General features: G+C 43.8%; 1 protein-coding gene across 1 annotated transcript; it reads right to left on the bottom strand.

Annotated features, from left to right (window-relative positions):
• Nucleotides 1-20,591: 20,591 nt before the first annotated feature.
• Nucleotides 20,592-69,368, bottom strand: LOC143960806 (scavenger receptor cysteine-rich type 1 protein M130-like). Its single transcript, XM_077469723.1, has 8 exons — nt 69,203-69,368; nt 63,076-63,197; nt 48,414-48,558; nt 38,325-38,435; nt 32,331-32,464; nt 29,937-30,112; nt 24,206-24,471; nt 20,592-21,089 (listed from the first exon to the last, which is right to left on the bottom strand). The coding sequence occupies exons 1-8, from the start codon at nt 69,252-69,254 to the stop codon at nt 20,839-20,841; spliced, it is 1,257 nt and encodes a 418-aa protein (XP_077325849.1). The 5' UTR covers nt 69,255-69,368; the 3' UTR covers nt 20,592-20,838.
• Between the last annotated feature and the right edge of the window lie 2,721 nt (nt 69,369-72,089).

Raw genomic sequence — 72,089 nt, 5'->3', positions numbered from 1 at the left:
TTGAACACTCATACAGGTTTTGTAATGAAGTCTATATACCTGTGGCCATTTTCTCTGTTCTTATGTGAACAAGCTGGTCACCTTCCACTAGTAAGCTGATAATTGCTTTTGCTTGTGTAGCACCCTGATGTTTGGGCAGGGTTGCTCTTACATTTATTTGCCAAGTGATTGCTGCCTTGGCCAATTGCTAGGAGGTCAACTGACTTCCCCCCTAATTCTGGAATTGCTGCACTTCTCTCTTTTGTCGCTAGGTGTTTGGGTACCTGGTGGCATTAGATAAGACAAGGGCATTGCAAGGACGGATTAGGGGTATATGGGGTATCTCAGCCAATGGGCAGGGATTTTCTTGAGTCCCTTGGCCTGCTGGGAGAGCCTATTTATCTGGGTGGAGTCAGGTGATAGGGGTTATATTCCACCTGGACAGCTGTTTGGGTGAACGTGTGTTGTGCTGCCTCAGGCTTGCTAGGCCAGAGACCTGAGGTCTATCCCGGGGCTACTAGGCTGTCTCGGGGCCTATCCAGAAGCAAGAGAGCAGCGTAGGGTTGGGACTGCAGGCTTGCAATCCAACCAAAAGTGGTTGGAGGTAGTCAGGCTCAATGTGTTAGTTCTAAACAACAATCACATCTTTCTCAAAAACTGAAAAATTAAGTTGTGGACACACAATCTTCGGCAACCAAACACATTTGGATCGCACACGTCACTTATCACGTTCTCCACATCTGGATACTTCTTTCCTCACTCTCAAGGCGACCCTTTCATTGTTCCTGGTATGGCCTCAGCAACCATTCACTTATCTAACTTACCCTCTGAAACCAAGGTAATCTCACCCAATACAAGCACATCATTGGGGGACTTATGTCCAGGACCCATTTTCACACCCACTCCCACCGTGGATCCCAGAAAGGTGTTCAATGTGAAGGGAGCCATATCCAAGCAGAATCTAAACAAACAAAACTTGAAGTAATACATTTTTCCTCTTATGACCTGACTGAGGCTCAAGTACAGGTTCTCAGCCTAGGTCTTACATTCTGTCCAGAGCAGGGGGTGGACCACTCTGAACTCATTAAGGATGTCCACCTCTTTGCTCAGAGACTTATGTATAAAGTACTCTATGACAAAAAGTCCACAAATACCACACGGAGTTCCTTGTATAATCCGCTGTGGAAAGAATATTCTATTCAGGATTCAGATCTAAAAGGACTTGAGGACTTGACGGAGTTCTGGGAGTAGGGCAATACTGGAGATGACCCCCTCACTCCCCAGCCCATACCAATTCATTGGGAGCGGCTGGGGTGGGCATTGGGGTCATCGATCTTTCTACCTCCTCAGAGTTTCAAACCTAAATCTAAAAACGTTCCCCTTTTGCAGGGCAATCCTAATATTTGGGCCTTTACCCAACAAGTGGTAAAAGAAATTGAACATTTTGTGAACCCTCCAATCTGCTCATCATTACCGCTCACTGATTGGTTTCTTGAGATTTCTACAAATAATTACCTCTCATTGGGTGTTAGGGCAGTATTGTGGTGTGTGATGCAACGGTTGGGGTACACTTGGTTGAATGACAGGATGGCAGCATTGGGGTAAGAGGTTGAGATCATATCTTCCCTATAATAATAGGGGGTAGGGTGGTAGGATGCCAGAGGTGGGGTAGAGAGGGATGATGGGGATGTTGATAACAATGGGTGGTGTGGTTGGAAGCTGGAAGTGGGGTACAGGGGGGATGGAGATAAGGATGATGGGGTAGGGTGGTTGGATGCTAGGGGTGGGGTACAGTGGGATGATGGCAATGTTGATGACAGGGGTCTGGGTGGTAGGATGTCAGAGGTGGGGTATGGGGATTATGATAGTGGGTGGGGTGGTAGGAACCTAGCAGTGGAGTACAGGGGGATGAAGATGATGGGGTGGTAGGAAACTGACAGTGGGGTATGGGGAGTGAAGATGACGCAGGATGGGAGGGGGATGAAGATGATGGGGTGTAGTAGTTGGAAGCTGGCAGTGGAGTAGAGGGGGGTGAAGATGACAGGAGTGGGGTGGCAGGAAGCTGGCAGAGGGGTACAGGGGGGTGAAGATGATGGAGTGGGGTGGTAGGAAGCTGCTGGCAGAGGGGTACCAGGGGATGAAGATGACAGGGGTGGGGTGGTAGGAAGCTGGCAGTGGAGTACATGGGAGATGAAGATGAAAGGGTGGGGTGGTAGTAAGCTAGCACTGGAGTACAGGGGGGTGAAGATGATGGGGTGGGGTGGTAGGAAGCTGGCAGAGGGGTGCAGAAGGGATAAAGATGACAGGCGTGGGGTGGTAGGAAACTGGCAGAGGAGTGCAGGGGGATGAAGATGATGGATGGGGTGGTAGGAAGATGGCAGAGTGGTATAGGGGGATGAAGATGACAGGGGTGGGGTGAAGGGGGTGATGATGACAGGGGTGGGGTGGTAGGAAGCTGGCAGAGGGGATGAAGCTGACAGAGGTGGGGTGGTAGGAAGCTGGCAGAGGGGTATGGGGGATGAAGATGACAGGGGTGAGGTGGTAGTAAGCTGTCAGAGGTGTAAAGGGGGGTTAAAGATGACAGGGATGGGGTGGTAGGAAGCTAGCAGAGGGGTACAGGGGGGTGAAGATGATGGGGTAGGGTGGTAGGAAGCTGGCAGTAAAGCACAGGGGGGTGAATGAAGATGACAGGGGTGGGGTGGTAGGAAGCTGGCAAAGGGGTACAGGGGGGATGAAGATAACACAGGATGGGGTGGTAGGAAGCTGGCAGAGGAGTACAGGGAGGATGAAGATGAGAGGGATGGGGTGGTAGGAAGCTGGCAGAGAGGAACAGGGGGATGAAGATGACAGGGGGCGATGTGGTAGGAAGCTTGCAGTGGAGTACAGGGGGGATGAAGATGGCAGGGTGGGGTGGTAGTAAGCTGGCAGTGGAGTACATGGGGGATGAAGATGAAAGGGTGGGGTGGTAGTAAGCTGGCAGTGGAGTACAGGGGGGTGAAGATGATGGGGTGGGGTGGTAGGAAGCTGGCAGTGAAGTACAGGGGAGGAAGATGACAGGGGTGGGGTGGTAGGAAGCTGGCAGAGGGGTACGGGGGGTGAAGATGATGGGGTGGGGTGGTAGTAAGCTGCTGGCAGAGGGGTACCGGGGGATGAAGATGACAGGGGTGGGGTGGTAGGAAAGCTGGCAGAGGGGTGAAGATGACAGGCGTGGGGTGGTAGGAAGCTGGCAGAGGAATGCAGGGGGATGAAGATGATGGATGGGGTGGTAGGAAGATGGCAGAGCTGTATAGAGGGATGAAGATGACAGGGTGGGGTGTTAGCAAGCTGGCAGAGGGGATGAAGATGACAGGTGTGGGGTGGTAGGAAGCTGGCAGAGGGGTGCAGGAGGGTGATGATGAGGGGGTGGAATGGTAGGGTGCTGGCAAAGGGGTACGGGGGGATGAAGATGACAGAGGTGGCGTGGTAGGAAGCTGCTGGCAGAGGGGTACCAGGGGGATGAAAATGACAGGGGTGGGGTGGTAGGAAGCTGGCAGAGAGGTGTAGAGGGGATGAAGATGACAGGGTGGGGTGGTAGTAAGCTGGCAGTGGAGTACAGGGGGGGTGAAGATGATGCGGTGGGGTGGTAGTAAGCTGGCAGTGGAGTACAGGGGGGTGAAGATGACAGGGTGGGATGATAAGAAGCTGGCAGTGGAGTACAGGGGGATGAAGATGACAGGGGTGGGGTGGTAGGAAGCTGGCAAAGGGGTACAGGGGGATGAATATAACACAGGGTGGGGTGGTAGGAAGCTGGCAGAGGGGAACAGGGGGATGAAGATGACAGGGGGCGATGTGGTAGGAACCTGGCAGTGGAGTACAGGGGGGATGAAGATGGCAGGGTGGGGTGGTAGTAATCTGGCAGTGGAGTACATGGGGGATGAAGCTGAAAGGTTTGGGGTGGTAGTAAGCTGGTAGTGGAGTACAGGGGGGGTGAAGATGATGGGGTGGGGTGGTAGGAAGCTGGCAGTGGAGTACAGGGGGATGAAGATGACAGGGGTGGGATGGTAGGAAGCTGGCAGAGGGGTACAGGGGGGTCAAGATGATGGGGTGGGGTGGTAGGGAGCTGCTGGCAGAGGGTGTAGATGTAACTATTGTACATTTGTCACCAATGCTCGTCAGATTGTATTACCCAATGGCCAAACTTGGAAGCCTCACTTTTTTGCTAACTGTCAGACCATCAACATTACTTATATTATGCAATGTGACCGTGGCACCTACTATGTAGGAAACCCACATCAGCAGCCACAGTGGACTACACCATGGATTCGACTTATCAAAAGTCAATTTTTTTGCTCTTGATCACATCCCTCCACACATAAGAGATGGGAACAGAGACAAAAAAATATTACAAATCGAGGCAAGATGGATTTATCAGCTGTCAGCTACTAAATATCAGGGCTTAAATGAAGCCAATAGCTTCAAGCCATTTTTATAGTTACTCATTATAAATCATGTTTTGTCTGTGATATCTCCCCCTCTGTGCTTAATATACAGTATCTTCTGGTTTTACTTTTTCTGATCGGAGTGAACCCTCTTAAACAATTTGTCACAGCTGCTGTTGATAGCAGGAGGGACACTGTCATTATTTCCTTGCTGGGCTGCCTGGTAAGTCACTTTGGAGTACTCTCCTATTTGGAGATTTATTCTATAGTCTTGTATTTGACTGAGTCTCTCTCCAATGAGGCTAGAAAGTTTGTCTTTTACTTTTACACCTTGTATGCTTTACTCTGTTTGTAATTTGGGTTTTTCAGCTCTGTGAGAGTTAAATGCACTCTGGCTTCACTGTCTGGAAGTTTCTGTCTTCTCCAGATTTGGTAGCTATATGCTGGGAGCCAGTGGCGTAACTAGAACCTTCAGGGCCCCGATGCAAGAAACAATGAAGGGCCCCCCTGAACCCCAGCCAGGGCCCCTCCCTCCGAGTCCGGTGGTGGAACTTTAGGGCGTGGTCACAGGTTTGACCTTTGTGAGCCCTGCAGTTCCACCACTGGTATCAGTGTTTTTATTTATTATTATTATTATTATTATTTTTTTAGGTGCCCCTTTGGGGGACTGTCCCTAGGCAGGATGGGGTCCCCGTCCCCAGAAGAGATGATGTCCTTTTCTCCAGGGCAGAGGAAGTTACTGCCCCCAGGTGAGAAGGGGTCCCTGTCCCCACATGAGAAGTTGTCCCTGTCCCCAGGGGGAGATGAAGGGGGTATGTAATGGTGTGTGGGGGATGGGGTCCCCTCACACACCATGACCAAGCTGCAGGCCGCGCACTCATCCATGTTGGCTTGGGCTCCATCCAGTGTGCTGGACTGGCGATCAGCATATCTCCCAGAAAGACCTTTCATCATCTGTGTATGACGGGGGAGGAGGGGGGCTGGCAGAAAAGCCTGCAGTGTCCTCCGGGGAGCTCTCATAGGGCTGCAGTGCACTGCATCTATGTGCATAAAGTTTGTTTACCCGGGAGAAGTATGCAGTGCAGTGTGGGTCAGACTCGGGGGGGGCGGGACTCTGGCTGGGGAGAACAGACATTGGACTGAGAGGCAATGCATGGAGCAGGAAAGGGGTACTCTGAGGAGCCGGCCGAGGACACAGGTCATGCGGGGAATGCACAACTAAAGAGCAGCCAGTGCGATTTTCGAGCATGGAGCTCTGCTAGTCACCCTTCACCTCCAGCCACCCGTGTGCATGGTGCACTGGTACCCCTAGCTGCCTATGCTGCTGCCGGCCATATGTAGAGGGGGCTGCATGGACCCCCTGCATCACAGGGCCCAGTTGCGGTTGCGACTGCTGCACCCCCTATAGTTACGCCCCTGCTGGGATCTTCTTTTCCATCACCTGTCTGTGATATGATGTTAAATTCTACATTTTGGGCATATCTGCAGCTATTGTTATAAGGTAAGCCACTACATAGCCCCCTTTCCTATCCTGTTCCCTATCCTCCTTCCCCTCCTTCTTTCTCCCCCTCCTTATTCCTTCCTTTCCCTCCCCCCCTTACCCTCTTCACCCCCCCCCTTCCTTCCCCCCCCCCCTTTGTATCTCTCCCTTTTTTGTTTTTCTCTCTCTCCCCCCCCCCTCCTTTTTCCTCCCCACCCTTCCCTTTCCTCTCCCCCTCCCTTCCCCCACCCTCTTGCATTTGTTTGATATATTGAGTTGTTTTTGCAATGATACAGGAGGGATTGCCCCTTACTGCTGTATTATTAATTATATATATATTTTAGGAATTATTTTGACATTTTTCTGGTGCTCACCCTGCGATTCTCATTGCTGGAGTTTGATGCTTCCTTATCTGCCTCTTTTACCTGAACAACAGGAGCTTAACCACTTCAATACCGGGCACTTAAACACCTTCCTACCCAGACCAATTTTGAGCTTTCAGCGCTGTCGCACTTTGAATGACAATTGCGCGGTCATGCTACACTGTAACCAAATGAAATTTTTATCATTTTTTTCCCACAAATAGAGCTTTCTTTTGGTGGTATTTGATGACCTCTATGGTTTTTATTTTTTGCGCTACAAATAAAAAAATACCGAAAATTTTGAAAAAAAAAATGTTTTTTTTGTTTCAGTTTCAAAACTTTGTAAATAAGTACGTTTTCTCCTTCACTGATGGGCACTGATGGGGCTACACTGATGGGCACTGATAAGGCGGCACTGATGGGCACCAATGAAGTGGCACTGATGAGGTGGCATTGATGGACACTGATATGTGGCACTGATAGGCGGCACTGATGGGCAACACGGATGGGCGACACGGATGGGCGACACGGACGGACACTGATAGTTGGCACAAATTGGCACTGATAGCTGGCACGGATTGGCATGGATGGGCGGCACAGATGGGCATGGATAGGCGGCACAGATGGGCATGGATTGGCGGCACAGATGGGCATGGGTGGGCATGGATAGGCGGCACAGGTGGGCACTGATAGGCGGCACAGGTGGGCACAGATAGGCGGCACAGGTGGGCACTCATAGGCGGCATTGGTGTTATACTATAGTAATGGATGCCAATCAGTGCCAAACAATAATGCATGCCAATCAGTGATGCCCATTGTGGGCACTGATTGGCATCCATTATGGGCACTGATTGGCATCCATTGTGCTGACTGGCATCCCTGGTGGTCTAGGGAGGATTACCTTTTCCCTGGTGGTCTGGTGGCGTCCCTGGTGGCACAGACCCCCCCTGTCAGAGGAGCAGCCGATCGGCTCTCCTCTACTCGCGTCTGACAGACGCGAGTGAGGGAAAGCCGATCACCGGCTCTTCCCATTTACACTGTGATCAGCCGTGATTGGACACGGCTGATCACGTGGTAAAGAGTCTCCGTCGGAGACTCTTTACCGAGATCGTAGTTGCCGGGTGTCAGACTGACACCCTGCAACAACGATCGCCGCGATGCGCGCCCCCGGGGGCGCGCAGTGGCTCATAATCCTGATCACGTCATATGACGTCCGGTCAAGATTATGCAACCACTTTGCAGCCGCCAATTGCCTATAGGGCGGGCGGCAAGTGGTTAATAAATCTATTCATCACTTATATGATAAATAGGTTTTCTATTGCTATCACATGTATTCCCCTTTGTGAGATCCATATAGCCAGAGATCATCTGAATGGGGTTTATATTATTTTCCCCAGTGGTCCTCTCTATTTTTTGTACTTCATTTATATATCTCATATCATGTTATTAACCTGTATATAGTGGTAATTATATATTAGGATTTTGTATTTATTTTTTTGTATTTTGTATATCTTACATGTATTTTTTTGTAGCCAATATATGTCTTACAGCTCCTGAAGAAGCACCATAGTGAAGCATGTAGAGCCCAACAGGCATTTATATATCTACATATAGCTCTGTATTGTTCCTATCAATTTGTGATGATTTTATATGTATGTTCTTATTTCTGAGAGTTAACATTGTTTACTCCCTTTTATATTTTGATACTAATAGAAAAAAAAACTTTTTTATGAAAATACATTTTGTATATATACTTGTGGCACCCTAAAAATACCCCTTTCCATTTCCTTTTCACTTTGCAATAGCAAACTTCACATTTTAACCACTTGCCATGTTTCAGTAGCTTACATACAGTACTCACAGAATTCTCTGTACTCGCTGAGTATCATCTCCAGTGCATGGACTTGTAGTATCCTCTCCCATGCCTGGGACCCATAATCTATCAGCTCAGAATTGAAATCATGCTTTGGAAGTTTTTTGGATACAGCAAACGGCTTTACTTTTATGGAGAAATATATTATATGTCTTTTATTGTAGAACAGGAAGAGAACACACATGAGAGCATTGAGCATAAATAGACAATACATCCTGTAATATCATAGAAAACATGAACTATACACTATAATACTACAGCGCCACCTGCTGCATAGATAGGTATAATGCATATAGTATTGTCAGTTTATAAAAGCAACTTTACATTACATGCTGTTGTTCTTTTCCAACACATAAGTGCTTCATATAGAGATCTACAGCACCATATGGCCAGGAGTGTTTCATATAGGGGTCTACAGTTGGGTTGCCACCTTTTCTTCAAGTCAAACCCGAACACTATTGCGGCGCACAGCAAAAAAAAAATTTATAGTATAAACTATACATATATTTTGTTACTAAACATTTCTAATCATATGAAGTTAATAACAAGCGTCCCCCTTTACACCAGAGTCCCCAGAGTTCCCCTTTTACATCTGAACTCAGAGTTCCCTTTCACTGTAAGACTCTGATATAAGGGAGAACTCTGGGGACTCTAACATAAGGGATGCTCTGGGAACCCCGATTTAAGGGTGTACACTGAGAACTATGATGTACAGAGAGGACATTGATGTAAGGGGAAACACTGTGGCCTCTGGTGTAAAGGGGAACTCTGATGTAAGGGGTGCTCTGAGAACCCTGATTTGCCTTAGTGTACTTACTCAGAGGCAAGAGAGAGAAGGGGGAGACTTCAGTCACAGACGGATGGATGGATGGTGAGCTCACTCAACCCTTGGCAGTCAGCATCTTTCATCCAGATCGATCTGAGGCTGCTGGACTTCAGATTTCCAGCCTCCACTTTCCTTTTCTGAGGCACAGTGCTGGAGATTGGAGTGTGGGCAGACAAAGAGAGGTGGGGGGGGAAGAAAGAGGTGCAGATCGAGCCCTCTATCCTCTGCCATCTGTATGTGTTTGGTGGGGGGTGGTTTGTTAGTGTTGGCTTTGGGCAGTGTGAAAGAGTGTAACAGACACTCTCAGCTGAGACAACTGCAGCCAGTAACCCTAGCTATAGTCCAGTCTCAATAATGTGTCCGGGTTTCAGACAGTCCAAAACCTGGACACATGATTCCAAACCCGAACTGTCCAGGTGAATCCTGAACAAGTGGCAACCCTAGTCTACAGCAACATATGGATAGCAGCGTTTCATATAGAAATATACTGCACTTTATTGTGAATCTGCTTCTGTCTTCTGCTTTGGTGCTGCTCCGGCATCCTGTTCCGAGGCCTGTGACTACCAGCTCTACCAACTTACAGAGTGGCCAGGAGTGTTTCATACAGATCTTCTGCACCATATGGGCAAGAGTGTTATATGTACTGTAGAGAATTACTGCACTGTAATGGAGTGTTTCATACAGAGATCTACTGCACTACATGGATAGGAGTGTTTCATATAGACATTACCACACCATAAACACACAGAAGTGTTTGATACAGAGGTCTACAAACCATATGAACAGTGTTTCTGCAGCACCATATCAACACCATATAAAAGTGTTTATGATACATCCTATAGACAGGAGTGATTCAAATAGAGGAGGCTTGTGAGGCATGGAGTGAGGGCACTAAAAAGGAGAGGGGGGGTTCAGGGATAGTGGTGAGAACTGGGGGGTGCAGACATGGTGGCAAATGAGGGGTTTGTAAAGAGAAGTTGGAAGTAAAAGGGGATTTCAGGCATGGTGTATCCTCAGACAAAGGGGTGTAAGTTGGTAGAGCTGGTAGTCACAGGCCTCGGAACAGGATGCCGGAGCAGCACCAAAGCAGAAGACAGAAGCAGATTCACAATAAAGGCAATGGTCTGCAACAACCAGGCAGCGAGGGATCAAATCATCAGGCAGGACAAGTCCAGGAGTCAGGCCAAGGTCAGTAACAGCCAGGCAAAGCAGTACAGAATAAGCAAGCAGAGACAAGTCCAGTAAACAGACTGGGATCAGAGTAATCAGGTGAACATAGCTGAGACAGAAGCAGACGTGGAGTCCAAGGGCTAAAAGGGGCATACATAGATAAGCAAGTACAATGGATCAGGTCCAAGAACATCATATGACGTCATTGACTTTGAGCAGGGATATCTGAATGATGCCTGCAGATAGCAACTTTTTCCACCAGTGATTCTCTACACCATAAGAACTATCATAGCGGCAGTGCACCTGCAATTCTTACAAGTGGCGGGAGGGGATATACCCCCTCCCACTGCCCTCTGGTGCTTCTACCAGCTCGCCACTGCGATCGGCAAGCCAGAGAATGAAACGGTCGCTGCTGAAAGTTGAGCACAGAGATTTCACGTCCGGGCCGGCAGAAATAATCAAAGCCAAGGATGTGGCTGAAAAGGCAGAGACAGTTTATTTTTTGATCTCTGTCTTTTCAGGCTGGAGGAGAGATGTGGGGTCTTATAAACCCCACATCTCTCCATAAAAAGGATCTGTCACGCACTATTCCTTTTTACATGGGATGTATACATTCCTTGTAATAGGAATAAAAGTGATCAAATTATTATTATTTTTTTTAAAGAAAGTGTAAAAATAAAAGTTAGATAAACATGCACAGAAGCGAATGAATACTTAAGTTGCGCCCACATATGTAAACGGCTTTCAAATCATACATGTGAGGTATTGCCGCTAGGGATGACCCGAACACCCCCACGGTTCATTTCTCAGCAGAACATGCGAACAGGCAAAATATTTGTGCAAACATGTGAATACCGCTAAAGTCTATGGGACACCAACATGAAAAATCAAATGTGCTAATTTTAAAGGCAAGTTCTTGCCATAAAAAGTATATGGGAACCCGGGTACTGCCTCAGGGGACATGTATCAAAGCAAAAAACAGTTGTTGTTTTTCAGGAGCAGTGATTTTAATAATGCTTAAAGTGAAACAATAAAAATGAAATATTCCTTTAAATATCGTGAGGGTCCCCCCCAAGATCCCCCCCTTCAGGTCTGGAATGTATATTAAGGGGAACCCCGTGCCAAAATAAGGCACTATATACTCTGAACTGCAGTATATATACCTATATATATATATATATATATATATATATATATATATATATATATATATATATATATAGATATACTATATGGACTCACAGTTACTCTTGTTCGGTCCAGGAAAGGGCCCTGCTGTTTAAAATTATATCAAAAATTGTAATTACATGTCCCTGTCAAACAGGGGGAGAAAAACTGCGCCTTTTGGTTTTAATGGTGCCACAAAACTGTAATCCCTTATGCTGCGTACACACGACCGGACTTTCCGGCAGAATAGGTCCCGATATTCCGATCGTGTGTGGGTTAATCCGATCATTTTTCTTTAAAAAATTCAGATGGACCTAGAAATAGAACATGCTTCATATCTGTCCGATGGACTCAATTCCTATCTGGAAAACCGTTCGTCTGTATGCTGGTCCGACGGACCAAATACGACGCAAGGGCAGCTATTGGCTACTGGCTATTGAACTTCCCTTTCTAGTCCCGTCGTAAGTCATCACGTTCAAAACGAACAGACTTTCGAACATTTGGTCGGAAGTCCGTCGTAACTCCGTCGAAAGTCCGTCGGGAAGACCGCTGGACCTTTTCTGTCGGAAAGTCTGGTCATGTGTACTGTGCATTACAGTTACTCTTGTTGGGTGCAGTAACGGGCCCTGCTGTTAAATATTATTTCAAAAATTGTACCACTTGGGTGGTAGTGGTGGTGCCACAACACTGTAACCCCTCACAGTTACTCTTGTTAGGCACAGAAACCGCCCCTGCTGTTAAATATATAAAAAATTGTAATTACATGCCCCTGTTAGACAGGTCCAGAAAAATCAGGCCTTGGGTGATGGTGGTGCCCTAAATCAAAAATATTGTTGGAAGCTAGCATCATCATGATTGAGGAGGAATAGGATAGGCAGCATAGGCAGTCTTCAAGGGATCTCAGATCCATAACAAATTAAATTAGTTACATCAGCATCAGGTGCTTGATAGCTGCTGTTCGGGACTGATTCATTTTTACAAATGTGAGCCTATCAACAGAGTCTGTGGACAGGCACACTCTTTGATTCATTACAAACCCTCCAGCAGCACTGAATGTGTGTTCAGAAAGCACGCTGAATGCAAGACAGACCAGTAGCTCGATTGCATATTAAGCAAGTTCTGGCTAGTGGTCCAGCCTCAAGACCCAGTAACCCAGTGGATGCTCTGTTGGAAAGGTCTCTAAGTCTGCTCTTGCAATGGTTGCAGGAACCTATCAGACCTTGGCGCTGAGGACCGAAAAATTGTTTAAAGGCATCGGTTAGCCAGCCATCTTCTCCACGGCTCTTCCTCTGACCGAACGAAGCCTCAGAAACAAAGTTGTCCAGCACCAGGAAATGATAACCTCCCAGGGTCTAGAAATGCATTAGCCAAACTTTTCTTCAAGGTCTCCTGAAAATGTTTCATCTTCTGCTCCCCCTGCGAAGAAAGGATGAGTTGTGCAACTTTACCCTTGTAACGTGGCTCAAGAAGGGTTGCCAGCCAGTATTGATCCCTCTCCTCAGTTCCACGAATCTTAGGGTCCTTTCGCAGGCTTTGCAGAATCAGGGAGGCCATGCAGCATAAGTTTGCAGAGGCATTTGATTCTGAGTCCTCTCGGTCACTAAGGATTACATTACTTGTAACTACCTGCTCCCAGCCACGTACAACTCCTTCAGTTTCTAGAGACTAAAACTATCCCTTTAAAGCTTGCTGCATGTTATCCTCTACATCCATGCTGACACAATCCTCCTCCTCCTCTTCTTCCTGTTTGTTTGGTGGCCCCCGCAGGAATGCTATCTGGATAAAAGGGACCTGAGAGGAAAGGAAGTCCTCCTCTTCCTCTCGCTGTTCTGCCTCCATGATTCTACGAAGCGTGTGCTCCAGTAGGAAGACCAGACCGACCGTGTCACTAATGCATGCATTGTCGATCCTCACCATCCTTATGGCCCTCTCAAATGGTGACAGAACAGTGCATGCATATACACCCAAAAAAATGGACTTTATGGGAAACCTTACTACTGGTGTACTACTACTACTGGTGTAATGTTCACTACTGTTATTTTACTTAAGCACATCTACTGATCCTTCCCCGCAAATGTTATATAGACTTATAATCTAATATATGTATTTTCTCATATGATATGTCTTTACTCAAATATAATGTATAATCTACATCTTCTACCACTGTCAAAATCGTGTACTATGACCTTATCCATAATACAAACTGTTTGTAAACAAAAAGATGAAGGTAAGGCAGAAAAAAAAATGATGTCTGTGTATTTAGTAAGAATGATGCTCACTGATTGCATTGGAAAAATGTGTACCTGCAGAGGTGGGTGGTACTGATCTTCTGGTGTAGAAGGACAGGTGCAGGGTGTGTGCTAATGAGGTCAGCTAGTGAACTACTTCCTGTGTCATAACAGCTGATGTCCTAAGGGCCATCCAGGAAGTAATGGAGAAGTATTTTTTTACAACAAGCTGAAGACTGAGGGTAAGGGGTGTGTAAGATAAAAAGAAAGATTTTTTTATTTTGCAAAAGAAGTACATTAAATGCCCTATAGCGATCTTACTGCTACAGGGCAGCAGCGGTGTGCAGGATCACTTATATATATGTGATTCTGCATTTACAGGTAGGGGGAAGTGCAGTGGAAGCCGATCAGCGGGTACTGCGGACTCAATGTCCACCGTCACCCTCCGGTCATCAGCCAGAGAGAGAGAACTGCAATCTGCCTATGTAAACAAGGCAGATTGCCATTCTGACAGGAGGGAAGGCATGGATCCTGCGTCTCAGCAAAGCAGGGACATGGAACTATGTCTTCCCCTAGTAAAAGCACCTCCCACAGTTTAGAAAAAACACTGGTCAGGCACATGGTTAACCCTTTGATCACCCCTGATGTTAACCCCTTCCCAGCCAGTGTCATTAGTACACTGACAGTGCATATTTGTAGTGCTGATCACTGTCTTAAGCCTCATACACACGATCGGATTGTTGGCCAATAAAACCATGGAATTTTGTCCAAAGGGTGTTGGCCCAAACTTGTCTTGCATGCACATGGCCACACAATTGTTGGCCAACAATTACGAAAGTAGTGAAATACGTTGATTTTCAGCTCTTTAGCGCCACCCTTTGGGCTCCTTCTGCTAATTTCGTGTTAGTAGAAGTTTGGTGAGTGTCGATTCGCACTTTTCATTTCTCACTCTTCAGTTTGCATTTTTCAGTTTGTTTCTGAACGGCCGCTCGTCGACTAGACATGCTGCGGAATTGGAGTAGATGACATGTTATTTATTATTGGCCTTGGAGTTATTGCTTTGACATTATTTTTTAGTTGAATAATAATGATTTGATTTGATACATTTTCTATATTTTTGGATGTATACAATGCACTTTTTGGTTAAGTTCTATTGGCAGATAGCATGTCTAATTTTATTTGTTTTCTTTTTTTAATGCACAATAAAAAAAATTGTGGAGAATAATACTTGGCTATGTGTTTTACTTCAAATGACAGTTGGGAGTAGGCAGTTACATTTTAAAAAATACAATGTAAAATTGACAAGGAACACCAACATAGTTGTATCTTTGATCTTAAAAACTATGAGATAATGGTGTTGTGGTAACTTGCCAAAAAAAAAAAATCATAATATTATTTTTGATATCAGTAGAAAAAAAAAGCCTTTGAAAATGTGTTTGCAATAACTCCATCAGTATCACCAGCAAAGCAGCTTCATTATTATCCCATTAAAGAAGAAGAGAATTTGCGCTGTATTTGGAGATTTCAGAATTTGGCACGTCACAAATGTTAAATCTCCATTACAAATGTGAGTTTACAAGACCGACCGCTTCTGGCTCGTCCTTGCTTCCGAGCATGCGTGTTTGTACTGTGGACTTTTGTCCGACGGACTTGTGCACACACGATTGGAAAGTCCGACAAAAGACATTTGTCTGTGGAAAATTTACAAACCTGCCATCCAACATTTGTCCATGGAAAGTTGGCCAACAATTGTCCAATGGAGCATACACATGGTCGGATTTTCCGCCAACAGCCTGACATCGAACATTTCCCGTCGGAAAATCCGATTGTGTGTATGAGGCTTAAGTGTCACTGGTCCCCAAAATGTGTCAAAAGTGCAATTTAGCGTCCGAATGTCTGCGGCAATATCGAATTCCCTCTATAAGTCGCTGATCGCCACCATTACTAGTAAAAAAATTAATAAATAAACATATCCCATAGTTTGTAGACATGAAAACTTTTGTGCAAACCTATCAATATACCACTATTCGGATTTTTTTTACCAAAAATATGTAGCAGAATACATATTGGCCTAAATTTCTGAGCAAATTCGTTTTTAAAAAAGTTTTTATTAGAAATGCTTTATAGCAAAAAGTAAAAAAATTATAATTTTTTTTTGCAAAATAAATAATAGTTTATAGTGCAGATGTGATCAAATAGCACCAAAGGAAAGCTCTATTTGTGGGGGGGGGGGGGTAAAGGACATAAATTTTATTTGGGTAAAGTGTTGCATCGACTGCGCAATTGTCAGTTAAAGTAATGCAGTGCCGTATCGCAAAAAATGGCCTGGTCATGAAGGGGGTAAATCTTCTGGAGCTGAAGTAGTTAATTATATATTAGTAGATATATTAGTACATAGGGGACCTGGAATTTAGGGGAAAAAAAAAGATGAACTAATGTCAAAAAATTACTGTTAGGCCCCTTTCACATGTGCAGTCCCTTCAGATCCGCTTGCTAGTTTTTTCAGGTGGATCTGAACGTTCGCTCCATACATCTCTATGGAGCGACGGATGTCAGCAGTGACATGTCCGCTGACATCCGATCCGATCCGCTCCACAAAATCCAGACGGGTGGATGTCCTATTTTCCATCCGTCTGGCGGATCGGATGAAAACGAACAGGCGGTCCATAATCATCCGATCCCCCCATAGAGTTGAGCAGTCTCTCTGACAGGTCTGTCCCTGCACAGTGTGCAGACAGACTTGTCATCCGCTGGCTCAGCAGGGATCAATGGCGGGATCTCCGCTGAGCAAGCAGATGGCTAAATACGGATCCACAGGTCTGAAAGGGGCCTAAAGCTGGCCATACACCTATAGATTATCTGCATATTTTCTATGGTTAGATGGAAAAAGTGGGAGATTAATCCATCCACACAGTTTAACGAACATGGAGAAATCTGTTGCACTTTTTCCGTATAACCATAAAAAAATCTGCAGATAATCTATAGGTGTATGGCCAGCTTTACTGTGGAGTTGATTTACTAAAATTGGAGAGTGCAAAATTAGGTGCAGCTGTGCATACAAACCAATCAGTTTAAAAAAAAATTTTTTTCAAAGCTTAACCACATGCCGACCATGCCATAGCCGAAAGACGGCTGCAGCGCAGTTGACTTATTCTGGGAGGGCGTCCATGGACCCTGGGGCGCGCACCTGGGAATATCCGTGACCGCCAGGTCAGGAGGACCGGTGCATCATGGATCACGGTAAATTCCCACTGACAGTGGCAGTTTACCATGTGATCGCTCTGTCAGATGATGGAGCGATCACTTGTAAACAAACTGCCGTCACATCCAGTTCTTCTCTCCCCTCCATGTACCTATTGATACAGTATGAGGGGAGAGATTGGGTGCAGCAGCTCTGTGGGCTAGATGTGTAGTGCCACAGCACTTGTCTGGGCCCATTCCAGCACCTATCCATCCATCCCATCCATGCTCAGAAATACTCATCCATCCATCCCATCCATGCTCAGAAATACTCATCCTTCCATCCCATCAATGCTCAGAAATACTCAACCATCTATGCTCAGAAATACTCATCCATCCATCCCATCCATACTCATCCATGTTCAGAAGTACTCATCCATCCATGCATCCATCCATCCATGCTCAGCAATACTCATTCACCAATCCATACTCAGCAATACTCATACAGCCATCCATGCTCAGCAATACTCATCCACCCATGCTCAGCGATACTCATCCATCCATGCTCAGCAATACTCATTTATCCATGCTCAGCAATACTCATCCACCCATGCTCAGCGATACTCATCCATCCATGCTCAGCAATACTCATCCATCCATGCTCAGCAATACTCATCCACCCATGCTCAGCAATACTCATCCACCCATGCTCAGCAATACTCATCCATCCATGCTCATACCAAATAATATACACTAATTTGGATTATTTTTACCAAATATATGCAGCAGTATAAAATTTGGCCAAAATTTATGAAGAAAAATTCTTAATTTGCAAAATTTTATAACAGAAATAAAGAAAAATTTTCGGTTATTTTTCATTTATAGCGCAAAAAAAAAAAAACCCAGAGGTGATTAAATACCACCAAAAGAAAGCTCTATTTGTGTGAAAAAAGGACAAAAATGTCATAAGGGTACAGTGTTGCATGAGTAATTGTCATTCAAAGTTCTGAGAGCACTGAAAACTGAAAATTGGTCTGGTTAAGAAGGGGGTTTAAGTGCCCAGTTGTCAAGTGGTTAATTGGACAAGCTGAAGTTAGAAGCTGATTGGCTACCATGTACAGCTGCAACCAGATTTTGCACTCTCCAGTTTCAGCAAGTCAACTCCAGTATGTCCAAAAGTGTAATGCCTTATACACATGATTGGACTTTCCGCCAATAAAACCTTGGAATTTTGTCTGAAGGGTCTTGGCTCAAACTTTTCATGCATATACACGGTCACACAAATGTTAGCCAACAACTCCGAACATAGTGACGTACTATGTGGTTTTTCAGCTCTTTAGCGCCACCCTTTGTGCTACGTCTGCTAATTTCGTGTTATTAGAAGTTTGGTGAGTGTTGATTCGCGTTTTTTTTCTTTGCGTTTTTCATTTAGCGCTTTTCAGTTTGTTTCTGAACGGCCGTTCGTCAACCAGACATGTTGTGGAATCGGAGGAGATAACGTGTTATTTATTATTAGTCTTGGAGTTATTGCTTTGACATTATTAGTTTGGTTGAATAATGATTTGATTTGGTATATTTTCTATATTTTTGGATGCATATAATGCACTTTTTGGTTAAGTTCTATTGGCAGATAGCATGTCTATTTTTTTTTATTTTTTGTGTACAATAAAAAAAAAATTGGAGAATAATACTTAGCTATGTGTTTTACTTCAAATGACAGTTTGAGAGTAGGCAGTTACATTTAAAAAAATATAATATAAAATTGACAAGGGACACCAACATAGTTGTATCTTCGATCTTATAAAAACAAAACATAATAATATTATTCTTGATATCACTAGAAAAAAAAAGCCTTTGAAAATTAATTTGCAATAACTCCATCAGTATCACCAGCAAAGCAGCTTCATTATTATCTCATTAAAGAAGAAGAGAATTGTGCGCTGCTTTTGGAGATTTCATAATTTGCCACGTCACAAATGTTAATTCTCCATTATGAACGCTAGTTTACAAGAATGATCGCTTCCGTTTCCGAGCATGCATGTTTGTACTTTGGACTTTTGTCCAACGGACTTGTGTACACACGATCGGAAAATCTGACAACACACATTTGTTGGTGGAAAATTTGAAAACATACTAGCCAACATTTTTTGGCGGAAAGTCCAACAACAATTGTCCGATGGAGCATACACGCGGTCGTATTTTACGCCAACAGCCTGACCTCCAACATTTCCCGTTGGAAAGTCCGATTGTGTGTACGGGGCTTAAAGGACCCATAGTGACACTTGATGTACGATCCCGTGACCCATTACATTGTTCACTTTGTTCATATTATTTACAGTGCATCCAGAAAGTATTCACAGCGCTTCACTTTTTCCACATTTTGTTATGTGACAACGTGAAAGAAGTTTGTTTGAAATCTTTGCAAATGTATTAAAAAATAAAAAAAGGAAAAAAAACACATATACATAAGTATTCACAGCTTTTGCCATGACACTCAAAATTGAGCTCAGGTGCATCCTGTTTCCACTGATCATCCTTGAGATGTTTCTACAACTTGATTGGAGTCCACCTGTGTTAACAGAGCATGTCAGAGCACAAAGTAAGCCATGAAGGCCAAGGAATTGTCTGTTGATCTCCGAGACATTATTGTATTGAGACACAGATCTGGGGAACGGTACAGAAATATTTCTGAAGGTCCCAATGAGCACAGTGGCCTCCATCATCCGTATGCAAGAAGTTTGGAACCACCAGGACTCTTCCTAGAGCCAGCTAAACTGAGCGATTGGGGGGGGGGGAAGTGCCTTAGTCAGGGAGGTGACCAAGAACCCGATGGTCACTCTGACAGAGCTCCAACGTTTTTCTGTGGAGAGAGAACCTTCCAGAAGAACAACCATCTCTGCAGCATTCCACCAATCAGGCCCGTATGGTAGAGTGGCCAGACAGAAGCCACTACCCAGTAAAAGACACATGACAGCCCACTGGAGTTTTCCAAAATGCACCTGAAGGACTCTCAGGCCATGAGAAACAAAATTCTCTGGTCTGATGAAAAAAAGACTGAACTCTTTGGCCTGATGTCATGTCTGGAGGAAACTAGGCATTGCTCATCACCTGGCAAATACCATCCCTACAATGAAGCATGGTGGTGGCAGCATCATGCTGTGGGGATGTTTATCAGTGGCAGGAACAGGGAGACTAGTCAGGATTGGGGGAAAGATGAATGCAGCAATGTACAGAGACATCCTTGATGAAAACCTGCTCCAGAGCGCTCGGGACCTCAGACAGGGGCCAAGATTCCTCTTCCAACAGGACAACGACCCTAAGCACACAGCCAAGATAACAAAGCTACGTGACAACTCTATGAATGTTGAGTGGCCATGCCAGAGCCCAGACTTGAACCTGATTAAACATCTCTGGAGAGATCTAAAATGGCTGTGCACCGATTCTCCCCATCCAACCTGATGGAGCTTGAGAGGTCCTGCAAAGAGGAATGGGAGGAACTGCTCAAAAATAGGTGTGCCAAGCTTGTAGCATCAAACTCAAAAGGACTTGAGGCTGTAATTGATGCCAAAGGTGCTTCAACACAGTATTGAGCAAAGGCTGTGAATATTTATGTACATGGGATTTTTTATTTTTAATAAATTTGCAAAGATTTCAAACATACTTCTTTCACATTGTCATTATGGGGTATTGTTTGTAGAATTTTGAGGAAAATAATGAATTTAATCCATTTTGGAATAAGGCTGTAACATAACAAAATGTGGGGTGCTGTGAATACTTTCTGGATGCACTGTATGTTGCAGATTAGTAGTCAGTAATGAGGGTAAACATATACAGCAGGGAATGCAATTCGGTGGCTTATAAGGTAAACCTAACCTATTCTGTGAAAAATGATTACAACCTTCTCTGTATAATTTTGTAAAAGGAAACGTTTTATTTCAGGTTGAGGAATCCTCTAAAGAAAGAGGTTTGTAGCTGTTGCCTGCTTATTTTCTGATCATAGTTGGTCATAACAGATTGCAGTGTGGCTCCAACAGTCCACATTTCAGGGACCGATCAATACGGAATTGCGAACTATTCAAAATTCAAGAGGATGAGTTCAAGGGTGTAAAGTTTCTTGATTTTATAAATATCGTTTTTACACTGAAAAAAACTGTCCTATGATTTCTCGTCCTTATCTTTGTGTGTTAGGACTGTCAGGTCCTCCTTGTCTTCGATGCAGTCATCTGCATTCACATGGACCAAGATCGGCCGGGAAAGAATCTTCAGAGCTTCCAGGTAGCTTGGGGGTGGAGTCTGACTGCTCTCCAGAGGCCGAGACAGGACCTTCAAAGCATGCATATAACTAGGTGGAGGGGTGATGGTGTTGTTCAGGCGGAAGCCATGAGGAGCCAGCAAGGCATTGACTTCTGTAAAGCAAACAAAAAAAGCTCTTGTTAATTTCTTGGTAAAAGAAAAAATGACAACAGCAAAATGTACCCATGGAATACATTGTTTAAATGACTCTGCAAGGACTCTGCAAGAATTCAGCTTTTTCGGTTTTTAAAAGGTTTTCATATCCACTTAACAACCGCCCATTAGTAGATTAGTCACAGCAGAAGCTGATCAGCGGGTGCTGGCCAATAGACATCCACCAGTACCCCTTCGATCGCCAGGAAAAGAGGCTGGACGGTGCTCTGCCTATATAAACAAGACGAAGCTCACTCCTGTCTGCAGGGATGAAATGGATTTTCTTTCCCTGTGGGGAAAGAAAATCTCTTGCATCCCTTAGTAAAAGCACCTCACAAAGTACAGAAAAACACTGGCTAGGCACATATTTAATCCCTGGTACAGGGACAGTCCAAATTTTTAGCACTGATCACTGTCTTAGTGTCACTGGTTCCCACAAAGGGGTCAATTCACTAAGAGTTAAATGACAGCAAATAAAATGTGGTAAAATAACGCATGCGGTAAATCCGTTGTAAAAGTTGAATTTACTAAGAATTTAGCATTAAATAAAGAATGCGGTATTTTTTCGATTGTTCAGTAACTACCACATTTTCTCATGCAGTAATTCTTTGCAGGTGTTAGTGGTTAAGGGTTGTTAAAGATCATTTCCTTATAATATTTTACTTTAACATGTTTCTTATTTTTCTTTTGCAAAAACAATTTTTTTATCTACATTTTTTTTACAGCACTCTGTATTTGAAGGCATTGAAATTTGAACTACCTTCTCAAATTTATGTCTCCTGGTGCTTGGTAATCCAAACTCCTTTACCAAATCCATCATGCCAAACATTCATAATGTGTTTTTTTTATAAATGTATGGCCTACTAGAGTTGTTGAAAGTGCTCTTTTCTATGTTTTTGGCCCAATTCTGTGCTGCTCATGTTTATATTGTGGAAACTAAAGAAAACTGCACTATATAATATTTGTATAACTTTTTTAAACATTTTTATGTATTTTTCTAATTCTATCCAAGTTTAACTTGTTGTAATGGTGTAACCAAAAGTATTACAGTGGCCACTTTAAGAGGTCACTTCTAGCTGGAGTAATTGTCATGGTTGACATACTCCATTGTTGCATTTTTGTAAGTTTTTTTTAACGTTCTTGATGTTAAATTTCAGGCAATGTTAGCATTTAATTTACATGGCATGTCATGACTTTTTGATTTAATAATAAAGATTTAAAAAAATACTGGTGTACCTGTGGTGTATAATGCCACATTTTTGTGTGTCCATTGCTGGTGAAATAGTGTAAACTTTCTGTGGGTCCACTGTGGGTGGAATTAGACCTTTCTCTGACAGTAGTATTGCACCCTTTTCTGTGGGTGGAATAGTACCCCTTCCTGTGAGTGTTCTGTGGATGGAATTAGGCTCTCGTGGGTGAAATACCCCTTTCTGAGGGTTTGAATAGTCCCCTCTTTCTGGTACTGCACTGGTTATCACCATCAAAAGGGTGGGGTTAAATATCACACATTTTTATAGTTCCAGTTTTGTTTGTGAATTGGACTTAACAGATTACCGCACGTTTTTTTTTTTTTGCGATATTTACTGACAATAATTTTTTTCTGTTGTCTACCGCAAAATCGTTTTTTTTTTTGTGAATTGTACTTAACGTACTGCATGCGATAATTTATTTATGCAAAAAAATAATCAAAAGTGATCAGTCAACATTGCTTAAATAATCACTCTCTCCCAGCGCTCATAGACCACTAATTGCATATATTACTTGGTAGAAATGTTAATAGCAGCCGCTATAAATAGAAACAAACAATCAAACATATTTTACAGTCAAACTATAACATTAGCAGAGCTTTGTGTATTCCACAATTAGAAAATAAAGTGCATGTTCAATTGTCCAATGATCATTCAGATTGAAGTCAATCAAAATCGTTCATGAAGGGTGTATTTTCCAACAAGGATCCCATCACCACACCGCGTGAATGATCTACCCTATGGTCATGAACTCACTAGATAGATCCAGAACATGCGCCTGTAATAATCTGTGTCTTTACATCAGGGAATACTTCCATCAATAACTGTACAAAACTTTACAACATGTTAAAATCGCAATGCTGTCTTAGTCGCTTCTCTACCTCTCACCACTCCACAGAACTTTACGGTGAGCGATGTACCCGGTTTGAGAAGACAGCTGACAGACAGTGTAGGTAACTGCATGGTCACGCCCTCTGATGAAGTGATGACGAAATGCATCAGTGCGTGACCACGCAGTTATCTACACTGTCTTCTCAACCCAGGTACATCGCTCACCGTAAAGTTCAGAGGAGTGGTGAGCGATAGACAAGCGACTAAGACAGCATTGCGATTTTATCATGTTTTAAAGTTTTGTACAATTATTGATGGAAGTATTTCCTGATATAAAGACTCAGATTATTACAGGTTCATGTTCTGGAGCTATCTGATCAGTTCATGACCATAGGGGAGATCATTCATGCAGTGTGGGGACGGGAACTTTGTTGGAAAATACACCCTTCATGAACAATTTTGATTGACTTCAATCTGGCCGATCATTGGACAATTAAACATGCACTTTACTTTCTAGTTGTGGAATACAGTAAGCGCTGCTAATGTTATAGTTTGACTGTAGCATATGTTTGATTGATAACTTATTTATGCAAATTAGTATGAATTTAAACTTATTGGGGTTATTTTATCACAAATATGTAGTAGAATACATATTGGCCTAAATTTATGAAGGAATTCGATTTTTTTATTTTATTAAATATAATTTATATCGAAAAATTAAAAAAATGTTTTGTTTTTTTTCAAAATTTTCATTCTTTTTTTGTTTATAACACAAAAAATTAAAAACACAGAGGTGATCAAAAGCCACCAAAAGAAAGCTCTATCTGTGGGAAAAATGACATGCGTATTGCAAAAATTGCCTAGTCGTGAAGGGAAGTAAATCTTCCAGAGGTCACATGGATATCCTTGTGCTCATTTTGTATCAATTTTGGTCTGTTTTGAGATGAATTGTATAGTAAAGGTTCTTCACACACCCCAAGCAGCTTGACGATACGTACCGCTTGGGTCTTGAATGATTCCAGGAGAAGACGGGGGACTATGCGCTTCCTGCACAGTAACATTGATGGGCTCCCTGAGATAAGTATTTCTGCGTGAATGCAACTCCCGTCGAGCTTGTGCTTTCTTACAGAACAGGGACGTTATGTTCTTGTGTAAACACTGAGCGCAGCACTTTGTGGACTTGACCACACGAACCCAACAGAACACGATGATCATTACAACAGCGAGGCATATGGTGAGCCAGACAAGCCAAGACTCCTCCATTCTGAAAGAAATACAGAGATAATGTGAGATTGCAATTCCAAATTTATATGATCAACCCAAGACAAAGGTCCTATCACTATACCTTGAACACCCTAAAAAGGAGGGTGAAAATGACATTCCTGTATCCATTTGTGGCAAATCTGTTATAAAGACGGGCTTAAAATTAGACTCAAGTCAAGTGTTTAAAGTGTGACTGTACTTATTGGAATATTTTGGCCTGTCCCCATTACTCTATGCAAGTCTTATGTTCACCTGTCTCCATTCCAATGAGATCTTCATTGTGCGAACTCCTTAACCCCCTGCCGACCGCTGCACCCCGATATACATTGGCACAATGGCAGCGGTGGGCAAATGGGCGTACTTGTACGTCCCCTTTAATTGGCAGAGTTAGCAGGCACGCATACAGTGTAACCATGCCCGCAGCCTCCCAGCGATCGTGTCACGGAGCCGCAGAATGGGGAAGTGCCTATGTAAACAAGGCATTTTCCAGTTCTGCCTTGTGAGATGACAGAGATAGCTGCTCCCTGTCATCGGGAGCAGTGATAGCTGTCATGTGAGTTGTAGCCCACCCCCCCCCCCACAGTTAGAATCACTCCCTAGGATACACTTAACCCCTTAATTGCCCCCTTCCCTGCCAGTGTAATTTACATAGTAATCTGTGCATTTTTATAGCACTGATTGCTGTACAAATGACAATGGTCCCAAAATAGTGTCAAAAGTGTCCAATGTGTCCACGATAATGTTCCAGTCCCGATAAAAATCGCATGTCGCCACCATTACTAATAAAAAAAAATGAATAATAAAAATACCATAAAACTATCCCCTATTTTGTAGACACTATAATTTTGTGCAAACCAATCAATATATGCTTATTGTGATTTTTTTTTAACCAAAAATATGTATAAGAATACATATCATATCATATAAACTGAGAAAAAAAAGTTTTTTTTATATATTTTTGGGGGATATTTATTATAGCAAAAAGTAAAAAAATATTGCGTTTTTTTCAAAATGTTGCACTTTTTTTGTTTATAGTGCAAAAAATAAAAATTGCAGAGGTGATCATCAAATACACGTCAATAAATATAAAAGAGCCAATCACCCTTACCACTCAGAAACAGCACAAATGCAAGTGGATACCAACAAACAGACAATTGACCACAACAAGAGTATAAAACCTTGAAACATTAAGCAAAAATAAATAAAATGATGTATAAATATATGCATTGGAATATGCTGCATGAAGATTAAACAAAAATAAAAATAAGAAATAAAAAGACACACTTTAAATACACAAAAACAAAAAAGGAAATAGGGCCAAAAAGTACATGTAAAAATCATGCTTTATTGTTGTCACAAGAGATGTCTTTAAGCTTCGCCTATGGAGATTTTTAAGTACCGTAGTTTGTCGCCATACCATGGGTGTGCGCAATTTTAAAGCATGACAAGTTAGGTATCTAGTTACTCGGCATAACACCCTCTTTCATATTTTACCAACTAAATTGGGTTATATACTGTGGGGTTTGCAGATGTTCCGAAAAGTCCTGCAAGCAGCATCTTTGGGGTGGCTTGGGAGCGCTGTAGTTAGCTCTCCCAAAATGCCCTACCCATTGGAATGAATGGGCATCGCTTTCAAATCGCCTGAAAAACAACGCAAAACTGGCATTTTTAAATCTTTTTTGGGTTAAAAGCATCCTGTTATTGGTCAAATAGCAGCACAAATGCAACGCTTAAACAGCGCTAAAGCACCGTTAAGACGAGCAGTGTGAAAGCAGTCTTAGGGTGCTTAGAGTTGCAATTGATATAAATAACATAAACTTTGCCTGTGTGAGTTAAAGCAGAGTTCCACCGAAAAGTGGAACTTCCACTCATTTGATTCCTCCGCCCCTCCGGTGTCACATTTGGCACCTTTCAGGGGAGGGGGATGCAGATACCTGTATAATACAGGTATCTGCACCCACTTCTGGGAACAGACTCCTGTGGGAGTCACGGCCCTTCCCGCTACCCCCCCCCCCCACCCCCCTTGCTGTCTCCTGGGAAACACACAGGTCCCAGGAGATAGCGGGGACCACTTACGACGCGCAGCGCGACTTGCGCATGCACACTAGGGAACTGTGAAGTGAAGCAGCAACACTTCACTTCCTGATTTCCTCAATGAGAATGGCGGCAGCAGCATCCGAGAGCCGAGCGATTGCCACATCGTTGGACCCTGGGAAAGTAAGTGTCCATTTATTAGAAGTCAGCAGCTGCAGTATTTGTAGCTGCTGGCTTTTTTTTTTTTAGGTGGACTCCCTCTTTAAATCAATAGCTATACATAAGAGTCAATTCAATAAGCTATAATAAGCTGTTATTTGCTTTAATTATCTTTTCTTCCCTCTTTCATTTCTGAGAATAGCAGTCATAATGACAAATATTGATTGCTATAGCTCAGTAAATTGAGGTTATAGCAACTGTGCCATGGGGTCACGCTGTTATTTTATAGGGTTCAAGAGGTTGGAGTATGGAATGGGACCCCACCATGTTAAAAAAAAAAAAATTTCAGAGTGCAACCTATTTACGTGAATCTTAATTTATTTTATATATATATATATATATATATACACACACACACACACACACACACGCACGTGGTGTGACTGAATGTCAGTGGTTTCCATTACGCATTCCATAACTGTAAAGCTGTGTCTTGTCCTTGTAAAGCCCCATACACACTATCAGATTTTCTGCTGATTTTTTTCCTTCAGATTTACCAAAACCATATAATATGAGGCCAACCTTAGGAGTTTCAATTTGCATGCAATCAGGCCGGCCCTTGCACTACATGGTTTTGGTAAATCTGAAGACGAAAATCTTATAGTGTGTATGGGGCTTAAGAAGCACACATAATATACACTTTAAAGACTAAGGCAATAGGGCAGTAATCATCAACTACAGCACAGACTGGCTGCTGGAAATATAACTACAGTAAGAATAACTGGTGGCTAAGTTAAAGCTTACATTTATAAAGCTAAAGCGGTATTAAATCAAACCAAAATGTAATATATTGTAGCTTACCACTTCATAAATGTGATGGCTGCATTCAGTGGCGGCTGGTGTTTTTTTGGGGGGGGGGCGGCAAAAATCCACCCCGAATGACCGGCGGCACCTCCACCATACTGTCTTTGCAGGTCGGTCTGGCACTTACCCCATCTAGGCGGGTAGCGGCTCCGTGTCCTCTCCTCCATCGGCGTTTTCCAGTATGCTGCTCCTCCTAGGCATCCAATTGGATCGCCTGTCCTTTCAGCCAATTGGGTGATGGGTCTCAAAACATGCTTCCTGATTGGCCAGGAGGAGGATCAGTGTTACAATAGCGAATATTCATTTGTTGTTGTAACACACCTGGGTGGGCTCCGAGCGCATTCTCTGCCCTCCGAGCCCACCCTATTTTGAAGCCTATTGGAGCCTCTGGCTCTAATAAGGTGCTTAAAAAAAAACCCACCCCACATTGGAATCCAATGCGCCTGGTGTCCCGAAAGGGGCCAGACGTATGGATGGGGCGGAAGGGGGGCGGCGCCTGTGCACACTTAATGGACGGGATGCCCCTGGCTGTATCGGTTTTCTTTCTTTAGTCTTTTTAGCGATCTTCAGTAATTATATTATTTTTTTACTTATTTTACCAGATCAAGTCAGGTCTATAAGTTAGAGAGTTGAAACAAAGCATTTACCACTGCCTGGGGTGCTTACAATTGTCCCCGCATCTAATTCACATAGCAGGAGATTGTGACCAGCTCTCCATGGAGCCAATTCACACATCTCTGGACCAGCTCCAGTGTGAATTGCACAGGAGTTCTGTGCATCTTCTGGTCCATTTCAGGTCCCAATTCAGCCAAAAATTGGAACTGAAATCAGACCTGAAATGGTGAATGGAGACACACCGGGCCCCTGCTTTGAGCCACTCCGTGATGCGGTGTGAATCCAGCCTTAAAACTTTATCCCAATAGGAAAAAAACTCTAACTGCTGTAATTGCCTAAAAAGTGTTCCGTTTAGTTTCTAGTGCATCCAACATACTCTTCCCCAGACTGGGGAATACCAATGTCCAAAAGTGTGGAGACACACTAGGACAGGGAGTGTGTTACTGGCTGGATCACCAGCGAAAAAGTAAAGGAAAAAAAAGAAAAGAAAACGAATGCAGCCACCATATGTAAAGGATCGGTAGGCTGCATTATATTATTTATTTATGTTTCTGGGTTTAATAGCGTGTTAAAGGGGGTTGTAAACACTGTTTTTTTGTTTTGTTTTTCTTTAATAACAAACATGTCATACTTACCGCCACTGTGCAGTTTGTTTTGCACAGAGTGGCCCCGACACCTCCTCTTCTGGTGTCCCACGGCAGCTCTGGTGGCTCCTCCCTGCATTGAGTGTCCACGTTGAAGAAGCTCTCTCCTTAGGGGACACCCGTGCCGGCGCACTCCAGAGTCCTGCATCTGTGTCCATTCACACAGAATGCAGGACTCGACCGCGCCCCCCCCCCCCCCCCCCGGTACCGTGTCATTGGATTTGATTGATAGCAGCGGGAGCCAATAGCTGCACAAGTAAATTGGGGGGGCTGGTGGGCTGCAGCACAAAAAAAGGTTTTTCACCTTAATGCATAGAATGAGCTGGTAGGCTGCATTTGATGGGTGCTGGTGAGGCTGCATTTGATGGGTGCTGGTGAGGCTGCATTTGATGGGCGCTGGTGCGGCTGCATTTGATGGGTGCTGGTGAGATTGCATTTAATGGGCTGCATTTGATGAGCCCTTCATTAAAAAGGTGGGGTATACATGGGCAGGGTAAAGGGTGGGGGGGGGGCAAAATTAGGTTTCACCTAGGGTGTCAAAAATCCTTGCATCAGCCCTGCTCCCTAACCATATAGTTGATTATTTATATTTACTACTACATATAGATATTTAAGATCAAATTACCTTTTTTTTTACTTTACAAAAAACACTTTAAGGTTATTATCTGATTAATGGATTAATCTAAAAAATAAATCGGCCAACTAATCGATTATGAAAATAATTGTTAGCTGCAGCCCTAGTAACAACACTTCCCGTTTCAGGCTGACAATGGAAACCCAGAGCTCCTCAATTAGCAGCAGTTGTTGTCGGCCTGCCCTGTATACTTTTTTGGCTGGTTGTTGAGCTGCCTATCTGATAGATCTGATAGGCATTCTCATGGCCAACTAAATAAGAGCACATGGCAAGCTGACAACGCTGCTGCTAATTGCAGCAGTGACTTCCTGATGTCAGCCCGCAACAGGAAGTGCAGTTGCTGCTCCAGGTAAGAAACCTTGCAGTACAAAATATTATAAGTTTACAAAAGCTGTAGAATTGGAGTTTACATAGACTTTATCTTGCCAAAGAAATATGACATAAATTAATCTGCATAAGACATTCCTAGTCCATATTTACTGAGCCTAAGAAATTAATGGTACAAAATGAGCTCACCTGGAGCGGTTACACTGCAGGTAGGTGGTCAGACCAGAAACACACACATCAACAACTTGATGGTCACATTCCCAGAGTGCGGTCTTGTTCTCTGGACACTGTATGGTCACAGGAGGCACGGGGGACATTCCCTTGTTAAGCAGTGAGAAGAGGGGCTGGTGAGGTGTACACCCCATCTGTACAGTGAGACAAGACAGAAAATAATGATACTTGATGCCGATCACGTCCATGCCTTATAAACATTGCTAAAATGCTACACATGAAAAAGCCAGGGAAGGAAGACAGTCACTGGAATGCCCCCGCACTGGTGGCAAGATCTAAGTCCACTGGTACCCCAAAGTGAAGAAATTAGTAAACATACATAGACAGTGATTAAATAACTGTGATCAAATAAACAAACATTCAGAGTGCAAGTGCAAATAAAACTCTATTCGCCACTCTGAAAGTGACACTACAATCTCGTGTTAATCCCTTAGGATTCTGCCATCAACTCTACTCCGTCTCTTACCAGCTACATGGGATCTCTAGATAATAAGAGATCAAAAATAGTGCTCTGTAACAAGGATAGTGGTAACCAAGGCCTCCAAACCCCTCCCGGGTGATCACTGTCAATCAAAAACCACAAAGGAAATGAAGAAAACAAAGACCAAAAGCCATAGTGTAAAACCCAGTATATTTATTCATAGGTATTGCATTCACATAATGGAGAGATAAAGGATTGTAATTAGAAAAAGCAGCCCCTGATCCTTTAGCAGACTTGATGATGTCAAAAGCCAATGCCCGCCCAACGCGTTTCAGCAGTAGGTAGACATTGTCAGGGAAAGCCTTCTTCCGCCCTCCACTCAAAAGCACCCACAACAGCTGATATGGTTATTGTTATGGCACTGCAAAGGGGTTCATTTTAAAACTAGTGACTGATGTCATTCACAGACTGACTTGTTCATTGTTTCACCAAACAATTGTCAGTATTTTTTACCTTGTTCAAGGTAAACCCCCCAAATCCAGATTTTTCTTTTAGTGGGTAAGAGTGAAAAAGTCTATAAGTTTTATTTGCTGCCTGTGCCCTCACTTGGGAGATTCACCCTCATTGCCTATCCTAATAACATTAAAACCAGAAAAAATGGGGGTGCAGGTGTCACTGCAAAAAGGAAGACGCTGAGAGCAATAACAACCTGACAGACGCTTTTCATTCTCCCCATACTTTTAAATCAGGGGTCTCTAAACTACAGCCCATGGGCCACATTCAGCCTGCTACAAGATTGTCTCCAGCCCCCAGCTAGGGTCAGTGGTGTATCCTCAATGTGCATTGATTGAGGATTAAGGGGGTTGTAAACATTCGTGTTTTTTCACCTTAATGCATTCTATGCATTAAGCTGAAAAAACACCTGTCAGTGACCCGCCCCCCAGCTACCCCGTTTTACTTACCTGAACCTTTAAACTTGACCCGGCGGGGACACGCTGCTTTTCTGCCCGGGGTTCTTGGCTCTTGATTGGATAGATTGATAGCATTGCAGCCATTGGCTCACGCTGCTGTGAATCAAATGCAATGACACGAGCAAGGCGGGGCCAAGTCCTGCTTTCGGCCTCTATGGAGTGCACCCGCAAGGTAACCCCCTCGGGGAAGCGCTTATCTGAGGCGGTTATCAGATGTGGGGAGGAGCCGCAGGAGCCACTGAGGGACCCCAGAAGAGCAGGTTCGGGGTCACACTGTGCAAGACGATCTGCACAGTGGAGGTAAGTATGATATGCAGTTTTTTTTTTTTTTTTTTTTAAATGTACCTTTGCAATCACTTTAATGTCAGCAGAGGCATGCATAGAGTAATTCCGTGTACACACGGCCAGACTTTTTAACAGCAAAGGTCCAACGGAACGAATCCGTCAGACAATTTGACCGTGTGTGGGCTTCATCGGACCTTTGCTGTCAAAAAAAAAACAGACGGACTTTAGATTTAGAACATGTTTAGAAAAATCTGGTCATCTGTATGCTAGTTCAACGGACGAAAACCGGCGCTAGGGCAGCTATTGGCTACTGGCTATGAACTTCCTTATTCTAGTCCGGTCGAACATCATCACAGTCGAATCCGTAGGACTTTGGTGTGATCGTATGTTGACAAGTCCGACGGAATTCAGTCTGTCGAAAAGTCCAGTCGTGTGTACACGGCATTAACGCACCGCAATACACTGGACTGGTGTGAAGGAGGCCTAAATATGAAATGCATCCCCTGGTTCTGTGCTACTCCCCAGTCTTAAGACTACAATCCTAAGCCTGATGCTATAGAAAGGAACAGAGTGAAGGCAAGCTCAATAGACTACATAACTTTCAGTACAGCTGTCTGCTGGGTGTCTGAATTCAATTTTTTGTGTAATGAAGATTTCTGTGTTGGAGACGCTTACTTGTTCACAGAAGAAGGCAGCATCCATTCCCTTTATGCTTGTAAAACATACAGGACTCCATCTGTCCTCTGCAAATAGCTCAATGTGCCCATCACAGGAAGAACGGCCCCTGGACAGTCTCCATGATCTGTTATCTAGAGATATAATATCACAAATTACATTTTTGGCACATTAGCAGCAGAAATATTTTCATACTGGATATAGACACAATTATTATGCTTCCATGTCTTTTTTTAAATATTTGCTATTAATAATGCTTGCTATTTAGGCTGTTTTTACACGGATCCATTTTTCTTCAGTTTTTGTGTTAAAAAAAGCAAATGGCATCTCAGTCTTAGTCCGTAGGGTTCAATATTGAGTTGGCCCACCCTTTGCAGCTATAACAGCTTCAACTCTTCTGGGAAGGCTGTCCACAATGTTTAGGAGGGTGTCTATGGGAATGTTTGACCATTCTTCCAGAAGCACATTTGTGAGGTCAGGCACTGATGTGGACAAGAAGGCCTGGCTTGCAGTCTCCACTCTAATTCATCCCAAAGGTGTTCTATCAGGTTGAGGTCAGGACTCTGTGCAGGTCAGTCAAGTTCCTCCACCCCAAACTCACTCTTCCGTGTCTTTATGGACCTTACTTTGTGCACTGCAGTCATGTTGGAACAGGAAGGGGCCACCCTCAAACTGTTCCCACAAAGTTGGGAGCATGAAATTGTCCAAAATGTCTTGGTAAGCTAATGCCTTAAGAGTTCACTTCACTGGAACTAAGGGACCAAGCTCGACCCCTGAAAAACAACCCCACACCATAATCCCCCCTCAACCAAATGATTTGGACCAGTGCACAAAGCAAGGTTCATAAAGACATGGATGAGCAAGTTTGGGGTGGAGGAACTTGACTGGCCTGCACAAAGTCCTGACCTCAACACGATAGAACACCTCTTGAATAAATTAGAGTGGAGACTGTGAGCCAGGCCTTCTCTTCCAACATCAGTGCCTGACCTCACAAATGCTTCTTCTGGAAGAATGGTCAAACATTCCCATAGACACAATCCTAAACCTTGCGGACAGCCTTCCCAGAAGAGTTGAAGCTGTTATAACTGCAAAGGGTGGGCCAACTCATTATTGAAAAAAAGGTGGGGTGTGGGTGCTACACAAAATATCTCTGGTCTTGGACCAAAATATTATATTTTTGTCCTTAGCTGAAAAACCTAAGAAAGCTAACACTGTTTATAGCTTTGAGAACTTTATCCCAACTGTGAAGTGTGGTGGAGGAAACATCATATTCTAGGAAACATCTAGGATTCATCAGGTTCTAGGAAAGTGTGGCGGAGCAAACATCATGTTCTATGCTTTTTATTGAGAGTCTGGAAGGCTGCTTAGAACATAAGGCGAGGATGGAGTTATAGATACAAGAAACGACCAATGTGAAGCCTTTTCAGAAAGAAAATCTGGCCATATCCAGCTCCTCTTTGGCATGTATGCTACACAGACAGTATATTCCTATGATTGAAGATGTACTACTTTGGATTTCTGGAGGCCCCAAGGACTATAAACAAGCCATGAAAATAAATAAGCCAAGCAGTGAACTTTTGCAGTAGAAAACTCAGGAGAAGGTGTAAAGGTAAGTATTTTAAATTGATCACTGCCACTTATGCAGCGTATACACGATCAGAGTATCCGGCAGCCGTGTGTGGGCTCTGGCGGACTTTTTCTTTCCAAAAGTCCGGCGGACCTAGAAAGAAGTTTTGACTCAAAATTGTCCACTGGAACTCCGCCCGTCTGTGTGCTAGTCCGCCGGATTCTTTAAATGAACGGACTTGCCCACACACGGAGTAAAGTCCGTTCATTTTGAACGCGGCTCCAGGTAGACAGAACTAGCGAAGGAAGTCAATTTCGCCGCCTCCATCCGCGAGATTGACGCCTCACGAGCCCCGTCACCTGGTATGGACTTAAAAAACGGCGCGGGGGTCTCACCAAAGTCCATATCAGACCCTTATCCGAGTACGCAGCCCGGCCGGTTAGGAAAGGGGGTGGGGACGAGCGAGCTCCCCCCCCCTCCTGAGCCATACCAGGCTGCGTGCCCTCAACATGGGGGGGTGCTTTGGGGAAGGCGGTCACCCCACCCCAAAGCACCTTGTCCCCATGTTGATGTGGACAAGGGACTCTTCCCAACAACCCTTGCCATTGGTTGACGGGTCTGTGGGCGGGGGGCTTATCGGATTCCGGGAGCCCATTTTAATAAGGGGGCCCCCAGATACCGGTCCCCCACCCTATGTGAATGAGTATGGGGTACAATGTACCCCTACCCATTCACCTGGGGAAAAAAAGTGTAAATAAAACACAACACAAGGTTTTAAAATAATTTATTAGACAGCTCCGATGGTCTTCCTTCTTGGGGGGGTCTTCTCGCCAAACTCCTCTGCTATCTTCTGCTCTTTTGCTAGCTCTTTTACTAGCGGAGGAGCCTGGCTTTCTTCTTCGTTGCCGCCGTCATCTGGGGGTCTTCTTCCGACTTCGGGGTCTTGTCCCACACTTCGGGGGTCTTGTCCACCTCTTCGGTTCTTCTCGCCGGGCCTCCGCTTTCTTCTTCCTAGCTCTTTTACACTGTTATACAAGCTGTACACTCACTACTTTACATTAGGGTTATTTACTAAAGGAAAATCTACTTTGCACTGCAAGTGCACTTGGAAGTAAAGTCGCTTTAGATCCAAGGGGGACATGCAAGAAAAATAAAAAAACAGCATTTTAGCTTGCACATGATTGGATGATAAAATCAGCAGAGCTTCCACTCAGAGATTTAGATTTAGGGCGACTGCCCTTCCAAGTGCACTTGCAGTGCAAAGTAGATTTGCCTTTCGTAATTGCAACAAAGTGTAATTTCTTCAGTTTTGTCCCATGAAAAGATATAATAAACTATTTACAAAAATGTGAGGGGTGTACTCACTTTTGTGAGATACTGTAGCTATACATGCACACACAAGCATATGTGTTTGAGCTTTGGGGTGCACACCCTAATCCAATAGGCTGCTCAAGCCTATGATAAAGCTTATCTGAGCGGTCAGAAAAAATGGGAAGGGAACTGAAATGACACTCTGCTAGACATGTGCAAAAGGAAAAAATGTGTTTAGTTTTGTTTCGTTTTAATTTGTTAATTAATTAATTTCGTTTAGTTATATTAGTTAAATTAGTTAAATTCGTTTTCGGATTTCGTTTCGTTTTCTACTGAATTCGAAAAATCGGTCGCATTCGAAAATATTTCAACCAAATTGGAAAATAATTCTACCGGATTCGAAATGATTTCAACTGCATTGGAAACTATTTCAACCGGATTCGAAAATATTTTGCGACCCGAATTTAGGGCCATTTATCTCGGGGTCACTTGGTGCTAGAAACCACAAATTTGGTGAGGTTGTAGTGCTAGGTCTATTGTGTTTGTATACCAAATTTGGTGTTTCTAGCTATAAGTGACCCCGAGATACGTGGCCCCAAATTTGGGTCACAAAATGTCATTCTCTGCTGCAGAAAAATGCTTGACATTTTGCGACCCGAATTTGGGGCCCCGTAACTCGGGGTCACTTGGAGCTAGAAACCCCAAATTTGGAGAGGTTGTAGTGCTAGTTCTACTGTGTTTCTACATACCAAATTTGGGGTTTCTAGCTGCAAGTGGCTCTGAGATACGCGGCCCCAAATTCGGGTCGAAAAATGTAATTTTTTGAATTTGATTCGAATTTCGTTTGAATTCGTTAGCATTGTAATTCGGTCATTCGGATGCATCCGAATGTCCGAATAATGAAAATTCGTCCGAATTTCGATTCGGAACAAAACGAAATGCACATGTCCACACTCTGCAGTGTTCAGTGAGGAGAGCTCTGAGAGCTGATTGGAGAGAAGGGACACACCCCCCTTCACAGGACACACAGAAACAGAGCTAACATTGTCAATCTGCTGGAGCTCCCTTCTCGTCACTATTTTTTTCTTGTTGTCAGGAAAATATGTCAGAAATGATTCATGCTGATAGCAAGGGAACAAAGCAGCAGACACCCAGTGCTCTGGATTGAGTCAAGTACACACTATATACAGTAGAAGGAAATTCTTTGTTCATATTTCATGTCTGGGGTTTACAACCACTTTAAGCTGGAAACCCATTTTAATTTCCAACCATAAATAGTGTCCTCTACACTGGTGGCAAGTGTGAAAGAAGATGACTGGTCACGGCAATTTGCTTGAGAGAGTCAGTGGGTCTCCTTTTTTCAGAATCACACTTGAGTCAGTGAAAGGTATCTGTAGCAGATTATCTGATCACCATTTCTATGTCATTTTAGCCTTTCTTCAAACCTCTGCATTGCCTTGCCATTCATTTTTAATTTTTTTGTAAAACTTTTTTTTATTGGATTTACATACAGATATGACTTGTGTTTAACAGTGACAAACATTTTCTCTTTTACATTAGAACATATGAAAAGGGAACACATGAGAACAGAGGTGGTTATGACATTAAGAAGGTTATTCTTGAGAACAGGGTGTATGGCCCAAGTGCTCATTTCAGTTATCTGACTGTGGCGGGTTCAAGATTTCGGCCATCCCCTATGGGAGAAAACAACCTTGGGTCCAGGGGCGCCCCATCCCAGGCTCCACCCCAAAATAGGGGTGCAATTCAAGGCCTCCAACTAACCTCTTTTGGAGCTCCCCCAGAGCCCAAGCCATCCCCGGGCACCCAGTGGGGGGTTATAACATTGTTGCTTTCATTTAGGAAGTATGTGTGTAAGCAATAGCTCTTGCCGTGCCCAACTATCTTAGTAGGGAGGGATCGGGGTGGAAGGTCAGGATCTCACCTTCAACTTGTAAAGGTCTAACGTGGCCCGTACAAGACAATCAGCCGCCTAGTAGTCGTATCTTCTCACAAAACATGGATGTAGAATGCTCGTGGTCTGCACTTCAGTCTAGGGAGATTGTTACTAGCTACTGTCTGGGTCAGGCATGGTGGCCCAGAGTTGGGTGTGTTAACTTTATTAGTGACACATCTAAGCTTAAAGGTATGTGGATGAGATCAGAAAAGTGATCTGTCCATAGTGACCATATGGCGGTATGCTTATCCCTGTTGCCTTTACATGTTGCAATTCATTCTTCCGCTTCCCCCATCTCATTTACTTTGCGCATCCACTTTTTCCTGCTTGGTATCTGTGCCTTCTTCCAATAAATAGTAAGTAGCTGCCTGGCAGAATTCAGTAGGTGGGGTAGTGTTGCCATTCATTTTGAATGCCACTCAACCACAATAAAACAGTGCACAACAATGCATGGTAATGCATACCTCCCAATTTATTGAGATGGGAATAAGGGACGCCTATTAGCAAAAGTATGTAGGTTTAGGACACACCCCTTGCCACGTCCCCTTAAAGAAAAATTGTACAAAAAAACAATTGGTTAAACCCACAAGTGCTTTTTTTTACCACTACTATTCCTTTATATTGGCTTTTGGAATTTACAAATGCAGCAATTTAGAAATTGGAAAAAAAAGGTTTAGCATTGGGAAACACTTTTTGATATATAAGTAGTGCATTTTATATAAACCTATACAGATCAGACCAAAATGAGGGACAAATGAGGAGGAAAGAGGGACTTGTTCCAAATGAGGGACAGTCCCTTGAAATCAGGGACAGTTGGGAGCTATGGTAATGGACCAGCATGTACTGATGTATGTAAATAGTGCAGGTGTGATTTTTAGTCTGTTGTGGTGCATTGGCATTCATAATGAATGAACTGCCTTATTGAAACTCGTTAATGTGTAACATGTTCAGCACATTTTATAGGATGGTACAAATGGGAATTGGCCCTTAATGGATAAAGCAGAAAGGTCAAAGTTAAAGAAGCACTCTCCTTAATGGGGTTAACTAGAATCCACTTTAAGGGAGACCTCCCCTTGATGGGTTTGAATGCGATATACAGTGTGGGCAGTCTGGATGATATAAGATGTGGTGATGTAGTGTAATGGGTGCCCATGCTCATTACCTCTTGGCTCTATGAAGTCCTGGTTGCATAATATGGCAGCAATTTTCTCTGCGGCGCAGGACTGCACGGATTCCCCCGGGCTCTCACATTCACTCACACTGGACTCATTCCCTGTGGAAGACAGCCATGAGAAAATCATAAACAAATGTTTTTAAACAGTACACGACTTAACAGTTATTAATTTGTGTCAGAGTTTTAAAAATGTTTTTAAAAAGCATTTTTTTATTTTTTTTGTGCGGAAGTGTTAGAACTCCTGTCAGGTTTTAAGTGTCTGTCTTCCTGCGGAAGAGATTCACCATTGGTCCTGGTGTCTATTGTCTCTGATATAAAAATAATAGAAAATTGAAAATTTTTAGGAGGTGAGAATTTTTTAAAAAGGAAACTGTTTTTGGTGACAATTGTTTAAGAGGGGCTTTACCTTTGCATTGGAGATGTCTTATTTAAACACTTCACCTCTGGAAGGTTTTACCCCCTTCCTGACTAGGCCATTTTTTGAGCTATTGCACTGCGATACTTTAACTGACAATTGCGTGGTCGTGCAACACTGTACTCAAATAAAATGGATGTCCCTTTTTCCCACAAATGGAGCTTTCTTTTGGTGGTATTTGATCACCACTGCGGTTTTTATTTTTTGTGCTATAAACAAAAAAAGACTGTATTTTTTACTTTATGCTATAAAACATACCCAATAAATAATGTAAAATATCAAATTTCTTCATCAATTTAGGCTAATATGTATTCTGCTACATATTTTTGGTAAAAATAAAATACAAAAATCGGTGATTGGTTTGAGCAAAAGTTATAGTGTCTGCAAATTATGGGATAGATTTATGTATATTTTTTCCATAAAAGATTTCTGGAATTTTTATGTATTATTTATTTTTTAAGTAATGGCAGCGATCAACAACTTATAGTGGGGCCTGTAATGTTACAGCGGGAAAAATATGACACTGACATTTTTGACACTTTTTTGGGAACCAGTGACACTAATACAGCGATCAGTGCTAAAAATATGCACTGTCACTGTACTAATGACACTGGCTGGGAAGGAGTTAATATCAGGGGCGATCAAAGGGTTAACTGTGTGCCTAGCCTGTGTTTGTGCACTGTGTGGGAGGTGTTTTTACTAGGGGAAGGCATGGATCCATGTCCCTGCTTTGGAGGAACACAGGATCCATTCCTTCCCTACTGACAAAACGGCGATCTGCCTAGTGTACAAAGGCAGATCATTCTGCCTCTGTAACGAATGATCGGCAGGGGGGTGGTGGACATTGAGTCCTCGGTACCCGCTGATCAGCTCCTGCTGTGCATAATCACACATATGCGCCCGCTACCCGGAAGTGCGTTATCATATATATGTAGCAGCCACACCCCTTGCTGGGCGGCCTTGACTTATTGGGCTTACCAGTTACCTTCTCTTGGCCTGCTCTTCCTGACACTGACACGGATAAGTCCTTTAACAAAGGTTTTATTTTGCAGTAGTAACATCCAATAATGCAGTCTCTCAGGGGAACAGAGGGCACGGGTGAAGAACTCAGGCACCTTGAACTCCAGGTTTAGCAAAGTCTCTAATTCCACCCAGAGAGTAGCCACTCGCAGCTGGGTACTTCAAAGCTGAACAGATCTCTAGCCAGAGATCATGGCAGTCAGCACGTTGACTCAAAACTTGAAGCAATCCTATGAACGTATACAAGTTGTAACTAAGGGTGAACGGGAACCTTTTCCTCAGTACCTGGAACGTTTCCCGTCTCCTCAATGGTACTGGAAAAGTGTGAATTCGTCAATGTCCTTCCCAACTCAGTAACCAGGCACTTCTCAGGATGCCACTTGTCGGCCTCCTCTGAAGAGTCCTCCCCCGATCACTTCCACAAGTTGTGGTGTCTCTCCAAGCTGAGAGCACACCCAGACACCTTGAATCCTCCCTCAGTTACTGCGCCTCGGACCAGCCGGTTCCGAGACTCGGGAACAGACGGATCCCTACCCCAGACCAGATGAGTCTACCAGGGGCCTCTAACAGGAACATGTTGTGGGATGTCGAACACCCCATGACCAGGACCCCTCACGGGACTACCCCGGTCCTGGAACCAGAACAGACCACACAGGTCTCACGAACTCCTCTCCCTGAACACGTGACCCACACCTCTTAAGTACCCCTTCCCAGACTCCTCAGTTGGCCCCGGCACTCCCACTGATTGGTTCCGAGAAGGCTTATACCTTAACATCCAACCAGGCCTGCTTCTGGCTTGTTAAGTGCACCTCACCGTTCACATGGCCAGGCAGAACTTCCAAACACAGCCTGGCCAGACTGATGTTAAGGCCAACCTATATAATTAACCCTCAGAACCCCTACTGTTCTGAGGCAAAAAACTAGATTTACATGCGTGTTGACATTTTGTCCAAAATGTCATCAGCTACATATATATATGTGATCCTGTGCACAGCAGCCCCCCTGTAGCAGTATAGGGCGGCCGTGAAGTGGTTGTGATCATTTATGACACCAACCATGGGATGATTTGACAGTTTGGTTGAGAGCACAATGTGACAGTTAGATTCCCACAATGTGTCCGGAATGTAAAGGTTTTATGAACCTGTAAGTGTAAATCAAAAAGGTTTAGTTCTCCTTAATCCTCATATGTATGTGGGACAGTAAGTAAAGCAAAATCTCCCCAAAGGAACACAGACAGAAAGAAAAAAATGTAAGAAAAAAAAAAAATGAATGGCATCTTAAAGCTAAACTTCAAAGGAAAGAAAAGAAAATGATTTATCCTAGTAGTGACGCCTTTTGCCTTGGAGATAATCAATAAGCCGAAAAACTTTATCCCTTGCTCCTGCAGGCTTCCTCTTTGTGCGACCAGTCCCCAAAGGCCACTTTCCATCACTGCCCAACTGGTGTCAGCTGTTTGATGTCCCCTTTCCCACTGTTCAGCATTAACCATTCCCTAGTCTATCCAAAACTAAGAAGACATTTCATCTTTATCCACTTGCTTACTGGGCACTTAAACCCCCCCTCAGTCCCAGACCAATTTTAAGCTTTCAGCGCTGATGCACTTTGAATGACAATTGCGCGGGCATACAACACTGTACCCAAATGAAATTTTTATCATTTTTCCCCACAAATAGAGCTTTCTTTAGGTGGTATTTAGTTACAGCTCGGAGTTTTATTTTTTGCTAAACAAACAAAAAAAGATGCAAAAAAAAAAATATGTTTAATAGTTTGTTATAAAATTTAGCAAACAGGTCATTTTTCTCCTTCATTGAAGTGCACTGATGAGGCGGCACTGATAGGCTGCACTGGTGGGCACTGATGGGCTGCATTGGTGGGCACTGATAAGCTGCATTGGTGGGCACTGATAGGCTGCACTGGTGGGCACTGATAGGCATAGTTAAGGCGGCACTAATAGGCACAGATAAGGCGGCACCGATGGGCACAGACAAGGCGGCACTGATGGGCAAAGATGGGCACAGATAGGGTGGCACGGATGGGTGGCACGGATGGGTGGCACGGATGGGCACTGATAGGTACCACTGATAGATGGGACTGATGGGCACTGATAGGTGGCACTGATAGGTGGCTCTGATAGGTGGCACTGCTGGGCACTGATGGGCGGCACTGTTGGGCACTGGTAGATGACACTGATGGGCACGGATATGTGGCACTGGGGTGCAGCACATTTGTTAAGGCAGATTGTGGGCACTGCTGGGTGGCACTGTGGGCACTGCTGGGTGGCACTGCTGGGGTGGCACTGTGGGCACTGCTGGGTGGCACTGTGGGCACTGCTGGGTGGCACTATGGGCACTGCTGGGTGGCACTGACGGGGGGCACTTACTTTTTATTAATGTGGCACTGGCAGGGGGCAGGTGGGCACTAGCAGGGCTGGCCATGATCGGGACTGATGTCCCGATCACGGCTGCCGGTGATCGGCTTTTTTTTTTCTCCTCGCGCTGACAGCGCAAGGAGGAATAATAGCCGATTACCGGCTCCGTTATATCACATGATCAGCTGTCATTGGCTGACAGCTGATCACCTGATAAGGGGTCGGGATCGACCCCTTGCACGGATCGGTGATCAGGCGAGTCTCGTAGACTCGCCGATCACAGAGCGCGCCGCGCGCGCCCGGGACTACGTCAATAGACGTAGTCTCGGAAAAGGAGATCCGCGCTGTAGCCGTCATTCGGCTATAGCGCAGGTCTCAAGTGGTTAAATACTGTACATGTACACATTACAGTCAAACCCAGCAATCCATCTAATGGTTAATCTACATATCTATCTATAAATCACAATACTACTTATAGGGAAAAGCAAGAATTTCAAAATGCTTGAATCAATTAAAAGCTGCAATTACTTAAAGTGTTTGTTAACCCCCAAAAAATGGACTCTGCTCCTTTAAAGCATGTTATATGACACAGTGCTTATCTTGTGTCAAAACCTGGCTGATCCTGCCAGTTTCTGCCCACCCCTCTGTAAACTGACCACAGTGTATCATGACTGCTGAGCACTGACAATTTACATGCCTCTGTCATCAGCAGCCTGCTATCTGTCTCCTCTCTGCTCCTGTGTCCTCCCCTCTCTGTCTGTGTGTGAGCTGCCCCCCCCTCTCATAACACTAACCTGTATACACAATCAGCTCTACCTCCTATTGTAGTGCCCCCCCCCCCCCCTGTCAATGATTTATAAATATAAATGCTGTAAATACCTCATTTAAGAGCCGAGATTTCAATCACATGGCCAGTCAGCTCTCTACTCCCCTCCTCCTCCTCCCCTCCAAACTGACATCAGCAGAGGAATCTCAGACCCCACCTGCTGCATCTCTCAGAGGAGAAAGCTGGCAGGTCATGTGATCGCAATCTCTGCAGTGAAATAAGGTATTTGCGGCATTTATTTTTATAAATCACACACAGAGGAGGATACTACAATAGGAGGCAGTGCTGTTGGTGTATACAGGTTAGAGTGGCTTAACAATCACTTTAAAATATTCACTCATGCAGAGCAAAGTAATATGCTTGTTTTAACAGCAGCCCCTCCAGCAGATTATACCTTTTCCTATCATTCAGCCCCCAGGTGCAGAGGAAAACACCCGGAATTCTGTGTATTGGGGAGTTTGTGACTCACTTTCTTTAATGACAGCGCTGGTGTTAGTGATTAGTGACCCAGGCTCCCAGAGCTGTCACATGTGGGCAGGAAAGAGTTACAACTTTAAACTTAAGCGGTTTTTGCTTCAAAAAAAAATAATCGGACACTTACCTGTCCCACAGTCCAGTGATGCAGGGGATCGAAGCCCCGCTCGTCCCCCCCCCGCTTGGTGGTACCAGCATTTTAACTGTGGGCACCCGCGTGCCGTGACTGACCACGCAATCATCTGGGACCTGTCACGTGTCCCAGATGATTGACAAGAGGGAGGGGGGATCTCCCTTCCTGCGCCGAGGGAAGTGATGTCAGGAGCCCAGGCGCCGAAGGAGGCAGACTACGAGGGACCGCCTAGCAACAGGCATTTAGAGGTGAGTAAAAAAAAAAAAAAAAATTTCTGCAAATGTTTTTTTTATTTATTTTTTAAGCACATTAATAATTTTTTATTTTTGGGGTGGAACTCCACTTTAAGTGTAAGCTGCTTGCTGCCATTGTAATGAACCTGTGTGGACAAAACACAAATTCACTTGAAGTTTGAAGGTAAGTGTGAGGAGGTAGGACCAAAGGATATCATCAATTGATGAACCATGTTTTCAGAGCAGTAAGTCTAGTAAAAGATGACTAAGAAAAAAATGTAAATGAAAGCATACAACTTCTATAAGACCGTGATCACTCAGCTCTGTGTGTAATCCATCAGAGTATCCTTGCAGATGGAATACACAGCCTTGACAAGCTGAACAAACATATGTATGTACAAACAGCTACAGATAGACAAACTGCACCGCAGGCTGTGTGATCCCGTGAATGGCATTTCTGGTCTCCAGGGTGGCACCATTATCCATAGTGACAAATAAGAGTTTAAAAATCCTGTCCTCTTTGAAGAATCCCTTACATTCTGCTCAATATCAAACTTAGAGGCTGCACTCTTCAAAATGACCACCAGAGGGCAAAGCAGCAGCAAGCACATCCAGGATCTGGTTTAATTTCCACTTCTCCCTCTGGTGGTCAGTAAATGTAAATCACCAGACTCCTTCCAGTGGTCGGTCACTGTAAATCCCCAGGCTCCCTCTAGTGGTCAGTAGATGTAATAAAATGAGCATACATTGTATTCACAATGACAACTGTCGAAAATTAGATAACAAAAAAAGCATTTCAACTGTTCAACCAGCACAGCAAGTACATGAAAGTATACATACTGCCAGAACACTTATTTTTGAAAACACAGAGCTAAGCTGTATGTACTTGGTCTAAGGTATTTTAATATTTTTTGTCTTTAGTTACATACATGTAGCATAGGTCATTTTCAGAATGGAAGCAAAAGATAAAGGGACCTAACAGACTATCAGGGGTTATCATTCATTTTCTACCTAAAATAACCCTTTTGCTTGCTCCACTTTTCCTTAGACTGCATCTGTGGCCAAACCATGAACCACAAAGTAAAAGGTATGTGTGTGTAATATAGCAAGGGAGCTCATCGTGCATGCCTATTAAGTGCTATTATTGAAAAGCTGCTCATACACAGATAAAATGTCATCTGATTCCTGCTGAATTGGCCAAAATTCATTCCAATGTGTCATAGGCTTTACAGCTTAATTCCAGGTATGGCAATTGTTAAATAGGTAAATTGGTCCAGCTTGAACCTGGAACTCATCTTTATTGTAGTAGCCAACTGTTACTATGGTAGTAAAACCCTAAATCACCCATCCTACAACTAAAGGTATCATATCATTTTAACATACCTATATATACTATATTGTCAAAAGTATTGGAACACCTGCCTTTACATGCACATGATCTTTAATGGCATCCCAGTCTGGGATGGAACTAAGGGGTCAAATCCAACCCCTAAAAAACTAACCCCACACCATAATCCCCCCCAGTGCACAAAGCAAGGTCCATAAAGACACGGATGAGCAAGTTTGGGGGTGGAGGAACTTGACTGGCCAGCACAGAGTCCTGACCTCAACACGATAGAAAACCTTTGAGTTAGAGTGGAGACTGCGAGCCAGGCCTTCTTGTCCAACATCAGTGCCTGACCTCACAAATGCATTTCTGGAAGAATGGTCAAACATTCCCATAGACACACTCCTAAACCTTGTGGACAGCCTTACCAGAAGAGTTGAAGCTGTTATAGCTGCAAACGGTGGGCCAACTCAATATTGAACCCTACGGACTAAGACTGGGATGCCATTAAAAAAATCTCAAGTGCATGTAAAGGCAGGCGTACCAATACTTTTGGCAATATAGTATGGGTATATATATATACACATACATATACACACATACATATACACACACACATTATATATATAGTGGGGACGGAAAGTATTCAGACCCCCTTAAATTTTTCACTCTTTGTTATATTGCAGCCATTTGCTAAAATAATTTAAGCTCATTTTTTCCTCATTAATGTACACACAGCACCCCATATTGACAGAAAAACACAGAATTGTTGACATTTTTGAAGATTTAAAAAAAAGAAAAACTGGAATATCACATGGTCCTAAGGGCCGGTTCACACTGCGGGCGATGCGAGGCGACACCGACTTGCCTCGCCGCGACCTGCCGCGACCTCAGCGGCGATTTGCAAATGACTTCTGTATAGAAGTCAATGCAAGTCGCCCCGAGGTCGCCCAAAAGTAGTACAGGAACCTTTTTTCTGAGTCGGAGCGACTCGAGTCGCTCCTCTCAGAACGGTTCCATTGTACAGAACGGGGGCGACTTGTCAGATCGCGGCGAGGCAAGTCGTGTCGCCTCGCATCGCCCGCAGTGTGAACCGGCCCTAAGTATTCAGACCCTTTGCTGTGACACTCATATTTAACTCAGGTGTTTTCCATTTCTTCTAATCATCCTTGGCTGTGTTTGATTATACTGATTGGACTTGATTAGGAAAGCCACACACCTGTCTATATAAGACCTTACAGCTCACAGTGCATGTCAGAGCAAATGAGAATCATGAGGTGAAAAGGAACTGCCTGAAGAGCTCAGAGACAGAATTGTGGCAAAGCACAGATCTGGCCAAGGTTACAAAAACATTTCTGCTGCACTTAAGGTTCCTAAGAGCACAGTGGCCTCCATAATCCTTAACTGGAAGACATTTGGGACGACCAGAACCCTTCCTAGAGCTGGCCGTCTGGCCAAACTGAGCTATCGGGGAGAAGAGCCTTGGTGAGAGAGGCTCTTCTCCCCCCAACTGATTCATGTGTAAATGACACTGGCAGTGAAGGAGTTAACCACTAGGGGGCAGTGTAGGTGTTATGTATGACCTTATGTGTTTTTTTAATTGTAGGGGGCGTGGCCTGGCATGTGACGTCACTGATTGTCCTTCCCTATAACAGGGAACAGACGATCGGTGACAGCCACACTAGGAAGCACAGGGAGAGGTTTGTTTACACAGACCTCTCCTTGTTCTTTAGCTCTGTGACCCGATCGCGGGACACCAGCAGTGATCGGGTCCACTGGTCCCACAGCAACGGTCATGGAGCTCAGGACCAGGACCCACAGCTGGGCACTTAAAGAATCACGTACGCGATTGAACCCAGCCGTGCCATTCTGCCGATGTATATCGGCGTGAGGTGGTCCTTAACCACTTCCTGACCAGCGCACGACGATGTACGTCCACAGAATGGCACGGGCAGGCATATTGGCGTACAGGTACGTCCAATATTCAATGCCACCCTGCCATCAGGAGCGCGCCGCCGGCGGCGCGTTCCCGTGCTGGTCGGGACCCCCATGAGTCCGGTCGCGGGACCCGCGGACTCGATCGCCACTGGCATCCCCGCGATCGTCTCACGGAGCGGCCGAATGGAGGAAATGCTGTGTAAACAACATTTCTCCATTCTGCCTAGCAACTAGTGACGCTGATCTCTGCTCCATGTGATTGGAGCAGAGATCAGTGTTCACTAAATGAAAGCCCAACCCCCCCACAGTTAGTAACACACCCCTAGGAACACTTAACCCCTACACTGCCACCCACTGGTTAACCCTTTCACTGCCAGTGTCATTTACACAGGAATCACTGCATTTATATAGCAGTGATTACTGTATAAATGACAATGGTCCCAAAAATGTGTCAAAAATGTCCGATGGGTCCCCCACAATGTCGCAGTCACAATAAAAATCGCTGATCGCCGCCATTAATAGTAAAAAAAAAAAGAATAAAAAATTATTAATAAAAATGCTATAAAACTATCCCTATTTTGTAAACGCTATAACTTTTGCGCAAACCAATCAATAATCGCTTATTGCGATTTTTTTTTACCAAAAATATGTAGAAGAATACGTATCGGCCTAAACTGAGGGAAAAAAATGTTTTTTTATATATTTTTGGGGGATATTTATTATAACAAAAAGTAAAAAATAATGCGTTTTTTTCAAAATTGTCGCTCTATTTTTGGTTATAGCGCAAAAAATAAAAACCGCAGAGGTGATCAAATACCACCAAAAGAAAGCTCTATTTGTGGGGAAAAAAAGGACGTCAATTTTGTTTGGGAGCCACGTCGCACGACCGCGCAATTGTCAGTTAAAGCGACGCAGTGCCGAATCGCAAAAAGGGGTCTGGTCTTTGACCAGCAAATTGGTCCGGTCTGCAAGTGGTTAAGCAGTTAATAAATCTTCAAAAATGTCAACAATTTTGTGTTTTTCTGTCAATATGGGGTGCTGTGTGAACATTAATGAGGAAAAAAAATGAACTTAAATGATTTTAGCAAATGGCTGCAATATAACAAAGAGTGAAAAATGTAAGGGGGTCTGAATACTTTCCATCCCCACTGTATATATATATATATATATATATATATATATATATATATATATATATATATATATATATATATTTTTTTTTTTTTTTTTTTTTTACAAAGAGCATACATGATAAGCTCTCTTGTTACTTTAAACACAAATATGTATACTTAGTGGTGCTTAGTTTGGACACAGGTGTGCTTTAACTTCCATTCTTATCATACCTGTGCAGTGTATTCCTTGAAGACCTTTTAATGAGCCCCGTGGAGCAGACTTCAGTGTCCATGTTTTGTTTGGTGCCCCACAGCCAGATTCTCTGCACACCACATGAGCGAGCGGAGACTCCACACTCCATTGATTGTCACACACCTGAGTATAAATAAAAAGAATCATTAAACTTCAATATCTACTTGACCTTTAGGAAGATGTACCCCTCTTTCTGGCCAGGCCATTTTTTGCGATACGGCACTGCATTACTTTAACCACTAGCCGACCAGCCGCCGCCATTATATGGCAGCAGGTTGGCTCTCCTGCGTAGATCGCTGTAGCTGTCTCGATGTCTACCTGCGACCCGCGATCGCAATGTACAGAGGTAGAATGGGGGTCTGCCTTTGTAAACAAGGCGGATCCCCATTCTGATAGGAGACATGACAGAGATCTACTGTTCCCAGTGATCGGGAACAGTGATCTCTGTCATGTTCTTGCCTTTCCAGCCCCCTCAGTTAGAACACACAGAGAGAACACATTTGACCCCTTGATCACCCCCTACTGTTAACCCCTTCCCTGCCAGTGTCATTTTTACATTGATTAGTGCATTTTTATAGCACTGATCAATGTAATAATGTCACTGGTTCCCAAAAAGTGTCATTTGGGGTCAGATTTGTCGCCCGCAGTCCTGCTAAAAATCGCAGATTGCCGACATTACCAGTGAAAACAATAAAAAATAAATAAAAGTCAGCAAATCTATCCCATAGTTTATAGACACAATACGTTTTGTGCAAACCAATCAATATATGTCTTTGCACTTTTTTTTTACCAAAAATATGTAGGAGAATATATATTGGCCTAAACTGATGAATAAATGTATTTTCATTTATTTCTTTTGGATATGTATTATAGCAAAAAGTAAAAAAAATTGTTTATTTTTCAAAATGTTTGTTTATAGTGCAAAAAGGTAAAAACCCCAGAGGTGATCAAATACCGCCAAAAGAAAGCTCTATTTATGGGTGGGAAAAGGACGCAAATTGTTTTTTGGGGTACAACATTGCATGACCGCGCAACTGTCAGTTAAAACAACGCAGTGCCATATTGCAAAAAAAAATGGCCTGGTCATTAAGGGGGCAAATCCTTCTGAGGCTAAAGTGGTTAGCTGACTATTGCACTTCTGTACCCAAATAAAATGGATGTCATTTTTTTCTCCCCACAAATAGAGCATTCTTTTGGTGGCATTTGATCACCTCGGTGGTTTAAATTTTTGCGCTATAAACAAAAAAAGACCGACAATTTTGTAAAAAAAAATTTTTTTTACTTTCTGCTATAAAACATATCCACCTGGACTCGGAAGTGTTGGATCTTGTACTAGGTATGTGATCCGACAGTGCCACCTTGCCACTGTATAAGTACGTTATATGGAAGGGAAGAGGATAAACAGTCTTTCAGTTAGTAAAAACTAGGCTAATTTTTATTCTAGAACAGCAAAAGGAAGTGCAGATCAGTCCCCGCCTCAAGGAGCTTACAATCATAGGTCATTGTCTCACAGGGCCAGTTTAAACAAGAGTCAATAAACCTGCCAGAATGTCTTTTGAGTGTGGCAAAAAAAAACACACAAGTACAGGAAGAACATGCAAATTCTATGCAGTTAGTTTCAGTTGCAATTTTATCCAGAGGCTCTAGTAATGCAAGGCAGCAGTGCTAACCACTAAACCACTGTGCTGCCAATTTCATGTAAATGAGCTCTATCATGGTATCACATTAAGCAGAGCACCCAAGCAGTGGGTGTATCAGAATGATTTTGGATAGATTGGATGCTTTTCTAGGTTTTTACTGCTGACTGTGTCCCCATTAAAGAGATTCACCCTGATGACCATTGCCACATGACAGAAAGAGATGATAAATCTTACATTTTACAGTCACTGGAACTGCAGGTAAGGGCAGTGGCGTCGGAGGGGGGTGGGGGGATAGGGGGCTGGAGATCAAAATGGGTCTCCAAAAAGCCTTGGGTCTCAGGCATGCACCCTTCCATTGTTAGCCCTGAGTGCCGCTAGCGAAGTTGAGCTGGGACCGTTCTTATCCCGAACGCTGCCGAGCACTGCCGAGTGTGACCGAGTGACATAGCAGGTTCCACCTTCTGGAGCCTGTGAGTGATTTTAACTCTTTTTCGGGCCACTAGCGAGGGTTAAAACCGCCCCGCTAGCATCCGAAAAATGCAGTTACAACTACGGTAAAGTGGTGCTAAAAATAGCGCAGCTTTAGCGCCGATGCCCGGCCGCCCCAGTGTGAAAGTAGCCTTAGTATCGGCACTGATACCGGTATCGGTGCAACCCTAGTTCCAAGCAGTTAATCACAGTGCAGAATTTTTTGGTGTTTGCTTACCTGGGTCCTCTTATGCAAATTCATATCCCTGATTAGGGGGGGGGGTAAGTTTGGCCCCTGAAAAGTTTTGGATTTTTTCTATTATGAATCAATTATTTTATTCAAAACCTTGGGCTCTTGGACATTTGTTTTGGAGCTCCCATGGGATTGTATTTGTGTGGATTTTTAAGTCTGGGTTCTTTCCCTGTTTCTGTTGGGAGTCACTGCTTTATGGCATATTGCTGAACTGGAGCCAGTGTGACCAGTGATAATTTCGGTGACCCTCAGAAAACCTGAATCCAGCACCTTATGTGTTCCTGTGTTTGCCTTCAAGCCCAACTCTGGGCAAATAGAGAATTATCCCTGGCAGCAGGGTTGCACCCACTCTTCAAGAGTTAATAGATAGTTTTGTCTAGGGGAGAGGAGAAACAGTTTACTCAGTACTTACCTGATCATTTGTTCCCCCAGCAGGCAGTGGCCCACTGGTGGACTCTCCCTGGGAGTTCTTATGTCCAATGCAGGTCTACGAAGCCTGCTCTGGAATCTGTGACATCGGAACCCTAGAACAGTATAGCTGTGCAGGCATTGTGGGGACCAGTCTAGCTGCTGGGTAAGTATATCTTTTATTGTTCACCTAGACATAAACAAGCAACTAACCCTTGGAGTGCGGGCACAGCCCCACTGCAAGGAATGTTTTTTTTAATTTTTCCAGAGTTGTAGTAGAAAGAAGCCACATGGTAGAAAGAAGCAGTATCTGTGAAAGAGAAGCCTATCACAGGGCAGGTAGATGTTCCTCCAAACAAAGGCTGAGTAATGTTTTTAAACCCCTGGAGTTTGAACTGGCCTGCCCCAATTTCTCCTTCTAGAAAGGCTTATTAGCTATTTGGGGTTCTATAGAGAGATCTTCTAGCTTGGCTTCTTGAATGGTTAACTAAGGTGTCTGATAACACATTCAATTGAAATCCGGCCAAAACGTATTAATTTGAAGTGGGCCCACTCTTTAATTTCCTCAAGGATGTAAAACTACTATTATGAACAACAATAGGTGCACATGGTGTAAATGCATAAATTACATTTCAGAATTTGCAGTGATTGATTCCTTTTCAATCCACACCTTCCTCTGTCCTCTATCATTATTTAATATCCTGTCCGTGTTCTCTGGCAATACCTTAGCAATTAGTTCCTATTTCTAAATGGCAGCCCAATATATAAATGTAATCAGCCGGACACGATTATCTCACAGGCAGTAATTCTGCACGTCATTAGAAATGATTTCTTTTATCTGCAATTCCTGTGCCAAACACAGCAGATGGCTGGGCGATCAATAGCACTGTATGTGTGAGACCAAGTGCCCCCTGGGTCCATACATACTAGCAATTCCTTGCTGTCTGGATAATGTCCACCTCCAACATTAGGCACCAGTTATGTGTTCTGTGGTGTCCAGTCAATTATGGGCTATTCTAGGAAAATGCAATTAGCGGTGTGCATTGGTGATACACTACTACACAGTGCATGTCATCAATGAAAAGGTGACCAAGTCTGGGTCACCAGTGTTAGGTGTTCTAAGCTGTACCAGGGGTGTAAGAAAGATCTGGGGTATTATCCTTTTTAAAAGCTTGCATCTTTCAGATCAGTTTGTATTAGATCCAGAGAGCCCATTGTCCACAGGATACTTTGTAAGAAAAAACAGAAGGAAATTTGTAATGGAAGAAAACGTCATGATCCCAACACTATTCTGAAGCCCCATACTCACTATCTGATTTTCTGCTGATTTTTTTCCTTCAGATTTACCAAAACCGTATAATATGAGGTCAAACCTTAGGAGTTTAAATTTTTATGTAATCAGGCAGGCCCTTGTACTACATGGTTTTGGTAAATCTGAAGACAAAAATCAGCAGAAAATCTGATAGTGTGCATGGGGCTTAACAGGGCAAAGCACTAAGGCCGCGTACACACGCGGGGACTGTTCGCCCAACTTTGTTCGTCAAACAGTTTGAGCGGACAGTCCGCTCAAAATTAGCATGGACGGACTTGGCCACACACGACGAACGAACAGCCAGCTGAAACTTGCGCGATGACGTGAACGGCACGTACGACAGGACTAGAAATACGACGTCCTATACACTGCAATGCAACCTTCGCCGTGTAATCCTTTCTGAGCATGCGCGGAACTTAGTTTGACGAACAAGCCTACACACGGGCGGACTGTCCGCTCAAACCAAGTTTCAGCGGACAGTTTTACGGAATTTCCGAAAAACTTTGTTCGTCAGACTGTCCGCTGAAACTGTCCGCTGAAGCCCACACACGAGCGGACTGTCCGCCGAAACACTATTCAGCGGACAAAGTTGGGCGAACAGTCCCCGCGTGTGTACGCGGCCTTAGGGAAAAGATGAAGAGTACATTTGGAAACTTGCTTGCTTTGTGTAAACCCATGGGATTTTTTCCTTGATGGATGTTGGCTCAAACTTCTCTTGCATCCACACGGTCACACAAAGTTGTTGGAATTTCCGAACGTTAAGAACGCGGTGACGTACAACACATACAACGAGCCGAGAAAAATGAAGTTCAATAGCCAGTGCGGTTCTTCTGCTTGATTCCGAGCATGCGTGGCACTTTGTGCTTCGGAATTGTGAACACACAATCGGAATTTCACACAAATTAATTTTGTTATCGAAAAAATTGAGAACCAGATGGAAATTACGATGGAAACTGTCCGATGGAGCCTACACATGGACGCTCCGATCGCACATTTTGTGTGTACGCGGCATAAGGCTTCTTTTTAATAGATATGTTAGATTTCATTTTTTTGCAAACAAACCACTAAACAGTACCATTAACAGTTAAACCCAATGGTTCTCCCTCATCCTGCCCATCTTATCCAACAACAATAAGCCTTGTATTACCCAAATCAGGAAAACCTGAATGGCAGTCCTGTAAAGCAGGGGTCCCAAAAACTTTTTAAACAAAGGTTGGTGATGCTGTTTTGCAGCTAGAATGTGGTTAATGGGAGAAAATGGTGTTGGAGGTCAGTGCATTGGTGGTCATTGAGAGTAAGAAAACACCCCTGCATCAATGGGAGAAATATACTCCCACCACCTGGGCATAATTGTCTGTGAGCAGGGCCAGTTGATTGGTTGATTGGTAAATTGAGTGATTGGAGTTAAGTAAAGAAATTTCATCAGCACAACAAGAATTCCTCGAAAGGGTCCAAAGCTTTATTATCGTGGTCACATTATAAACATACAGCAATGTTTCAGAGCCACGCAGGGCCCCTTCATCGACTTGCCCTGCGTGGCTTCGAAACGTTGCTGTATGTTTATCATGTGACCACAATAAAGCTTTGAACCCTTTCGAGGAATCCTTGGTATGCTGATGAAATTTCTTCACTTTGATCATCCATGGTTTCCAGCCTATGATCATTACAGCACCCAGCACTACTGAACAGCCAGTTTCTTGTACGTGAGGATTGCGGTACACAGAGACCAAGTAAAGTGGCACTGTTACTATTTGGTTTATTAGAAGTAACAAATATCATGCAGAGGGCACCGGCAATGTGCTTACTTATAGTGGTTGTAAACCCTTACAGACCACTTTGTGCTACAGGTAAGCCTATAATAAGGCTTACCTGTAGCTACCCAGGATATATCCTAAACCTGCACCTGATCAGCTGGTCATGGAACTCTTATTCCTTCCGTGCTATGTCCAGCTGATTAGATGGATACCAGCAGGGCAGGACTTACCATTGGACTTGACTAGGCTCAAGCCCAGGGGCCCCACCCATTAGAGGGCCCCACAGGCCTAGCTGAGATACATAGCTGAGTGTACTCAGCTCGGCTCCGCTTACAGTCACACCCAATCCCGCCCTATGATGGACATAACACAGGGACTGGGCATGACAGTGAGCCGAGCCGAGTACACTCGGCTACTATCGGCTCCTCTCGGGACTACGAGCGGTGGCGGAGGCGGCTCTCCTGCACTATAGCATGATATATCTTTTCACGATGGGCGGCACCAGGGGCGGGGGCGGTGCCTGCCCCCTACCCAGGGCACACCCCATTTTCAGCTCCATTATCGGCCGTTTTTCTCTTTCGGCAAATTGACGAAAAGGGCATTTTCGGACGATATGTTTCGGTGGCCGAAATTTCGGTGCATCCCTAAGTTTCAACGTTTATGCACTGGTGGTGTGTTGTGCATTCAGACATTTATTTTTATTCAATTCATTTTTTAAGTGTGTGGACTTTATCTTTATGGTTTACTGTTCACTATTCCCACTTAGGGAACACGTATAGTTCATTATTGTGTATTTTTCACTATTCCCAGTCAGGGAACCTGAATATTTGATTGTGCACTCAGTATCTTGCTATATTGCAAGTTAATCACATATTCTTATTTAAGTATTTATTGGTAGTTATTTAGGAAGTGCAACACTGTTTTGTTATGTTTATTTTATATGTGAAGTGGAAGCATTTTCTGCGTGTGCAGAAGCCAGTTGAGAGGGTATTTTGAAAAAAAAATTGGGGGGGGGGGGGTTTGTTATATCACCTACTACACATATCACTATTTAGTGATTACGTTTATTATTTATTAATTGCGCTGATAGAAATTAATTTTATTGTATGTAGTGCAAGGGCCTACCTGATTGCATACAAATTTAAAGTGTTTAGGTTTGACCTCATATTATATGGTTTTGGAAAATTATACAAAAAAAATTGTATAAGGTATGGCCATCCTAACTGAGAATTCTGGAATAGCGGATTGTTTGAAAAGGGATGGGGTGGGGGGGTAGGAGTGAAATTATAAAGTTGGTTGGGGAGGGGGGGGCAAAGGTTCTCTTCAATATGATAGTCGTTTATATGTGCCTCAAGGTACGCAATAGGTTAAGAGATTCACATTGGTTGTTTTTGGTAATACATAATGATACAACGTCCTTTAAAGAGGAAGTAAACCCTGATGAGTTTACTTCCTGTTTGATTCTCTGCAAAGGTAAAGCATAATGGACTACTATGCATCGCATAGTAGTCCATTATGTGTCACTTACCTGACACAGGAGCCAGCGAAGTCCCCGCTGTCCCCTGTAGTCCGGAGCATCCATCTTCTTGGTGGGTCTCGCTGCTCCGCCGCTGTCATTCGACAAAGCCGCAATGACGTCACTCCTGCGCATGTGCACGGGAGCCGCCACTTGCCTAAATTGGTTTAGGAGATATTTGCCAAAACACAGGCACCGCTGTCTACGGCGCATGCGCCGTAGACAGCGGCGCGCAGGCGCACTGAGCCGTAGACAGCGGTGCCTGTGTTTACAACCACTTTAAGTGTAATTCCTCACAAGGCCAAAAAGGATATTCCTGGCATACCAGGTGTCATGGGTAAAGAATAAGCCAATTAGATGTAGATCAGACTTGTTTTAAGGCAATCTATTTTTTAACAGGTTTGGTCAATACCTGCATAGCAGAATCTAACTGAACTATCCCTGAGGAAGATAGACATGACCGTATAAAGTTAGCATAGTCAAGCAAACTAGATCAATATAGGACAACCTCAGCTAAACTATAGAACTCCAGGGACTACTTATTTTCTATGATGCATTGTTGACAGTAAATAGGAGTCTGTATTTGGACAAAACATGGTGGAGGGGTGCATGGAGCAGGCATGTGAAAGGAGGCCAAGCTCAGATATGATACATGTTATTTGTCCGAAAAGTGGAGAGGACAGACCCAGTTTTAGGGGGCCTTTCTTTGTATCACGTACCAGTTGCAGCTAAAAATAACCATAATAGACACCGAAAATAGCAGGCAGTTAAAACGATTATAGTGATAAGATCTGGAGGAAACTGAAGTGAAAGAGGAAATTGTCAAATGTGAAAGAGAGGATGGAAAATTCTATTTACATCCAAACAGCGTGAGTGCGCATATATGAGTAGTGAAAACACTTTTCAATTACATAAGGCATGGGAAACTAGCAAGCAGACACATGTAGGGAGATTTACTAAAACTGGTGCACTCAAAATCTAGTGCAGCTGTAGCTGGTAGCCAATCAGCTTCTAACTTCAGCTTGTTCAATTAAACTTTGACAATAACATCTGGAAGCTGATTGGTTTCTATGCAGCGCTGCACCAGATTTTGCACTCTCCAGCTTTAGTAAATAAACCCTATGTAGTGCAACTGCAAGCAACTGTCAAATTGGCATTATCAAGTTTTAAATTACATTTTTATTATTTTATAGTTTTTCATTATTGCAATAAAATCCACAGGAGTTTCGTAACTTTACCCACAACAACTTAATAAAAAAATAATATAAATAATAAAAATAATAAATAATAAAAATAATGTTCTTACACAAAAAAACTTAGATTTCACATTATTAATTATATTACCAAAATTAGTGTGTGCCGTAAATTTCCTCCAGCATTGTTCCTGTTTCTTCTTGCTGGAGGTTGCCATTTTGCTGAAACCCAGAGACCCTGAGCAGCAGTAAACCATAAAGTGAAACTAAACCTATTGATTTGAGGGTTTCAAAAAAGCTACATTCCTCGAATGCTAAGATTGCTAACTGTCACATTTGCTTGTGTCCTCAACCAAACTGCCAAACCATCAAATGTCTGGTGCCATAACTGGTCAAATGTGCAGCACCATGGCAGTTGCAGATCAAACAGAAGCAGCTTTCTTGGTTGTAAAGGATAGGAGGGTTTAATTCAGCGTTAAGGCTGTCACAGATAATCCTCTACAAATTAGGCACAGTGCCTAAAAATAGAGAGCAACTGAGCATGTGCAGAACTGGCTGAGACAGTGTATTACTGGCTTTTAAACAGAATAGACACCTATTTTTAATGGTTGACATACAGTATCTCACAAAAGTGAGTACACCCCCTCGCATTTTTGTAAATATTTTATTATATCTTTTCATGTGACAACACTGAAGAAATGACACTTTGCCACAATGTAAAGTAGTGAGTGTACAGCTTGTATAACAGTGTAAATTTGCTGTCCCCTCAAAATTACTCAACACACAGCCATTAATGTCTAAATTGCTGGCAACAACAGTGAGAACACCCCTAAGTGAAAATGTCCAAAATGGGCCCAATTAGCCATTTTCACTCCCTGGTGTCATGTGACTCCTTAGTGTTACAAGTTCTCAGGTGTGAATGGGGAGCAGGTGCGTTGCATTTGGTGTTATTGCTCTCACTCTCTCATACTGGTCACTGGAGGTTCAACATGGCACCTCATGGCAAAGAGCTCTCTGAGGATCTGAAAAAAAAAATTGTTGCTCTACATAAAGATATCCTAGGAAGCCTCTTCTAAAGATAATGCACAAGAAAGCCCACAATCAGTTAGCTGAAGACAAGAAGACTAAGAACATGGATTACTGGAACCATGTGCTGTGGTCTGATGAGACCAAGATAAACGTTTTTGGTTCAGATGTTGTCAATCATGTGTGGTAGCACCCAGGTGAGTAGTACAAAGACAAGTCTGTGTTGCCTACAGTCAAGCGTGTGTTATGGGAGTGTCATGGTCTGTGGGCTGCATGAGTGCTGCCGGCACTGGGGAGCTACAGTTCATTGAGGGAACCATGAATGCCAACATGTACTGTGACATACTGAAGCAAAGCATGATCCCCTCTGTTTGTAAACTAGGCCACAAGGCAGTATTCCAACATGATAACAACCCCAACACACCCCAACACACGCCCCAACACACACCTCCAAGTCGTCCACTGCCTTGCTAAAGAAGCTGAAGGTAAAGGTGATGGACTGGCCAAGCATGTCTCCAGACCTAAACCCTATTGAGCATCTGTGGGGCATTCTCAAACAGAAGGTGGAGGAGCGCAAGGTCTCTAACACACCAGCTTGGTGATGTCATCATGGAGGAGTGGAAGAGGACTCCAGTGGCAACCTGTGAAGATCTGGTGAAGATCTGGTGAACTCCATGCCCAAGAGGGTTAAAGCAATGCTTGAAAATAATAGTGGCACAAAATATTGACACTTTGGGCCCAATTTGGACATTTCCACTTATGGGTGTACTCACTTTTGTTGCTAGTGGTTTAGATATGAATGGCTGTGTGTGTTAAGTTATTTTGAGGGGAGCACATTTACACTGTTATACAAGCTGTACACTCACTACTTTACATTGTAGCAAAGTGTCATGTGTTCGGTGTTGTCACATGAAAAGATATAATAAACTATTTACAAATATGTGAGGGGTGTACTCACTTTTGTGAGATACTGTAGCTATACATGCAAAAGGGGCTTGAAGTTATCTAGCAGGACTTAATTTTCTGACTAAAGTTCCACTTTAAGAATTAGCCATAGCAATATACCTATGTAAACAGAACAACACAGTGCCACAAGCAAAAAACAATCCGGAGTAAGTATTGCTGACCTTAAAACCCAATCAGGGTCTCACTAATATGTGTAAGGCTTCATGTACACTTGAACTACTTTGACCACCGGCCCTGGAAAAATGCAAAGTGATTTTGCCACAATTTTGCACATTTTGCGGCCAGCAGTCAAAACGTTCCTATACTGAATGCGTTGTAGGGGAGGTTGAACCTCACATAACTGCCGCAGCTACTAAACAACCCTAAAAGCCTATGTGTACATGGACACATATGCTTTTATGGAGTTGAGTTTAGGAGCTTTGGCAAAAAAACACCAAAAGCTCCTAAACACAAGTTTCGGAGCTGCTACTTAGTTACATTGGTCCATCTTCACCAATGTAAGTATGTGCCATACCTGGGGGATCCCTGTCAAAGCTGGAAATCACTGTAGTAGGCACAACTACTGCAGTGATCTCTACTAGCTCCCAGGTCCCATGCCATGTGGCTGCCCTGCTACTTACTAAACACGGGAGGTCACCTGCTCAGTACAGGCAACATTTAGAGAACACCGCATTTTCTCAATGAATGCAAAGTGTTCTATAATTGGACAAGCTGGAGATTGTGACATTGCCACCCTGATCGTCCACCTTATCCAATCATAGATTGCTTTGCATTTCTTGAGAAAATGCTAAATGTTCCCTGACTGGTACCCATGCCTAGTAAGCCACCTCCTGTGTTCACAATGCAGCAGAGCAGCTGCTCTGCAAGAGACACAGAATCTAGTGGAGATTACTGTAAAGTAGTAACCCGATATAGCACATAGATTGTTACATTGGTCAAGGCTGGACCAATGTAACTATGCAAAAGATGGCATTACTAAACTTGACCTTTAAGCCCTGTGACTTTATCTAGCTGGACTCTATGGCTAGAAGTTTGTGGACACCTATAAGTTGGTTAGACATCCTAAGGCCTTAATATGCAGTTGAGTTGGCTTCCCTTTACCCTTCTGGGAAGGATTTCCATTAGATTATGGAGTATATCTGTGAAAATGTATACTCATTCAGCCAAATAGCATTTGCAAGGTTAGGTAACTGGTGTTGGATGAGTAGACCTAGCTCCTAATTGGTGTTCCAATTCATCCCAAACCTGTTCAGTCGGGTTGAGATCAGCACTCTGTGCAGGCCTACTGAGTTCCTTCACACCAAACTAATCAAGCCATGTCTTTATGGAACTGTCTTTGTGCACAGGGGTGCAATCCAATCATGCCGGACCAGAAAGGGGCCTTCCCCAAAATGTTTAAACAATGTAAGCACACAATTGTCTAGAATGTCTTTGTACTGAATATACTTGATATTTTGAAGGGTCACATACATGTGGCCTTATAGTGGGTAGGATAGTCATACTTTTGGCCATATAGTGAGAAGGATAATCATACTTTTGGCCATATAGTGGGTGGCATATTCAGGTGACCATGACACACAATCAACCTTCCAATAGAGGATATTACCCAGACAGGAAGTGATGGAAAAGGTCCCAAATAAGAACAAAAACAGCGACAACCTATTTTGTGGCCAAGGATTAGAACATTTATTAGTTTTTTTTTCAGGGGGGGTTTTGCCTGTCTGTATTTTCCCATCCATTTCCATTCTGTTGCATCCTATTCCAGGACAGCAACAAAAATAGAAAATCTAACTCATCTCCACTTTGTCCAGAACAATAAATAAGTTATGATGTGAATGAGGTTTTTACCACTAAAGTACATAAAAGGAAATACATGTAATAATTAAAGCAGCTGACAAACAGGATTATTGATGAAAAGCAGTTTGGGCTTTAGTAAGTTAGTCCTAGGATTTTACATCTACTTGGTACTATAAAAAATAATTTTGAGTTTACATTCTTTATTTATTAGCAGGCCACAAAATCTCTAAAATTGTCAGTGGAATGTTCCCCTTCTCACCACTTAAGACAGTACACAAGACAAGCATCTGCCCTAAATCCATCCATGATTAGATCTTACATTAGAGGGATTTCCTAATTATAGATCAAAACAGTATAAATAAGCTAGATAGGCTTCTCATAAATGGCCACACATAGGATCTGCATTCTAGATTTGGATGGAAAAGTCCATTCTTTTTGGTGAAATATTGTAACGTATCATGCCCACTGCCATTGGTCCTATTCTTTTACAGTTTTTAGGATACGTTTGGGAACAAATATAATGTAAGTAAGCTATTCTATCCTACAGCTGGCTACAGAAATAAGATCGCGCTCACTAGACTTGTGGCCAATTCTTTGAATGAACAATCTTTTGCATGAAATATTGTTCCATAAACAATTACAATTTCCTTTGTCAAAAATGTTTTAAAAATTACACATGCAACAGTGTAAGATAACTTATGGGCCATCATGAGGAATATTGAAGGACACTGAGAAGTCATAGTACATTGGCTGCAAACCATTGACTTACAATCAGAGGATGCTGGGACTGTGACATCATAATGGGCGGGGACATCACCCGGTGACCCCACCCATTGTCCCTATATAAGTCGACCGTGCAACACATCCCTGTCATTACGGCCAGAGACAGTGACAAGTCAACATCTCAAGGAAGAAGGAGAGAAGAACAGAAGGCTGCGACAGAAGACCGGGCCACCGCCAGTAAAAGAGCTGGAAGAAGGAGCAGAGGCCCGGCAAGAAGAACCGAAGAGGGGGACAAGACCCCCGAAGTCGGAAGAAGACACCCGGGCGGCGGCGAAGAATAAAGCCAGGCTCCTCCGCTAGTTAAAGAGCTAGCAGAAGATAGCGGAGGAGTCCGGCGAGAAGACCCCCGAAGACGGAAGATGACCCCCGGAGCTGTGCAATAAATTATTTTTAACCCTTGTGTGTTGTGTTTTATTTAAATTTTTTTCACAGGTGAATGGGTAGGGGTACATTGTACCCCATACTCATTCACATAGGGTGGGGGGCCGGGATCTGGGGGCCCCTTTATTAAAGGGGGCTCCCGGATTCCGATAAGCCCCCCGCCCGCAGACCCCGACAACCAATGGCCAGGGTTGTCGGGAAGAGGCCCTTGTCCTCATTAACATGGGGACCAGGTGCTTTGGGGTGGGGGGGCCGCACGGCCCCCCTTCTCCAAAGCACCCCCCCATGTTGAGGGCACACGGCCTGGTACGGCTCAGGAGGGGGGGGGGCGCTTTCTCGTCCCCAACACCCTTCCTGACCGGCCGGGCTGCGTGCTCGGATAAGGGTCTTATATGGACCTTGGGGGGACCCCCATGCCGTTTTTTCAGCGTAGGGCTTCCCCTTTAAGTCCATACCAGGTGAAAGGGCCAGCGACGTGTCAATCTCGCCCACAGAAGGGCGAAGACCAAGTCAGCCGGATAGTTTGATCGTGTGTACAAGGCAAAAGACAAACCACAAACAAAAAACTTTCATATAAATAAAAAATATAAAAATATAACTATTTGAGCAGTCAAATAAACATCACTACACTTATCTATAAAACCTAAATAATAAGAAATTATAGGCTTTAGCCTTATCAATCAACCAGAATTCAGCTTTTTTACACTTTTCATCTGAAAGAGGTCCATCATCCAGATGTGTCTACTGCAGTCTTAAGTCTACTATATGAATATGTTAATTACCTAATATTTAAAGTATAACTAAACACAAAACTTTTTTTATTGGTTTTGTAAGGATTAGAGAGGGATTAAACATCTGTCAGAGCTTTATTGCTGTCTGTGCCCTTGTTAGGGAAATTCACTCTCTCAATGTATCATGTTTACCGCTATCATCAAAAGTGAACGAAAATCCTAAACTTTGGGTTGTCCCCGAAACAGTAAAAGAGGGGACCTGCTCCAATAGGGACTGGTCTGGTGACCCACTTTGGAGGGATTTGCTATCACTTCCTGTTTTGGGCCATGGGACAGGAAATTAAGGGAAATCATCCCCAATGGGACACAGATGGCAAAACAGAGCAAAACTAAATAACACTGGAAACCATACCAGTCTGCCAGTATCATTGCTGAACACGAAGATGATCCCTTGACATGTTTCTCCACTATCCACCATGGATTCATTCTGCAAAGTCACCAGTGAGCTGATTAGGTCTGTGGCACCACTTAAGCCTTGAAAATAAATATTGAAGAGAACAGGAAAACAGATCAGTCACTCAAATAAGGAATATGTCACTAACAGGATGCAATTAAAATAAATAATATGAACTAAAAATTAGTGCATTAGGCATCATTCACAGAGCACTGCATGTATAAGATCAACCAATGCCATGGTCTTATTGATGGAGTTCAGCCCGAGGTTCCACCACTCTTAATTTGGGAGCCTTTTGCTTTAAAACACCCTCTTTGACCATGGCAAGAGTTAAAGCCACAATGTGAACATGTCTTTGAAGATCAAGCTGGATTTGAAACTTGATCTAAATATGTATGACAATTTAAAATCATACAGTCAGTGATAAACAAGGAAACCTCCACAGTTGCTAAACATATAGGGTAAACGGGTGGTACCTCCTCCATGTTCCCCTCCTTATTAGGCACCAAGTGTGAGTCACATAAGAGGCCTACCCTGGAGTGGGTTCTTCTGGACTATGCTAGGCAACTAGAATGGGTCACTGTCTTGCACATGGGTTACCGTTAGTTGTGCTGTGCTCACCAATGCCCTGGGACAGGGTGGAGGTCACTTTTAGAGAAAACGAAACCTTAGGGTTGACCTCTAACCAGATGACTGAACTTAGTTTCCCTCCTAAATGCAACGAGTAACAGTAATGGTGTTTGTTGACATAAAGAGAGTTAACCGAGAGTCTGTGCCCTCTCCATCTGTCCAGCGTATCTCTACGACCTCACTCCCAGTAACAAAAAATGGGCTCCACCATTTCTCTAGCACAGGCTCAATGTGTGTACTCACTTAACTCTTGCTCTTTCGTTCCTGTGCACAAGCTGTCCTACCTGCCACAGGCACACGCTTCACGACAGGCTGCTTGTAAAACCTTTGTTACCCTTGGTTACCACTTGCATCTTCATACCCAATGTGCTAATTGTTCCAAGCTGTAAATTATGAGTGCTGATTACTTGCATTGCTCCTCTTTAGTAACTTCAGACCAGGCAAAGACAAAGTTTCAAAAGCTTTACTCAAATAACTTAGGTATGACAGTAAAACAAAGGCAACAGTCCTTCCATAAACAAATCCCTAACTCAGGCTTGTGGCTGCCCCAGTGTACCTACACAGGTAAGAGTCCATCTTTGGCAAAGTCCAAGGTGGCATTGTCTAGGGTTGGTATCTTCAGCGTGGATTGCAGGTTCCAGCAATCCTCCTATGCTGTGGGAGACTCCTAAAGCCAAATGTTCATCAGCAAGTAATTAGGCCCGCCATGGTATAGCAGGCTGGCAGGACAGACTTCGGCAACAGCATCACCAGTGAAGAGGGTAATGGCAACGAACACTAGGATACAGACCCCTGTCCTTTTTATAATGACTCAGGACCAGTGGGTCGGACCCAAGAAGCCCACCATGAAAAAGTCTGGGAACAAAGTTAGAGCGGAGTTCCACACATTTTTTAGTTTATTAAAAGTCAGCAGCTACAAAAAGTGTAGGGCCACCAGTTTGAGACCCCTGGTCTAAACCGCTGGCAACAAAAGTGAGTACACCCCTAACTGAAAATATCCAAATTGGGCCCAACGTGTCAATATTTTGTGTTGCCACCATTATTTTCCATCACTCCGTTTGAGAATGCCCCACAGATGCTCAATAGGGTTTAGGTCTGGAGACATTCTTGGCCAGTCCATCACCTTTAACCTCAGCATTTTTAGCAAGGCAATGGTCGCCTTGGAGGTGTGTTTGGAGTTGTTATCATGTTGGAATACTGCCCTGCGGCCCAGTGTCCTAACATATGGGATCATGCTTTGCTTCAGTAGGTCACAGTACATGTTGGCATTCATGGTTCCCTCAATGAACTGTAGCTTCCCAGTGCCGGTGTTCTGCCATATAACGTCCGGCCATCTAGAAGTGTTCGCCCCGTACTGCGCAGGCACAGCACTTGCGCAGTACGGAGCAGAAGGAGATTCGGAAAATCTCAGAAGATGCCTGCGCCGTGAGTCGAGGTGCTAGCCCCACCATCCAAGTGGACATAGGGCTGCACATATTAGAGGGCCCCTCGTGGGCTTGCTTCGCTCTCCACACTTCGGCATGACCTTGCTGCTCTCGGCTCATTTTATTCTAACTCTATGTCCACTTGGAATGTGGGGCTAGAACCTGGACTCACGGCGCAGGCGCCGTTCATTTTTGGCTATTTTCGGAATCTGTGTGTCCTGTGTACTGCGCATGCACAGTACACAGTGGGCACTATCTGATGGGGGACACTATGTAATAGTACACCGGCAGCACTCATGAAGCCCCAGACCATGACACTCCCACTGCCATGCTTGACTGTAAGCAAGATACACTAGTCCTTGTACTCCTCACCTGATTACCGCCACACATGTTTGACACCATCTGAACCAAATAAGTTTACCTTGGTCTTATCAGACCACAGGACATGGTTCCAGTAATCCATTTCCTTAGGCTGCTTGTATTTAGCAAACTGTTTGCTGGCTTTCTTGTGCAACATCTTTAGAAGAGGCTTCCTTCTGGGACAACAGCCATGCATACCGATTTTATGCAGTGTGCGGCGTATGGTCTGGGCACTGACAGGATGAACCCCCCCACCCCTTCAACCTCTTCAGCAATGCTGGCAGCACTCATACGTCTATTTCCCAAAGACAACCTCTGGATATGACACTGAGCACGTGCACTCAACTTCTTTGGCCGACCATGGTGAGACCTGTTCTGAGTGGAACTTGTTCTGTTAAACCGCTGTATGGTCTTGGCCACCATACTGCAGCTCAGTTTCAGGGTCTTGGCAATCTTCTTATAGCCTAGGCCATCTTTATGTAGACAAATAATTAATATTCAGATCCTCTGAGAGTTCTTTGTCATGAGGTGCCCTGTTGAACTTCCAGTGACCAGTGTGTGAGAGTGAGAGCGATAACACCCAATTTAACACACCTGCTCCCCATTCACACCTGAGACCTTGTAACACTAACGAGTCACATGACAGGGAAAATGGCTAATTGGGCTCAATTTGGACATTTTCACTTAGGGGTGTACTCACTTTTGTTGCCAGCGGTTTATACATTAATGGCTGTGTGTTGAGTTATTTTGAGGGGACAGCAAGTTTACACTGTCATACAATCTGTAAACTCACTACTTTACATTGTAGCAAAGTGTCATTTCTTTAGTGTTGTCACATGAAAAGGTATAATAAAATATTTACAAAAATGTGAGGGGTGTACTCACTTTTGTGAGATACTGTATTTGTAGAATGCCTGAAAAGTCTAACCCAAACATGGAATTGCACACTTAAAGATATAGGAATGTTGTAATTCGGGGTGTGATCACTTGATTATTGCTTCTAATATTTTTTGGGGCAGCAAGTATTGTGTGTATCTGTCATTGTGGTGCATATCTATTTTTTTGCGCACTGGATATCAATTCAAAATGACTGGTCTAGCTTACCTCAACGTGTTAATTGGTAAAATAATGCACAATTACATGTTTTTTGAAATGCCCCCCAATACACTAGGTGTCAAAGTGGACTTTATAGTGTACAGTGGGTTAGGTGCTAGAAAATAAGGTACAGGTTAAGGGGTAAAGCAAGCCTACAGGTGGGTGGCTTTTTCACTATGGCCTATGGAGAAGGCCACCAGTACAGGGTACCATGCCACCCTGTCAACTGAGAAGAGGACCAGATTGCCAACTGGCATAGTTTACAGCTCCTTGTCTGCTTCTCTCTCTCTCTTCTAAGATAAATGAAAAGGAGGTATAGTTCCCATGAGAAGGGGAATCTGTTAACTTATCTACAGGTATAGTAACCTTTTGACTCTTTTGCTGCTACCGCCATAGCTGTTATGACAGGGCAGCTGGCATATAAACAAACTTATGTCTGCTATAGCATATAAGGTGTTATAAGAGCCCATAAGCGTGTACACATATACAGTACATACTTAGGGCTAAATTGCGTAAAAATACTCATCTGGAACACAGGTGGTTGTTTTTTTCACCGCTGGATGCTGATGTGTATTATGGACCTAAATGACACTAAGTGCCTAGGCTATACTATAAGGTAGCTAGTAGTATTCTATAATAATAAATAAAGCCTGTACTAATCCAAAAGCGGCATTTTTTGCACCCATGGGCATGAGCCCTAAGGCCCTGTTCACACTGGCATTAAAAGCATTAGTTTGAGGCACATTTTTATTGCTTCTCAAAGTACTAGTAAAGCAGTCTACAGTTGATAATATGGTCATCACATTATCAAAGCATGAAGCGTGAAGCGTTTGCATTGTTGTGCTTCAAAAATGAAGCTTCATGTGGAGTTTGGAAGGAGTTGAAGCATCTCAACTCCTTCCATTCAAGCCTATGATAATGCACCATAAACGCACTGGAACGCATTTGCAGAGTGCCTGCGGCACGTTAGGCCTTATTCACAACTGCCAAACAAATAGGAATCTGGGGTGCACATCAAACGCGCATACGGCTTTTAGGGAGCGCTTTTTAATGAGCTTTTAACATGTGCTAAACGAACAACTCGATAGGTGCGTTTGTTCAACGTCAGTATTTTGAGAAAGTTTGAACAAGGCCTAATGCCAGGCAGCAGAGCATCATATAAGTCATGCTGTAATAATCACCCAACTATCAACATGGTAGGTAAAATGTGTATTCATAGCCCTGAACGGATCAGTGGAGTCCATGCAATGTTTTTCAGCATTCGGGAATTTCTTTTTTATGGATTTGCATGCAGCCCATTGCTTTTTTATGGGCTCGTGCTTAGAGTCACGTAAACGCTCAGAAACTAGAGCCATGTTCGGATAAAAAAAAACATAAATCTGAATTACTGGTCAGTATTTCATGAGAGTACACCTAAATACGCATATACGTGTGTTGGTCTATCACACCCCTTAAATTAAAAAAAGCAACAATGCGCAAGGAAAGGCACCAGGATTATCTATTTGATTATTAGAGTATAATATTAGTTGAATATTTTTACGCAAAAGAGCATTTAAAGAGCTTGAAGAATTGTATATGCACATATGCACACGGATGTTTACAGATGTGCCTATATGCGTGTAAATGTATGCACTATAAGGGTCATATTTGCATTTTTTACACAGGAACTTTCTGCCAGGAATATCCAGGTATCAGAACATCAGTACCATGTGCAAGAAACCTGTACCAGATGTAGTCAAACGCACTTTTAAACGCACTATGGACGCATGTGCAAGAAAAAGGAATGTATTTTAACGCGCCTAGTTTACCCTATTTAGGTGCTTTCACATGCATTTTTCACAAGGAAAAGTATAAAAACTCACATAAATGTACCGCAAACGCATGTACATGCAACTCTGTAAAAAAGTTCATAATAATGGCAATAAAATGCAAATGCTCCCCAAACACAATGAAAACGCATTACAAATGCATGTAAACATGGGTTCGGAACTGCACACTGAACACAGATTTTGCGGTGTAAACGAGCCGCTATGGTGGCCATACACGCTTTGATAAATAATCGATTTACTTCAATCTCTCCAAAAAGAAATGATCAATCTATAGTTGACAATCGATTCAATCGGTATGACACACACACAGAAAAGCGTATTTCGGTCAGTAGTTGAAAGATACGATCGTAAGTTATCGATCGCATCTGTTTTTATCAGGCAATCTCATAACCCGATCCAAATTCATGAACAAATGCATGTGCTGCCGATTTGGTGCAATGCGATTGATAATTTTGCGCTCTGTCCGATCGTTTTTTTCATTGAATCTGATCTATATGGATTGGGAGGGAAGTTACACCTACTGAATAGTTTGCTAAATCGCACATCGATCGGATAATAAAAATCAAAGCGTGTATGGCCACTAAGATCTACGTTAAGATCATGGATGTCCTGGGAAGAGAATACTGAAGTTAGTGATTTGTAGCAGTTGAAGCTTCAGGAAAGCAGAGGGGAAGAGAGATTAGGACGGGGAGAGACTACAGCAGGATCCAGAGAAGAGATACAAACTTTTAGGAAAAACAAACTCACCAAAACAGGAAAAGCAGAGCAAATAACAGGAAAGGGGCAGTGCCAGCTCCATGCCAGGGACAGGAGAATGGGGAATATGGGAGGACTTGTGTGTCCAGGGAGGAGGAGAAGCTGGGAGAGGAACAGACGTGTGTATGGGAGAGGAGGGCCATGTATACAGGAGTGGCTCAGGGAGTACCTGTGTGTACAGAGGAGGGGACTGTCTGTCTATGGAGACACTCAGCAGTTCCTGACACACAACATTCTCGCTCAGCTGTTTCCGTGAGACTACAAGTCTCAGCATGCTTCAATGACACCATACTAGGATTAGGATCTGGGATGCAGCAGCTCTGTCCATGCATGCTAGACTTCCACATTGACCAGGGACTGATTCAGAGATTTTTGCTCCCAGGTTTTCACTTTCCTTTTTTATTTTTTTTTTGTCATGCTGGATATAGTACATGAGGTTTTTCACACTTTATTATTTTAAGTAGGGCTGTAGGTAAAACTCCTTTTTTAAGGACAGTGTAGAGTAGGGTTAGGATCTCACTTCCTGGTGTAAAATGACACTATACTCTTGGTTTAAAAGAAATTCCATTGAAGTCTCAAAAAGTCCCTTCTATTGCTCTCAGCCGCCTCCCCTTTTTTTTTCTTGCTGTGATCCCACTTTCTGTTAGCCCTTGTACACACGGTCGGACATTCTGACGGAAAATGTCCGATCGGACCGTGTTGTCGGATAATCCGACTGTGTGTGGGCTCCATTGCACTGTTTCCGTCGGAATATCCGACCGACAAAGTTTTAGAGCTGGGCTATAAAATTTTCCAACAACATGATCCGATCGGACTTTGTCCGATCGTTTGTAGGGAATTCCAATCGGACAAAGTGCCACGCATGCTCAGATCAAATTCCTAGACCAAAGCTTTTGGCTACTAGCCTGAACGTAGTCCCGTCGTAACGAAATAACGGCATCACGTTACGAACAAGTTTCCGACAACTTTGTCTGACCGTGTGTATGCAACACCAGTTTCGGACAAAATCCGACGGATTTTGTTGTCGGAATGTCCGACCGTGTGTACAAGGGCTTAGAGGGGGACTATGTTCTTTCTTTATGGTCTCACTGTATGTAGGAACGTAGCCACCCTCACTTGTTCACCCCTGAGATGGACTGGGGACTAATGGCACATACACACGATCGGAAATTCGGCCAGCAAAAGCCTGACGAAAGCTTTTGGTCATAAAATGCGATCGTGTGTATGCTCCACCGGACTTTTGCTGGCCGAATTTCAGCCAGCAAAAGATTGAGAGCAGGTTCTCAATTTTTCGGTCAGAAACAGTTCCGGCCGGAAATTCCGATCGTCTGCAGCAATTCCGATAAGCAAAATTCCTACACATGCTCAGAAACAATTCGACACAAGCTCGGAAGCATTGAACTTCATTTCCTCGGCTCGTTGTAGTGTTGTATGTCACCGCATTCTGTGACCGTGTGTATGCAAGCCAAGCCTGAGTGGAATTCCATCAGAAAAAACATTCAAATTTGCTTGTGTGTACGGGGCATAAGGTATTTGTAGTGTACATAGAGCACCCGAACGAATGTGTGTCGCTCATTCCCAACAAACCAAATGGAGGAGGAGAGGTTTGGTAGCTCATGGAGGATGTTTCAGGGAGGCAGAAAAATATAAAGCTGGCCATACGCTGGCTGAATTTTGATCAGTGTGTGGGCTTCCCTGAGCAACAGAAGTTGATGTACTTCTGTACCACCATCTTAAAGAGGAAGTAAACCCTGATGAGTTTACTTCCTCTTTGATTCCCTGCAAGGGTAAAGCATAATGGACTCCATTATATGTCACTTACCTGACACAAGAGCCAGCGCTGTACCGCTGTCCCCTGTAGTCCGGAGCATCCATCTTCTCGGTGGGTCTCGCTGCTCCGCCGCTGTCATTCGGTGAAGCCGCAATGACGTCACTCCCGCGCATGCATATCGCCGTTGACGGTGGCGCACTCACTTTAACCAGTGGCGGCTGGCGGGTTCTTCTTTTGGGGGGGCGACAAACAAACAACATCCGCCCCCCTCCCCGGCGGCATGGAACTGAGACAGCACCCCCCCCCCACCAGGCAGCACAGCGCTGAGAGCACTCCCCGTGGGTGGACCGGCACTTACCCGCTGGCGGAGCTGTGGTGTCCTCTCCTGGAGTGCGGGCAGCGGCCGCTCCTCATGCTTCCTCCGCCACGTGTCTCCTCTTCTACCAAAGCACTAGGCATCGAATAGGATCGCCTCACACTTTGGCCAATCAGGAATCAGGTTTCACAATCTGCCTTCTGATTGGCGGGAAGGAACTTTAGTGTGAAAATAGTGAAAATTCCTTCGCTATCATTACACAACTGGGTGGGTTCGGAGCGCAATGCTCTGCATTCTGAGGCCAAACTTTTTTGAGGCCTATTAGAGCCTCTGGCTCTAATCAGGTGCTTCAAAAAAAAACACCCACCCCACATTGGAATCCATAGTCTCGTGCCCTGATATGTAGATCAGGGGGCCGGACATATGGATAGGGGAGGCGGCGCCCTCAGTGGGGGCCCTCTATGGCCCGGCCGCCACTGACCTCAACAAATCTTGTGCATACACAGATGTGCTGCTGGTCTCTGGCAGATCACAGAGACCTGCGCATATGCGTGTATGTGTAGAATGCTATGGAGCGCATGTGTCCATCAGCAAGTCTGCCTTTTGGAACGTGGGAAGTGAACATCCCAGGAGGCAGTGAGGGGAGGGGGGTTACATCATTCTTGCCTAGGCAAGAAAGCAGGAAGTTCCAAGGTGCAGCACAGTGTTGTTTCTGGAACATGCGCCAGTCCAGCCATTGCAGATTTACTTCCCAACTTTCTGAAGTGATAAAGAGGGACACCTTTGAGCGA

The sequence above is a fragment of the Lithobates pipiens genome, unplaced genomic scaffold, assembly GCF_037356315.1.
Source record: "Lithobates pipiens isolate NorthernLeopardFrog02 unplaced genomic scaffold, aLitPip1_a1.2 Scaffold_8, whole genome shotgun sequence".
In the NCBI taxonomy this organism is placed as follows: Eukaryota; Metazoa; Chordata; class Amphibia; order Anura; family Ranidae; genus Lithobates; species Lithobates pipiens.
This window is presented reverse-complemented; position numbering and strand designations above follow the sequence as displayed.

What these genes read in the sequence shown, in the direction of transcription:
- LOC143960806 (XM_077469723.1), bottom strand. Translation starts at nt 69,254, where the DNA reads ATGGAGCTGGCACTGCCCCTTTCCTGTTATTTGCTCTGCTTTTCCTGT. An exon ending in TCAAGGAATACACTGCACAG is followed by an intron (nt 38,436 to 48,413) that starts GTATGATAAGAA and finishes TGTCTTCCACAG; the next exon opens with GGAATGAGTCCAGTGTGAGT. An exon ending in CTGCAGTGTAACCGCTCCAG is followed by an intron (nt 24,472 to 29,936) that starts GTGAGCTCATTT and finishes TATTTCTTTCAG; the next exon opens with AATGGAGGAGTCTTGGCTTG.